This window comes from Gorilla gorilla, chromosome 4 (genome assembly GCF_029281585.2).
Source record: "Gorilla gorilla gorilla isolate KB3781 chromosome 4, NHGRI_mGorGor1-v2.1_pri, whole genome shotgun sequence".
Taxonomy (NCBI): Eukaryota; Metazoa; Chordata; class Mammalia; order Primates; family Hominidae; genus Gorilla; species Gorilla gorilla.
In genome coordinates, this window is record NC_073228.2 from 51,884,446 (window position 1) to 51,955,957 (window position 71,512).

Here is a 71,512-nt window from a genome sequence, read left to right on the forward strand (position 1 = left end):
AATGGAAGACAAAAGACACATAATCTTGGAAGTTATAGGGCCCCGCCTACCGCCAGTCCCTCTCCACACTACTACAGTTGATGCTTTCTGGAAAGTGCCACCTCCTAGCAGGAGGCCAACCAGCACAAAAATAGAGCATTAAACCACCAAAGCTAAGAACCCTCATGGAGTCCATTGCACAGCCTGCCACCTCCACCAGAACAGGTACTGGTATCCACGGCTGAGAGACCCATAGACAGTTCACATCACAGGACTCTGTGCAGAAATCCCCAGTACCGGCCCAGAGCCAGGTAGACTCACTGAGTGGCTAGACCCGGAAGAGAGACAATCACTGCAGTTCGGCTCACAGGAAGCCACATCCACAGGAAAAGGGGGAAAGTACTACATCAAGGGAACACCCTGTGGGACCAAAAAATCTGAACAACAGCCTTCAACAGCCCTAGACCTTCCCTCTGACAGAGGCTACCCAAATGAGAAGGAACCAGACAACCAACCCCAGTAATGCGACAAAACAAGGTTCATCAACACCCCCCAAAAATCACACTAGTCCACCAGCAATGGGTCCAAGCCAAGAATAAATCCCTGATTTGCCTGAAAAAGAATTCAGGAGGTTAGTCATTAAGCTAATCAGGAAGGGACCAAAGAAAGGCAAAGTCCAATGCAAGGAAATCCAAATAATGATACAAGAAGTGAAGGGAGAAATATTAGAGGAAATAGATAGCTTAAAGAAAAAACAAGCAAAAATTCAGGAAACTTTGGACGCACTTTTAGAAATGCAAAAGCTCTGGAAAGTGTCAGCGATAGAATTGAACAAGTTGAAGAAAGAAATTCAGAGCTCGAAGACGAGTTCTTCAAATTAACCCAATCCAACAAAGACAAAGAAAAAAGAATAAGAAAATATGAATAAAGACTCCAAGAAGTTTGGGATTATGTTAAATGACCAAACCTAAGAATAATTGGTGTTCCTGCGGAAGAAGGCAATTCTAAAAGCTTGGAAAACATGTTTTGGGGGAATAATCAAGGAAAAGTTTCCTGGCCTTCTAGAGACCTAGACATACAAATACATGAAGCACAAAGAACACCTGGGAAATTCATCACAAAAAGATCTTCACCTAGGCACATTGTCATCAGGTTATCCAAAGTGAAGACAAAGGAAAGAATCTTAAGAGCTATGAGACAGAAGCACTAGGTAACCTATTAAAAAACAAAACAAAACAAACCTATCAGATTAACAGCAGATTTCTCAGCAGAAATCCTACAAGCTAGAAGGGACTGGGACTCTATCTTCAGCCTCCTCAAACAAAACAATTATCAGCCAAGAATTTTGTATCCAGCAAAACCCAGCATCATATATGAAGGAAAGATACAGTTGTTGTCAGACAAACACATGCTAAGAGAATTCATCATTACCAAGCCACCACTACAAGAACTGCTAAAAGAAGCTCTACATCTTGAAACAAATCCTGGAAACACATCAAAACAGAATCTCTTTAAAGCACAAATCACACAGGACATATAAAACAAAAATACAAGTTAAAAAGCAAAAATAAACAGAAAACAAAGTACGCAAGCAACAAAGAGCATGAGGAATGCAATGGTACCTGACATTTCAATACTAACATTGAATGCAAATACCCTAAGTGCTCCACTTAAAAGATACAGAACCACAGAATGGATAAGAACTCACCAACCAACTATCTGCTGCCCTCAGGAGACTCACCAACACATGAGGACTCACATAAACTTAAAGTAAAGTGGTGGGAAAAGGTATTTCTCACCACTGGTGACCACAAATGGACACCAAAAGTGATCAGGGGTAGCTATTCTTATATCAGACAAAACAAACTTTAAAGCAACAGCAGTTAAAAGAGACAAAAAGGGATATTATATAATGGTAAAAGGCCTTGTCCAACAGGAAAATATCACATTCTAAACATATATGCACCTAACACTGGAGCTCCCAAATTTATAAAACAATTACTAATAGACTAAGAAATGAGACAGACAGCAACACAACAATTGTGGGGGACTTTAATACTCCACTGACAGCACTAGACAAGTCATCAAGACAGAAAGTCAACAAAGAAACAATGGATTTAAACTATATCCTAGAACAAATGGACTTAACAGATATATACAGAATGCTTCATCCAACAACCGCAGAACACACATTCTATTCAATAGCTCATGGAACCTTCTCCAAGATAGACCATAAGATAGGTCATAAAACGAGCCTCAATAAATTTAAGAAAATTTAAATTGTATCAAGCACTGTCTCAGACCACAATGGAATAAAACCGGAAGTCAACTCCAAAAGGAACCTTCAAAACTATGCAAATACATGGAAATTAAATAACCTGCTCCTGAATAAGCATTGCATCAAAAATGAAATCAAGATGGAAATTTAAAAATTCCTCAAACTGAGTGACAATAATGATACAACCTATCAAAACCTCTGGGATATGGCTAAGGCGGTGCTAAGAGGAAAGTTCATGGCCCTAAACACCTACATCAAAAAGTCTGAAAGAGCACAAACAGACAATCTAAGGTCATGCCTCAAGGAACTAGAGAAACAAGAACAAACCAAACCCCAACCCAGCAGAAGAAAGGAGAAAACCAAGATCAGACCAGAACTAAATGAAATTGAAACAAAAGAATACAAAAATAAATGAAACAAGAACCTAGTTCTTTGAAAAGATAAATAAAATTGATAGACCATGGCAAGATTAACCAAGAAAAGAAGAGAGAAAATCCAAATAACCTCACTGAGAAACAAAACAGGAGATATTACAACTGACACCCTGAAATACAAAAGATCATTCAAGGCTACTGTAAATGCCTTTATGCACAGAAACTAGAAAACCTAGAAGAGATGGATAAATTCCTGGAAAAATACAACCTTCCTAGCTTAAATCAGGAAGAATTAGACACCCTGAACAGACCAATAACAAGCAGCAAGATTGAAATGTTACTTTAAAAATTATTAACAAAGGCCAGGCGTGATGGCTCATGCCTGTAATCCCAGCACTTTGGGAGGCCGAGGCGGGCAGATCATGAAGTCAGGAGATCGAGACCACAGTGAAACCCTGTCTCTACTAAAAATACAAAAAATTAGCCGGGCGTGGTGACAGGCGCCTGTAGTCCCAGCTACTTGGAGAGGCTGAGGCAGGAGAATGGCGTGAACCCAGGAGGCGGAGCTTGCAGTGAGCTGAGATCATGCCACTGCACTCCAGCCTGGGCAACATAGGGAGACTCTGTCTCAAAAATAAATAAATAAATAAAAATTACCGACCAAAAATAGTCCAGGACCAGACGGATTCACAGCAGAATTCTACCAGACATTCAAAGAGGAATTGGTACCAATCCTCTTGACACTATTCCACAAGGTAGAGAAAGAAGTAACCCTCTCTAATTCATACTATGAAGCCAGCCTCACCCTAATACCAAAACCAGTAGAGGACACAACCACAAAAGAAAACTACAGACCAATATTCTTGATGAACACAGATGCTAAAATCCTTAACAAAATATTAGCTAACCGAATCCAACAACCTATCAAAAAGATAATCCACCATGATCAAGTGGGTTTCATACAAGGGATGCAGGGATGGTTTAACATATGCAAGTCAATAAATGTGGTACACCACATAAACAGAATTTAAAACAAAAATCACATGATCATCTCAATAGATGTAGAAAAAGCATTTGACAAAATCCAGCATTGCTTTATGATTAAAACCCTCAGCAAAATCAGCACACAAGGGACATACCTTAATGTAATAAAAACCATCTATGACAAACACACAGCCAACATAATACTGAATGGGGAAAAGTTGAAAGCATTCCCTCCGAGAACAGGAACAAGATAAGGATGCCCACTGTCACCACTCCTCTTCAACATAGTACTGGAAGTCCTAGCCAAAGCAATCAGACAAGAGAAAGAAATGAAGGGCATCCAAATCAGCAAAGAGGAAGTCAAACTGTCCCTGTTTGCTGATGATATGATAGTTTACCTTGAAAACCCTAAGGACTCCTCCAGAACTGATAAAAGAATTCAGGAAAGTTTCCAATTATAAGATTAATGTACACAAATTAGTAGCTCTTCTATACACCAACAATGACCAAGCAGAGAATCAAATCAAGAACTCAAGAATAGCTCCAAGAAAAATAAATAGCTTTACAATAGCTCCAAGAAAAATAAAATACTTAGGAATAACCTAACAAAGGAGTCAAAAGACCTCTACGAGGAAAACTACAAAACACTACTGAAAGAAATCAGACAACACAAACAAATGGAAACACATGCCATGCTCATGGATAGGTAGACTCAATATTGTGAAAATGACCACACTGCCAAAAGCAATCTACAAATTCAATGTAATCCCCATCAAAATACTGCCACCATTCTTCACAGAGTTAGAAAAAACAATTCTAAAATTCATATGGAACCAAAAAGAGCCCACATAGCCAAAGCTAGGCTAAGCAAAAAGAACAAATCTGGAGGCATCACACTACCTGATTTCAAACTATATTATAAGGCCATAGTCACCAAAACAGCATGGTACTGGTATAAAAATAGGCACATAGACCAATGGAACAGAATAGAGAACCCAGAAATAAACCCAAATACTTACAGCCAACTGGTCTTCAACAAAGCAAACAAAAACATAAAGTGGGGAAAGGACACCCTTTTCAACAAATGGTGCTGGGATAATTGGCTAGCCACATGTAGGAGAATGAAATTGGATCCTCATCTCTCACCTTATACAAAAATCAACTCAAGATGGATTAAGGACTTAAACCTAAGACCTGAAACTGTAAAAGTCCTAGAAGATAACATTGGAAAAACTATTTTAGACATTGGCTTAGGCAAGGATTTCATGACCAAAACCCCAAAAGCAATTGCAATAAAAACAAAGATAAATAGCTGGGACCTAATTAAACTAAGGAGCTTTTGCATGGCAAAAGGAACAGTCAGCAGAGTAAACAGGTAACCCACAGAGTGGGAGAAAATCTTCACAATCTATACATCTGACAAATGACTAATATCCAGAATCTACAACAAACTCAAATCAGTAAGAAAAAAACAAACAATCCCATCAAAAAGTGGGCTAAGGACATGAATAGACAATTCTCAAAGAAGATATACAAATGGCCAACAAACATGAAAAAATGCTCAACATCACTAATGATCAGGGAAATTCAAATCAAAACCACAATGCGATACCACCTTACTCCTGCAAGAATGGCCATAATCAAAGAATCAAAAAACAGTAGATGTTGACAGAGGTGCAGTGATCAGGGAACACTTCTATACTGCTGGTAGGAATGTAAACTAGTACGCCACTAAAGAAAACAGTGTGGAGATTCCTTAAAGAACTAAAAGTGGAACTACCATTTGATCCAGTAATCCCACTACTGGGTATCCACCCAGAGGAAAAGAAGTCATTATTCGAAAAAGATACTTGCACACATGTTTATAGCAGCACAATTCACAGTTGCAAAATCATGGAACCAATCCAAATGCCCATCAATCAACGAGTGGATAAAGAAACTGTGGTATATATATGTATAATGGAATAGTATTCCATCTGATTAGTCTCAGCCATAAAGAGATGAATTAACAGCATTTGCAATGACCTGGATGAGATTGGAGACTATTATTCTAAGTGAAGTAACTCAGGAATGGAAAACCAAACATTGTATGTTCTCACTGATATGTGGGAGCTAAGCTATGAGGACGCAAAGGCATAAGAATGATATAATGGACTTTGGGGACTTGGGGAGAAGAGCAGGAAGGGGCAAGGGATAAAAGACAACAAATATGGTGCAGTGTATACTGCTCGGGTGATGGGTGCACCAGGATCTCACAAATCACCACTAAATAACTTACTCATGTAACCAAATATCACCTGTACCCCAATAACGTATGGAAAATTTTTTTAAAAGAATAAAAAATAAATTTTAAAAATGTACAATTTCGGTTGTGAATGTGCAGGGTTGGCCCAGCAATGGGCAGGCTGGAGGTGGGGAGTGGGCATCTTGGATGTCTAATTTATCACTCGCCATGAGACCAGCCTCAACATTTCCCACCCCTGCCTTCACCACAGAGGTTATTTCAGTCCAAGTTTCCTGTCGCCCTTGCCACCTTGCCAAGATAAAGGTCACCAAAGAAGTCAACACCAGGTCTCACTGGGGAACAAAAGGAGGGATTCTGGGCAGCCCTCAGTCATGCACAAAAGCTCTGGGCTTAGAGCTCTTGGGGACAGTAGGACAGCAGGGCCAGCCCCACCCTCTCTGGTTGGCTGAAACTAGAATGGCGTGAGGTTTGGCTGAGCAATTCTGGAAGAATAACTGCTCCCTTCCTTTCCCTTTCACCTTTCCTCAGACCCCCATCCTCACTCACCCCCACTTCTCCCCTCAGAGAGCTTTTGGCAACACGAAAAACACAGACACATAGACCCCTCCCTCTTAATGCCCAACAATGAACCCATGCAGCAAAACAGGAAGCATCTTCCTGTCAAGGCAAACCCATTGTTCTCTCTGTGCACACGTCCTGACAAGTCAGGAAACCGCCACCGGGCCATGGCAACAGGTGTCAGGGTGACCTGAGGCTTCCCGCTAGCCTGTGCCCAGCCCTCCTTCCCTTTTCATGTAAGTGCCACACGCTAACCAGTTGCACCACTGAGAGCTCCTCTCCTTCCCTTTTCTTCATCCTGGTGAGCCATCCTCTTCCTCCCTGCAGCCTCACAACTTATTTTCCTCACACCTGTTGGCCCTTTCCCTCTTGGTGGTCCAAGGTCCAAGTAAGACCTTAAAAGGCCCTGAACCCTATAAAGATTGCAGTCTCTCTCCAAATATAATTCCTAATACTCACCAGACAACACAAAATGTACATGTGTGCTGAAATTAAAAGAGCATCTTTTTAGATTTTCTGATTACTGAACTCTTCTCAACTTTGGGGTGTCTTCATCTGGCTGGGGCCCTGTGTCCATACCAAATCTGCCTGTTGGGTTACCCCACACTGGTGGAGGCTCATTTTCGTTGGCTTCACATGGGAACAGATTATTCCCAAGTGAGATAAAACAGGGGCAAGAGGTGCAGGCAGGAGTGAGAGGTGTGATCTTGGACTTTGCCCACTGAATGACAAGCCCAGAGGGACAGGAAGCCATTGGACACTCTGGGTAGAGCCAGGACACTGCTACTATGACCATGGACTCCATATGCAAGAAAGGCAGGACTGAGTTTCTGAGCTTCTGCAGACCTGGCTCCCTCCAGGGGACTCAGGGTCTGGCTCCTGTCGATTCTCTCCAGATCAGAGGCCTCCTCTAGGGGTCTCAAGACTTGTCCTGTTCTTTTTCATAATAACAGGGGCTGGAGTTTCTGGTAAGCTAAGCTTTTCTTTATCCTCTGGGTAACCAAGTCATCAGTGAGGTGGTTGGACTGAATGACTATAAAGGTTACTTGTAGGTCCTTCTCCCTGCTCATTCTCAGAAACCTTCGTAAAACAGGATGGGATGTAAAGACCTGTCTGAGGGTGTCTTTCCCAGGAAGAGAGGGGACAGCCGTGGTCTCAGCTCTTCCGACCATGCCCAACGTCAGTAAAGGCAGCCTGGCATAGTGGGAAAGGCCCCTTAGCTTAGAGTCAAATATCAAGTCACTTTCCTTTCAAGTCTCAGCTTCCTCAATCATAGAATGGAAACCTGCTACACAGGGCAGCCTGAGGGCTAAAGGAGATGAGGTATAAGGATGTGCTTGGAGATGTGGATGCCCATACAGATGTGGAAATGTTATTTTCCATTGCTTGTCAAGCTCCTCAAGGCCCAGGACTAGGTTGATGGGCCTTCAAGCCCTAGCACCTGGCCTAATACCTGGCAGAGTAGGTGCTCAGTGAATGGATGCTGGATGAATGAATAGAGGGACAAATGGAAAGGTAAAGTCCTAGGAAGCAGGCAATTCTGGGAAACGCCGTAAACACCACCTGTTCTAGATGCCACAGCAGCAGAGAGATTGCCTTCAAAGACATGGCCAAAGTCAAGCATAGTTCACGTACCAAACACAGCCACTCCACTGAGCAGGCAAAAAAGGCCAGACATTGGCCCCACAGGCCACATCACCCCAAAAGCCAAGTTAAACAGTATAGCTCACCCTGTCTTCTGAATTCCCAAATTAAGCAACTCAGAGAAAGTAAGCTTGCTGAGGTCAGCCCGGCAAGACTTCTGGCCTTGGTAATTTTTTTTTTTTTTTTTTTCACGACAGGGCCTTGCTCTATTGCCCAGACTGGAGTGCAGTGGCTTGATCACAGCTCACTGCAGTCTTGACTTCCCAGGCTCAAGCAATCCTCCTGCCTCTCAGCCTTCCAAGTAGAGGGCACTACAGGCCTACGCCACCACACCCGGCTAATTTTTGGATTTTTTTGGAGAGATGAGGTTTCACCATGTTGCCCAGACTACACTCAAACTCCTGGGCTCAAGCAATCCTCCCACCTTGGCCTCCCAGAGTGCTGGGATTACAGGCATGGACCACCACTCCCAGCCTGGCCTTGGTCCTTCTACTGACCACTCACCACTGCCTTCCCTCTGCACCTGGGCCCCTCCTACTCCTCTGTAGATGCCATCTTTTTTATACCCTTCCTGATTCCCCTTCTATGTGCTCCTACAGCATGTTGAGCATGCCCCCCTAGTTACCTCTTACTACATTGCACGATAATAGTGTCTTCTATTATTTTTTAAATGTTGTGAAATAATTAATACTTAAAGGTGTAAAGAATAATACAATGAAGACTTTTGTAGGTCTTGAATGAAGACAAATCATTACCAGTAGATATAGCAAATACCAGTTTAAGCCCCTGCATACCTCTCTCTCTTTGCATCCCCTTCCCTCCCCATCCTAAATTTAGTGTATACTACCTCCTGCTTGTTTTTATGCTTTTACTGCTTATAGGTAATTGCTTTTTCATTTGTTCATGTGCCTCATTTTTATGAACTGAATGTTTATGTCCCCCCTAAATGCATATGTTAAAGCCCTAACCCCCAATATGGCTGCAGTTGGAGATAGGACCTCTAAGGACATAATTAGTGTTAAATGAGGGCATAAAGGTGGGGTCCTGATCCAATAAGATGTGTTCTTATAAGAAGAGACCCCAGAGAACACCCTCCCTCTCCCCTCACACATGCACCAAGGAAAGGCTATGTGAGGGCATAGCAAGAAGGAGAAGGTGGCCATCTGCAAACCAGGAAGAGGGCCCTCACCAGAAGCCAACCCTGCTGGACCTTAAGCCATTCAGCCTGTGGTATTTTGGTACAGCATCCGGAGCACAGTAATACACCCACAGTGCTTTATGTAAACTTGGCAAGGCCAGGGACCATGTGTGTTCATCTTTGTATTTGTAGAGTCCAGCACCACGCCTGGCACATAGTGTTCATTAAATATTTGTTGAATGAATAAATGACAACACTGCAGGTGAAAACAGGTACCCTAGAGTCCATTCCTTAGGAGCAAGATGTTCTCTGCTCTGCCATGATACTCAAGCTACTGCCGATACCAGGATCTGTAGTCAGTGTCCAACAAAGGAAATTTGAAAGTAAGGAAGAAAGGCATTCTCCAGACAGGGGTAAAGGGAGCGGTAGCACCTTTGGAAAAGTTTAAAGTCCCTTCATCAATCAATCAAATGTTTATTAAGCACCTGCTTATTAAGTATTCCATGTTGAACAGTCTCTACTTCCATAAGGCAATCAGTCTTTGGAAGACTAAAGGCCAAGTGGCCCAAAGATGCCCCGGATATAAACAAGCACAGTGCTTTTTGGCATCTCTTATGAACATGTTCTTTGGACAGATACTTTGAAGTGTCCATGGCACTCCAATTGGAGAACATGAACTCAGAGAGCTCTTCTTCACTTATGACACAAACTACATCCACAGCACACCTTGGACACAATGGTGCCCATTCTTTTTTTTTTTTTTTAATACTTTAAGTTCTAAGGTACATGTGCACAACATGCAGGTTTGTTACATATGTATACGTGCCATGTTGCTGTGCTGCACCCATTAACTCATCATTTACATTACGTATATCTCCTAATGCTATCCCTCCCCCTCCCCCAACCCCACTACAGGCCCCGGTCTGTGATATTCCCCACACTGTGTCCAAGTGTTCTCATTGTTCAATTCCCACCTATGCGTGAGAATATGTGGTGTTTGGTTTTCTGTCCTTGCGATAGTTTGCTCAGAATGATGGTTTCCAGTTTCATCCATGTCCCTACAAAGGACATGAACTCATCTTTTTTATGGCTGCATAGTATTCCATGGTGTATATGTGCCACATTTTCTTAATCCAGTCTGTGATTGATGGACATTTGGGTTGGTTGCAAGTCTTTGCTCTTGTGAATAGAGCCGCAATAAACATATGTGTTTATGTGTCTTTATAGCAGCATGATTTATAATCCTTTGGATATATACCCAGTAATGGGATTGCTGGGTCAAATGGTATTTCTAGTTCTAGATCCTTGAGGAATTGCCACACTGTCTTCCACAATGGTTGAACTAGTTTACAGTCCCACCAACAGTGTAAAAGTGTTCGTATTTCTCCACATCCTCTCCAGCAACAATGGTGCCCATTCAAATGACACCCTTGGCATCCATCAGGGGCTTCCTTTCTAGAATTCTTGCATTGACTTTTAAGAATCTCCAGAGTGAAAGAGGGAGCAATCTCAAGGAGCTGGCTTCAGGTTTCTTGCAAGGCATGCCACACATGCTCTTAACAATAACATGAGACAGAATCTCGTGGGATAGAGAAGACAGCACATGAAACCCAGACTTATTGAACTATGCCAAATTATATTTTAAAATCTAATTTTAAAATCAGCACTATTCAAGGCAATGCAAAGATTACCAAAAAGAGCTACATGGTACAATATTGTTTTCAAGAAGTACAAACTCTATTCTAAAATAGAAAATAATTAACATGCCCTTGATGTAAATGTCAATTTGGGTGTCCCTGAAGTTAAGTGCTCTCAGAGTTCAGAGGACAAACTGTGGTATAGGTAGGGCCTGCCTGGGCCTCGAAGGATGGGTAGGATTTGGAAAGTGATACTGGGCTCCCCCTATACTGTCCCTCCATAAAGAGCAGATTTGTAGTGAATCGTCACGAACTGCATGCTAACATGCAGAGGGGAAGCTCACAATCAGTACTAAGAAATGCTAGGGATTCCCCATCACCTCACTCAGAGAACCAGCTAAGAAACTGAAACTGGAGTCTCCTGAGACCAAGTGTGCAATGTCCATGCAGCTAGAATTGGAGGGTCGGAGGACAGTCAAGGGAGGAATCAGGACTGGGTTGGACAACACCACTTAGCATCAAGCACAGGCTGCTGAGGAAATCAGAACCAAGGAGTGACCCTTTATCCCCCTGACAACCTGGCACATCTGCCACGAACTCTCCAGTTCTAGTCGTTCATAAACTCTTATTCCTCTGGGACCTTCTGTGGGGAGTCTATGCTAGCTAAAGAACCAAGAAAATTCTCATGGATAAAAGAATTAAGGTTAGATCATACCCCTGTTGTCTATGGTTATTATGGTCAAGAGCAAGTCTGACATGGCACTCGACTTCAAACAAGGGAAGGAAACCGAAGATTGCATGGGGCTGAGAGCAAGATGGACAAGCAGGTAGAATAGCTTTCATTCTCTCTAAACTTATAAAAAACATTCCATTGGGGTGTAATGCATGAGCCTAGCTCTTTGGCAGCTGCCCGTGTAGTTTTGGGTAAGTTTCTTGCTCTCTCTAGGCTTCATTGTTCTCAAGTGTAAAGTGAGGTGATTAGACAGCCTAGAAGGACCTAAGCTTTGGCCTTCTGAGACTGAAGTCTGGGACCTTCCCCTGGCACCCAGCCCCTTGCTTAGCCATTCTCCATTATTCCAAATTGCCCAAATGAAGGCATGAGAAATCCTTGCCAAAATTTTGCTTCAGCCCAAAGGTTTTGGTTGCCCTTATCACTGGCTTTTGGAGCAGATTCACCTTTAGGGATATCAGCAATCTCTGGAACTAGGTGGAAGGACTCTAAGAGGTTATACATATAACCTGAGAAAGAAGCCTAGAGTTTGTAGGGTCTAATCCTATTGCTTTTCGGATGGGCTTCCAAGAACCAGAGAGAAGTGACTTGCCCAAGGTCACCTAGAAGTTATAGGAGAGGCAGGACTGAAATACAGACAGGTCTGGCACTAAGCTCATTTTTATTTTTATTTTTATTCTTTTAGACAGAGTCTCACTCTGTCGCCCAGGCTGGAGTGTAGTGGCACAATCATAGCTTGCTGCAGCCTCATACTCCTGGGTTCAAACAATCCTCCCACCTCAGCCTCCCAAGTAACTAGGACTGTAGGTGCTCACCACCACACCCAGCTAAGTTGTTTATCTTTTAGTAGAGACAGGGTCTCACTCTGTTGGCCAGGTTGATCTCAAACTCCTGGCCTCAAATGATCCTCCCTTCTGGGCCTCCCAAAGTACTAGGATTAAAGGTGTGAGCCACCAGCCTAAACTCATTTTTTAAGGTGCATCTGGCACATGGAAAAGGACTCCAGCAGAAAGCTTCTGAAATAGTTCCAAACTGAAGTTGCCCTGACCTTTCTTACCAACACACCTGCCAATGTATAACCTCTTAGAGTCCTTCCACCTAGTTCCAGAGATTGCTGATATCCCTAAAGGTGAATCTGCTCCAAAAGCCAGTGATAAGGGCAACCAAAACCTTTGGGCTGAAGCAAAATTTTGGCAAGGATTTCTCATGCCTTCATTTGGGCAATTTGGAATAATGGAGAATGGCTAAGCAAGGGGCTGGGTGCCAGGGGAAGGTCCCAGACTTCAGTCTCAGAAGGCCAAAGCTTAGGTCCTTCTAGGCTGTCTAATCACCTCACTTTACACTTGAGAACAATGAAGCCTAGAGAGAGCAAGAAACTTACCCAAAACTACACGGGCAGCTGCCAAAGAGCTAGGCTCATGCATTACACCCCAATGGAATGTTTTTTATAAGTTTAGAGAGAATGAAAGCTATTCTACCTGCTTGTCCATCTTGCTCTCAGCCCCATGCAATCTTCGGTTTCCTTCCCTTGTTTGAAGTCGAGTGCCATGTCAGACTTGCTCTTGACCATAATAACCATAGACAACAGGGGTATGATCTAACCTTAACTTCTTCTATAACTTAAACTCCTTGGGGACAGTAATCACCTTGTATCAATCAGAGTCAAAGCAAACAAGAGCCACTCTAGGTATTCCAAACAGAAGAAATTTAACATAGAGAACCAGTTATACAGGTGATGGAAGAGCTGAAGCCAAACAAGGGAGGGCAAGGCCACCCAGAGATTAATAACTGCAGGAAGTTGCCACTACCCCTAGAGCTGGAGGGACACAGGGAGAAGGTTATGTTACCAAAACCCAGAAACTGGGGCAGGAGCTGGAACCATGATGGGGGTTACTTATCAAGTGCTGGTACCACAGTGGTAGGGGCTGGCTGATGGACTCTGGAATCAAAGACTTGTAGCTGCTGCTGGGATGCCAATGAAAGCAGAGAGAAAAGAAACATTCTAATAATGGAAAAAGATATACCACCCAAAAAGTAGTATTATGTATATTAGATATGTCATTCAAAAATGCTAGACTAATATAAAACAAAATAGACTTTCAGACAAAATTTGTTTATTAAGACAAAGAAGGACATTTTATAATGATAAATGGGTCAATCCAGGCTGGGTGTGGTGGCTCATGCCTGTAATCTCAGCATTTTTGGAAGCTGAGACAGGAGGATCATTTGAAGCCAGGAGTTTGAGACCAGCCTGGACAACATAGCAAGACCTCGTCTCTACAAAAAAAAAAAAATTGTTTAAATAAATTAGCCAACCATGGTGTCATGCACCTGTAGTCCCAGCTACTCGGGAGGCTGAGGTAGGAGGGCTGCTTGAGGCCAGGCGTTTGGGGTTGCAGTAAAGTATGATTGTGCCACTGCACTCCAGCCTGTGTGACAGAACAAGACCCTGTCTCTAAGAAAAAGGATGAAAATTTTTCAAAAAGAGTCAATCCATCAGTAAGACATAATAACTATAAATATATATGCACCTAAATAACAGAGCCTAAAAATATATGAAACAAATATTGACAGAATTGTCAAAGAAATAAGAGAAACACATAAAGCAAGAAATAAGAGAAACACATAATTCAACAATAATAGAAACTTAAATATCCTCCTTTCAATAATAGATACAACAACTAAGCAGTTGATCAACAAGAAAACAGAAGATTTGAACAATGCTATGAACCAACTAGACCTAACGCCTATCTATAAAACACCACCCAACAACAGCAGAATACATATTCTTCTCAGATATACATAGAACATTCTCCAGGATAGGCCATTTGTTAGGACATAAAACAAGTCTCAAAAAATTTAAAAGAATTGAGATCAGACAAAGTCTGTTCTCTGACCACAACCAGTAACAGAAGGAAATTTGAAGAATCCATAAGTATGTGGAAATGAATCAAGGAACTCAAGGGAAATTAGAAAATACTTTGAAATGAATGAAAATGAAAACACAGCATACCAAAACTTATGAGATGCAGCTAAAATAGTGCTTACAGAGAAATTAATAGCTATTAATGCCTGTATTTTTTAAAAGAAGAAAGATACCAAATTTAAAAAAAACTTTTCACTTTAAGAAAAAGAATAGTGAACCAAGCCCAAATCAAGCAGAAGGAAGGAAATAATAAAGATTAGAATGGAAAAAAATGAAATATGGAATTGGAAAAACTAGAGAAAAATTAACAAACCCAAAAGTTGTTATATCAAAAAGATTGATAAGTTTGATAAACATTTAACTAGACTTACCCTAATATCAAAACCACATACAGATATCACAAGAAAAGTACAGACCAATATCTCTCATAAGATGCATATAAGATAGATGCACAATTTCTTAACAAAATATTAACACGCCAAATCCAGAAACATTACAAAAAAAATTGTATACCATGTCCAAGTGATTTATCCCAGGAATTCAAGGTTGGTTTAATATAAAAAAAATCAATTCATATAATACACCATATTTAATAGAATAAAGGGCAAAAACACTCAATTGTCTCAGTGGACACAGGAAAGGCCTCCAACTCCCTCCATGTCCCTCCAAAGGACATTATCTCATTCCTTTTTATGGCTGCATAATATTCCATGCTGTATATGTAGCACATTTTCTTTAACCAACCTATCATTGATGGGCATTTAGGTTGATTCCATGTCTTTACTATTGTGAATAGTGCTGCAATAAACATACACGTGCATGTGTCTTTATAATAGAACAATTTATATTCCTTTGGGTATATACCCAGGAATGGGATTGCTGGGTCAAATGGTATTTCTGTCTCTAGGTCTTTGAGGAATTCTATACTATCTTCCACAATGGTTGAACTAATTTACACTCCTACCAACAGTGTAAAAGCATTCCTTTTTCTCCACAACATCACCAGCATCTGTTATTTTTTGAATTTTTGATAATAGCCATTCTGACTGGTATAAGAGGTTCTCTCACTATGGTTTTGATTTGCATTTCTCTAATGATCAGTGTGTTGAGCTTTTCAAAATATGATTCTGGGTCACATGTATGTCTTCTTTTGTGAAGTGTCTTTTCATGTCCTTGGCCCACTTTTTAATTTTTTTTTCTTGTAAATTTGTTTAAGTTTTTATAGATGCTGGATATTAGACTTTCGTCAGATGCATGGTTTGCAAAACTTTTTCTCCCACTGCGTAGGTTGTCTGTTCACTCTGCTGACAGTTTCTTTTGCTGTACAGAAGCTCTTTAGTTTAAGTAGATCCCTTAATTTACTTATTTGTCAATTTTTGTTTTTTGTTACAACTGCTTTTGGCATCTTTGTCATGAAATCTTTGCCCGTGCCTTGGTCCTGAATGGTATTGCCTAGGTTTTCTTCTAGAGTTTTTATAGTTTTTAGTTTTACATTTAAGTCTTTAATCCATCTTGAGTTGATTTTTGTATATGCTGTAAGGAAGGGGTCCAGTTCCAGTTTTCTACATATGGCTAGCCAGTTATCCCAGCACCATTTATTAAATAAGGAATCCTTTCGCTATTGCTTGTTTTTGCCACGTTTGTTGAAGATCACATAGTTGTAGGAGCGCAGTCTTATTTCTGGGTTCTCTATTCTGTTCCATTAGTCTGTCTGTTTTTGTATCAGCACCATGCTGTTTTGGTTACTGTAGCCATGCAGTACAGGTTGAAGTCAGGTAGCATGAGGCAGGCCTCCAGCTTTGTTCTTTTTGCTTAGGGTTGGCTTGGCTATTTGGGCTCTTTTTTGGTTCCATGTGAATTTTTAAATAGTTTTTTCTAGTTCTGTGAAGAATGTCAATGGTAGTTTAATGGGAATAGCATTGAATCTATAAATTGCTTTGGGCAGTATTGTCATTTCCACAATACTGATTCTTCCTATCCATGAACACGGAATGTTTTTCCATTTGTTTCCATTATTTCTAATTTCTTTGAGCAGTGGTTTGTAGTTCTCCTTGTAGATGTCCTTCACTTCCCTTGTTAGCTGTATTCCTAGGTATTTTATTCTTTTTGTGGCAATTGTGAATTGGAGTTCATGAGTGCTTTGGCTCTCTGCTTGCCTGTTTTTGGTGTATAGGAATGCTAGCAATTTTTGCACACTGATTTTGTATCCTGAGAATTTGCTGAACTTGCTTATCAGCTGAAGAAACTTTTGGGCTGAGACAGTGGGGTTTTCTAGATATAGGATCATGTCATCTGCAAACAGGAATAGTTTCACTTCCTCTCTTCCTATTTGAGTACACTTTATTCCTTTCTCTTCCCTGAATATGACTGCCCTGGCCAGAACTTCCAATACTGTGTTGAATAGGAGTGATGAGAGAGAGCAACCTTGTCTTGTCCTGATTTTCAAGGGGCTTACTTCCAGCTTTTGCCCATTCAGTATAATATTGTCTGTGAGTTTGTCTTATATGGCTCTTATTATTTTGAGGTATATTCCTTCAATACCTACTTTATTAAGAGTTTTTAACATGAAGGGGTATTGAATTTTATCAAAGGCCTTTTCTGCATCTATGGAGATAATCATGCGGTTTTTGTCTTTAGTTCTGTTTATGTGATGAGTCACATTTATTGATTTGCATATGTTGAACCAACCTTGCATCCCAGGGGATGATTAAGCCAAATTTGATCATGGTGGATAAGCTTTTCGATGTGCTGCTGGATTCGGTTTGCCAGTATTTTGTTGAGGATTTTTGCTCAATGTTCATCAAGGATAATGGCCTGAAGTTTTCTTTTTTTGTTATATTTCTGCCAGGTTTTGGTATCAGGATGATGCTGGCCTCACAGAATGAGTTAGGAAGGAGTCTCTCCTTTTCAATTTTTTTGAGTAGTTTCAGTAAGAATGGTACTCTTTTCTGTACCTCTGGTGGAATTCAGCTGTGAATCCGTCTGGTCCTGGACTTTTTTTGGTTGGTAGGCTGTTTATTACTGCCTCAGTTTCAGAACTCGTTTTCAGTCTGTTCAGGGATTCAATTTCTTCTTGGTTTGGTCTTGGGAGGGTTTATGCGTCCAGAAATGTATCCATTTCTTCTAGATTATCTATGCATATAGAGGTGTTTATGATATTCTCTGGTGGTTGTTTGTATTTCTGTCAGGTCAGTGGTAATATCTCCCTTATCATTTCTGATTGTATTTATTTGAGTTGTCTCTTCTTCTTCTTTATTAGTCTAACTAACAGTCTATCTATTTTATTAACTTTTTTGAAAAACCAGCCTGGATTCATTGATATTTTGAATGGTTTTTTTTTTATGTCTCTATCTCCTTTGATTCAGCTCTGATTTTGGTCATTTCTTGTCTTCTGCTAGCTTTGGGACTTCTTTGCCCTTGGTTCTCTAGTTCTTTTAGTTGTGATGTTAGGTTGTTAACTTGAGATCTTTCTAGCTTTTTGATGTGGGCATTTAGTGCTATAAATTTACTCCTTAACACTGCCTTAGCTGTGTCCCAGAGATTCTGGTATGTTGTATCTTTGTTCTCATTAGTTTCAAAGAAGAACTGCTTGATTTCTCCCTTAATTTCATTATTTACCCAAAAGTCCTTCAGGAGCAGGTTGTTCAATTTCCATGTAGTTGTGTTGTTTTGAGTGAATTTCTTAGTCTTGAGTTCTAATTTGATTGTGTTGTTGCCCAAGAGACTGTTTGTTATGATTTCAGTTCTTTTGTATTTGCTGAGGAGTATTTTACTTCCGATTATGTGATCAATTTTAGAGTAAGTGCCGTGTGGTGATTAGAAGAATGTATATTCTGTTGTTTGGGGATGGAGAGTTCTATAGAGATCTATCAGGTCCATTTATTCCAGAGCTGAGTTCAGGTCCTGAATATCTTTGTTAATTTTCTCTCTCAATGATCTGTCTAATGGGGTGTTAAAACCTCCCACTATTATTTTGTGGGAGTCTAAGTCTATTTGAAGGTCTTTTTGAGCCTATGTCTGTCTTTGCATGTGAGATGGATCTCTTGCAGATAGCACACCAATGGGTCTTGGTTTTTTATCCGGCTTGCCACTCTGTGTCTTTTAATTGGGGCATTTAGCCCATTTACACTTCAGATTAGTATTGTTATGTGTGGATTCAATCCTGTCATCATGATGCTAGCTGGTTATTTTGCAGACTTGTTTATGCAGTTGCTTCATAGTGTCACTGGTCTGTGTACTTCAGTGTATTCTTGTAGTGGCTGATAACAGTTTTTCCTTTCCATATTTAGTGCTTCCTTCAGGAGTTCTTGTAAGGCAGTTCTGGTGGTAATGAATTCCCTCAACATTTGCTTGTCCTGAGAGGATCTTATTTCTCCTTCGCTTCTGAAGCTTAGTTTGGCTGGATATGAAATTCTGTGTTGGAATTTCTTTCCTTTAAGGATGTTGAATATTGGCCCCCAATCTCCTCTGGCTTGTAGGGTTTCCACTGAGAGGTCTGCTGTTAGTCTGATGGGCTTCCCTCTGTAGGTGACCTAGCCTTTCTCTCTGGCTGCCCTCAACATTTTTTCTTTCATTTCTACCTTGGAGAATCTGATGATCATGTGTCCTGGGAATGATCTTCTCATGGAGTATCTCACTGGGGTTCTCTGCATTTCCTGAATTTGAATGTCTGCTTGTCTAGCTAGGTTGGGGAAGTTCTCCTGGTAAATATCCTGAAATATGTTTTCCAAATTGTTTCCATTCTCCCCATCTCTTTCAGATACCCCAATCAGTCATAGATTCCGTCTGTTTACATAATCCCATATTTCTTGGAGGTTTTGTTCATTCCTTATCATTCTTTTTCTCTATTCTTATCTGCCCGTATTATTTCAGAAAGACAGTCTTCAAGCTCTGAGATTCTTTCAGAGGAAGAATCTTTCAGAGAAAGACCAAGCAGAGCTTGGCCTATTCTTCTATGAATACTTCTGATTGCATTGTGAAGTTCTTGTAGTGTGTTTTTCAGCTTGATCAGGTCAGTTATGTTCTTCTCTATAATATCTATTTTGGCTGTCAGCTCCTGCATTGTTTTATCATGATTTTTAGATTCCTTGCATTGGGTTACAACTTGCTTCTTTAGCTCAGCGACGTTCATTTTTATCCACATTCTGAAGTCTACTTCTTTCATTGCAGTGATCTTAGCCTTATCCCAGTTCCAAACCCTTGCTGGAGAGATGCTGCAGTCATTTGGAAGGAAGAAGGCACTTTGGCTTTTTGAGTTTTTAGTGTTTTTATGCTGATTCTTTCTCATCTTTGTGGGCTTATCTACCTTTGATTTTTGAGGTTGCTGACCTTTGGATGGGGTTTTGGGGTTTCTTTTGTTTTTCTTTTAACAATCTGGCCACTTTTCCATAAAGCTGCTGTGGCTTGCTGGGGGTCCCCTCCAGACTCTAGTCACTTTGGATTTTCCAGTACCTGGAGGTATCACCAGTGAAGGCTGTGAAACAGCAAAAATGGCAACCTGCCCCTTCCCCTAGGAGCTCCATCCCAGGGAGGTATGAACCTATTGCTGGCCTAAACACACCTGTAGGAGATGGCCGGAGACCCCATTTCGGAGGTCTCACCCAGTCAGGAGGAACAGGATTGGGGAGCCACTGAAAGAAGCAATCTAGCCACACTTCCGAAGAGAAACTATGCTGTGCTGGGGTACCACTTGCATCCCCAGTTGGCTTGAGATCTCCAAAGCCTGGAGACTGGTGTGGCTAAGTCGCCAAAACAGCAAAGATGGCAGCCTGCCCCTCCCCCGAGGAGCTCTGTCCCAGGAAGTCTTCAAATCTCTGTCAGCCAGAGAACATCGACAGGAGTGGCTGGAGGCCACAGTTGGGAGGTCCTGCCCAGTGAGAAGGAATGGATCAGGGACCCTCTTAAAGAAGCAGTCTGGCCATATTTTGGTAAAGCAGCTGTGCCACGTTGGGAGATCCTTTCAGCCCCCAGTTGGTTTGAGCTCCCCAGAGCTGAAAGGCTGGAATGGCTGGGATGCCCAAACAGCAAAGGTGGCAGCCCTCTCCACCATCCAGGCACCCTGTCCCAGGGAGAGATCAAAATTTTATGGGCTGTAGAAAATGGGCAGAAGTGGCTGAAGGCCTTGTTTGGGAAGACCCACCCAGTGAGGAGGAATGGATAGGAGTCCTGCTTAAAAAAGCAGTCTGGCCATGTTTTGGCAGAGCAGCTGTGCTGTGCTGGGGGATCCTTTCCACACCTGGTGGGTTTGTACTCTCCAAAGCCTACAGGCTGGAACAGCTGAGTCGTCCAAACAGCAAAGGTGGTGCCCCTCACCCCCACCCCAGCCACCCCCAGAACTCCACCTTGTCTCAGGTAGGTGCTACACTGTTGCCCGTAGCTGGCTGGAATTCCAAGCCACTTGGTCTTATCTGGTGAGGTGCTGTGGAAGTGAGGCCCACAGACCAATGCTGCTCAGCTCCCTGGATTCAGCCTCCTTCCTAGGGGTATGTACAGACCTCCTGCCTTGCCTGAATGGTGGTCACCTTTGCTGGGGTTCCGGAGCCTGAGTATGTAAAGCTCCTGGGTGTCTGTGCATGCCTGAGCAGCTGCTCTGCCAATAATCCAATGCAGCTCTGTGTGTAAGACCCAAAGGCCTGGTGGAGTGGGTTCACAGGGGATCTCCTGATCCAAAGGTTGCAAAGATTGGTGGGAGAAGCATCGCTCCCCAGGTTTGCACATTCACTCACCACTTCCCTGGTGGGGGGAGGGGAGGGGGTTTCCTTTGGGTCTGTGTTGCTCCTATATAGGCCACTGCCCTGCCCTGCTTTCCTCTATCCTCTGTGGGTCGAGCTGATTCCTTAATCAGTCCCAATGCAAGTATCTGGATGTTTCAGATAAAGGTTTTGTAAGTACTCACCCCTTTGTTCCTCTCTGAGAGAGCCATGCCCCATACCTGCTTCTATTTGGCCATCTTTGAAAATAAAATTAAGAAAACAATTTCATTTACAAGCACATCAAAAAGAGTAAAATACTTAAGAAAAAATTTAACAAAGAAGTGAAAGACTTGCAGCCTAAAAAGCATAAAGAAATTAAGGAAGACCTAAATAAATGAAAAAAATCCCATGTTCATGGACCAAAAGACTTTGTTAGAATGGCAATACTCCCTAAATTGATCTACAGATTCAATGCAATTCCTATTAGAATCCCAGCTGGTTTCATTGCAGAAATTGATAACCTAAAATTCATATGGAAAAGAGAGAGATGCAGATTAGTCAAACAATGTTTAAAAAGACAGATAAAGTTGGAGCAGTCACAACTCCCAATTTCAAAATTTACTATAAAGCTACAGTAATCGAGACAGTGTGATACTGTCATAGGACAGACACAGAGATTGATAAAATAGAATTGATAGTCTAGAAATAAATCATTACATTTATGATCAATTGATTTCCAACAGAGTTGCTAAGACAGTTCAATGGTGGAAAGAATAGTCTTTTCAACAAATGATGCTGGGAAAACTAGATATCCATATAAAAAATGAAGCTGGATCCCTACCTCACACCATATGCAACAATTAGCTCAAAATGGATCAGATCTAAATGTTGCAGCTAAAACTATAAAAGTCTTAAAAGAACATATAAGAATAAATCTTTGTATACTTGAATTACGCAATCGTTTCTTAGATATGGCACCAAAGACACAATTGACAAAAGAAAAATAAATCAATTGAACCTCCACATTTAAAACTTTGTGCTTCTTTTGCCAGAGATTCAGGTTTTAAAAAACAAAAAGCCTTTGTGCTTCAAAGGACACTATCAAGAAAGTGAAAAGATGATCCATAGTAAGGGAGAAAATATTTACAGATATGTATCAGATAAGGGATTGTAACCAGAATATATAAAGCAGTCTTACAACTCAACAATAAAAAATAAATAACCCAATTTTTTAAATGGGCAAAGGATTTGAATAGAAATTTCTCAAAAAATAATACAAATGGTCAATAAGAGCACGAAAAGATGCTCAACATAGGTAGTCATTAGGAAAATGCATATCAAAACTACAAAGAGGCCGGGCATGGTGGCTCATGCCTGCAATCCCAGCACTTTGGGAGGCCGAGGCTGGCAGATCACCTTAGATCAGGAGTTTGAGACCAGCTTGGCCAACATGGTGAAACCCCGTCTCTACTAAAAATACAAAAATTAGCCGGGCATGGTGGCATGTGCCTGTAGTCCCAGCTACTTGGGAGGCTGAGGCAGGAGAATCACTTGAACCCAGGAGGTGGAGACTGCAGTAAGCCAAGATCGTGCCACTGCACTCCAGCCTGTGCAACAGAGTAAGACTCCATCTCCAAAAAAAGAAAAAAGAAAAAAGAAAAAAAACACAATGAGATACCACTTTACAGCCACTAGGATGGCTAGAATCAAAAGAATGGACAATAGTAAGTTTTGTTGACAATGTGGAACCCTCACGCATTGTTGATGGGAACATAAAATGGTGTAGTCACTTTGGAAAACAGTTTGATAGTTCGTCAAAATGTTAAATATATAATTACCATATGACTCAACAATTTCACTTCTAGGTATATACCCAAGAGAAATAAAGCATATGTCCACACAAACACTTGCACATAAATATTTATAGCAGCATCATTCATAATAGCTAAAAGGGAAAACAGCCCAAACATCCCACTGATGACAGATAAACAAAATGTGGCATATCCATACAATGGAATGTTATTCAGCCATAAAAAGGAATGGGGAATGGATCCATACCACCACATAGGTAACCTTGAAAACACTAACTGAAAGAAGCCAGATGTGAAGGTCACATATTGATACTTCTATTTATGTGAAATGTTCAGAATAGGAAAATCTATAGAGCCAGAAAGTAGATTTGTGGTTGCCAGGGGCTTTCGATGACAGGAGGGGAGGGGAGCGGTCATTGCTAGTGATTACAGGGTTCTTGAGAGGGAGTGAGAAAAAATGTTCTAAAATGTATTGTGGTGATGGTTGCATAACTCTGTGAACATACAAAAACCATTGAATTCTATACTTTAAAAGAGTAAATTTTATGGGATGTGGATTATAGCTCAATAAAGCTGTCATTAAGAAAGGAAAAGGAAGGGGGGGAGAAGAGGGAAAGGGGAGGGAGGAGAGGGGAGGGGAAGGGGGGAGAAAAAAGATACATCGTGGCATATCTCTTCCCTTTTACCTGTCATTATGTGTCAGTGCCTCCCACTGGCCTAAACTACCCAGAAGCCAGAGGGAAAGCCATTTGGGACTATATTCCATTGTGACACTGAGCAGAGCAAGGGAAGGATGGGGACACTTCTCTCACACATCTCTGACTCCCCAACATCTAACCCATGGCCTGCATGTGATGTTCATGCTATAAAGATTTGTTGAATCAGTAAACGGCCCCTCATCTAGATTCTGCCAGGCAGCACAGGGGGCTTTTTGAATGTAAATGACCTAATGATTCAGGATCCTATGACCAGCGACTGTCACCCTCTGTCACCTTTCTTCTGCCCCTTTATCTCTGAAAGCATTGAAGGGGCCCTGCGTGAGTCAGGGAGGGCTGGGGGGAGGAGCAAGGGTGGGAGGGGCAGGGAAGAGGGTGGCTTCTCCGACAACTTAAAAGGGGCTCGAACCACTTCCTCCCCAGACAGGGGTAGTGCGAGTCCGGGCACAGCCTTCCTGTGTGGTTTTACCGCCCAGAGAGCGTCATGGACCTGGGTGAGTGAGCCTCTTCATGTGAGAAGGAACAGTACCAGGGTCTTGGACACCCAGACTGACCCTGTGGAGTGGGGGTGGAGGATGCGGGTGGAGCGCATAGGGGTGCTTCCTGGAGAAATCAGTTCTGATTTGGTGGGCATTGGAAGCTACTTCCAGAGAATGCCCCCTGCTGTCCCAGGAGGGGTGCACCTGCCCTTTCAGACCTGGGGAAGGGGTCAGCCTTTGGTGCCAGTGGGGACAAGGGAGGGGCCGAGGTCATGTCTTTCTAAAACAGCAGGGACATAAGAGAGTGGCGGGGCTGGGCTTGGTGGTCTGGCAGAACCTGTTCTCATCATGAGGGTGATAGGTTAGGCCCTCTGGGACCTCTGCGGACAGGTTTCAACAGAGAAATTCTCCCTAGAGAGCTTAGGACCTTTTACCCACTCTCTGATTCCCACCTTTCTCCCCTGCCAAATATTCATATACCTGTCCACTTGGGGTCATGAGGAGATGCAAATGAAACGTGACTGGGTTGTGAGAATGGTGCGGTGCATTGCAAATGCAAGCTCTGGTTGCTTTGTCTCTGCTGCACATCCCACCTGCTTTGATCTGGCTTTGCTGTTGCCTCTTGCAAGTTAGGGAATGGGCAGGCAACATGGAATGGGATGGCAAGGGGCACTCAGCTTGGAGAAATCATAGCCAGGCCTTCAGCACAGCCCCTGCCCCTGAGCAAACCTCACGCACTCTGCCCTGGCAGACAACTCTACTCTTTAGAAAGCCCTTTCTCAGGTCTAACCTCCGTCTTGACTAGAAGGGGTCAAGGGGAAGCACTGAGGGTGTTCTGAGTGGTTCATCCAGCTCCAGACGCCCCCTTTATAAATCTCAGCTGTGGAGTCAGACCAGGCTGAGGCTAAGCAGACCAGGTTCCTAGATGGCTTGTCTCACCAGCAAACAATGCACCACGGCGGCCTCAAAGCCGCAAGGGGTTGGCTTTAAAAAGTGAAGGTTCCCTGGTGCTGTCCTCACACCCCTCCTCGCCACACCACAGCCTCCTTGATTTCATCTCTTACTTTCCTGCCTGCCCTGAACGCTGGGTCTGGACCCAGCAAACAGCTGTGAAAGGGTTAAAGTGGTCACCCCACCCACTGACTGTGAACTCCTGAAAGGCAGGTTCAGGTGCTTTGAGGATGTGAGGAGAAAATGTCTGCGGAATGAATGAATACACTGTATCAAGAACTCTGTAGAGTTTAGTTTTTGAAAATCTCTTCCAAATGCCTCATTTCCCAGCCAATCTACCCTTAAATCCCACTCCCCTGCACCCCCTCCACCACCCCCCATCACAATCCCACAGTACAGACGTCATCCACAGAAGACCCTGCTCCAGCCTTTCATACTGGCCTCCAGGAAGGAAACCAAGCAGTGCCCAGTGGTGTGCTGCTGGGCATTTGAAAAGCAGCTCCCCGGGGTGGAGCACTGGTAGCTGCCTCCAGGGTGGAGGGAAAGTCCTGAATTTGTAGTGCTTGCCAATTTCCATGGTGTAAATTCTCCCACCCTGGCTGATTGATTTCAAGCCATCTACATGACTGAACAGGGGGTTGGGAAGATGTGCACAGTGTCTTACCCCAGACTAGGTTTGGGGGTGCTAGACTCCTATGCTTTGATGCAGGGAGAGAGGGTAATCTCTGGTCCAGGAAGAAGGGATGTTCTTGCCACTTCACTCAACTTGAGAGAGCCCCAACGGTCAAACCCGAAATACTGGTAGGAGGGGAAGCCGCTGACAAGCTTTACTCAAAACGGGCTCTCTGGGCCGTTGATGGGGTGGGTGGGCCTCGGAGGATCTGTTGTTCTGCTCTTCATCTGCCCAGCAAGGAGCAAGAGGTGGGTGAGGAGGGAGGGTTTCTGTTACACAAAATGAAAACTCCCAAGCAGGGCTGAGCTGGCCTTTTTCACGGTTTGAATGAGCAGCTCTGAGGCACCCTCCCCACCTTCGAGCAATGAGACCGAAGATCTTTCATAATTCTCAAAAGCAAAGCAAGGAAAAAATGAACCCATGAGAGATGTGTGCCTCACAGCTCAGACATAAATGGTGGCAAAGGGGGATGCTGAAGCTAATTCAGGGCCAGTTTCTTGCCTGCCAGAAACTTGGCTGGGGAGGAGAGGAACGCTGCAGCCTGGGGTCGCTGTTGGAAAAAATCTCTCCTCTTTGCTTCGGACATTCAGTCAACTCTCATTGTTTGAGGGATTCAGGATGACCAGTCTGGTGGGGAGAGTGACACATATGTCACAAAGCCACTGCAACAGAATAAGATACAGCATTGACCAGGCCAAGGGCAAGACAAGAAGGGAATAGTGAACCTGGGTCAGAGAGGTATTTAAGGTGGGTTTTCAAGGGTATGTAGGAGTTGTCAAGCCCAACAAGGAGCTGCAATGGGCCCAGGAGGTGGCAGGAATGGCAAACTCCATTGCCATCAGAGGCCGACAAGGTAAAAGAGGGAACGGGCATAAGGTGCAGGAAGTGGAGGGGAGTAGAGTGACCCAGAGGGTGCATGCCCCACCTAAAGGCATTCAAATCCATTATTTCAAAAACTCCATGCTGACAAGCAGAGTGTCCTGGGGACTAAGGCTGCAGCCGTGTAGATGGTCAGCTAAGACAACAGTAACAGAGACAAGAAAGAAGCAAGCGGAGGGGAGGGTGGAGTAGCTGGCCATACCAAGGAGGAAGATGAGGAGGAAGGACGCAGGCACAGGAGACCCAATCCTTAAAACGTGGTACGGCATCCCTAAGGAATTTGGACGTTATCCTGAAAACAATGGGGACCCATCAAAGATTTTTATTTTTCAAGTAGGTGAATTAAAGGATGAGATTTGTGTTTTGGAAGGAGTTCTGTGGCAGCAAAGAGGCAGCAAAGCCCGTGTCAGAACAGAGGTGGGGCCGGCTCTTTTGGGGGCCGGGATGTTGGGGGATGGAAGCAGGAAGCACTGGTGGCCAGTGGGGCATGTGGAGCAAAGATTCCCCTCATGCTCCGTGGAGCGTCCTAGATGCAGGAGGCTCATCAGAAACACAGCCTGATGCAGTAGCCAGAGCCCAAACCTTGCTATCCTGTTCAAATCTCAGGTCCCTCTCTTAGCAGCTGTGTGGCCCCAGGCATTTGGCTTAATCTCTCTGGGCCTCTATTTTCTGGAATCTAAGATGAGGATCACCAGGGTAGCTCATGAGATGTTATGAGGGAGAGACACATACAGACCGAGTGGCAGCACAGAAGGATGGTTAGGAGTGTGGTTGCTGGAGGGTTTCAAAGCCTGCTCTCCTGCTGGCCTTTGTGTGACTCTGAGAAAGTTACTTGCTGTGTTTCAGTTTCTCGTTGGTAAATGGGGATAATAGTAGTGTCTACCTCGTGGGGCTTTTGAGAGGATGAAATGAGACCATACATGCAGACAGTGTGGCACGCAGTGAGAGCTCAGTGAATATGAATTATCTCATTGGATACAGCAGTTGATAACATAGAAACTGCAAGGTCTACCAGGCTCTCACCCATCCCTGCCTACTGTCTGAAAGTGGATTCCCCAGATCTCTAGACCTCTCACCACCTCCCTGCTTCTCCTCTGCCTCCCTTATCCAAAAAAAGAGAGAGAGCGAGAAAAGTTGTGTTGGCAGGTGAGGAAGTTCAGAGAGGAAAAAGCTTGGGGTCGCTCTTGGGGCAAGCTGATTGGGCAACTGTGATTTCCTGGGCAGTCTGGAGGACCTGGAAAAATGTGGGGATGGAAGTTCATGGTTTGGAGGTGGGGGCAGCCAGCCAATAATTATCTTTCCTGGATGGGCAGTCTCTCATGCTGGGGGCTCCGGTTGGAGTTCTAGGGAATTTTCATGATGATCATTACTGAAAACTCAAGAACTCAGAAAACACCCAACATCTAGGTCAACCACTCCTTAGCCCCAGAGATTCCCAACTTCATTGGTCTCACTGAAGCTGCCCAAGACCAGTTTCTTTATGACTTTGTAACAGACAGGGATGATCTGACTCAAGGCCACTGACCAGGCTCCCTTTTGCCACACACAAGAGTTCCCCTAAGTTTCCCTGTGATGTTTCTTGAAAGCCACCTGTTTTGGACCTACAAGACCTTTGCTCATCCACCTCCTCCAAAACACCTGGAATGAGAAATCACAGGCACACACGCCAGCACTCCCCCAACGCCCCTCCCCTGACGGGAACAGCAGGAGTGGGACAGCGCCCGGGAGAAGGGGTTATCAACAGAGTTCAACAGAACTCCTCAGATCTCACCCGTTGTGACTTATCAAAACTTTGAGGTTTCTCATTTCTCCCTGACAGTCAGAGCGGGCTTTCTCTAGAGTAACCGAAAGACATTTACGTGTTTAAAGAAACCTCGAGACTCGACCTCTAGATGAGTCAGTGGAGGGCGGGTGGAGCGTTGAACCGTGAAGAGTGTGGTTGGGCGTAAACACGTGGACTTAAACTCAGGAGCTCAGGGGTAATTCAGTGAAAAAGGGGAATGAGCGGTGGGGAGCTCTGTTGCAACAGGGTCCAATCGCAGCAGGACTACAAATGCCCGAGCGCAGGCTGGGAACGAGGGGACAGCGGCTGCCTGTCCCCAGAATAGAAAATGCAGCTAGGAAGCCCTCTTTGAGTGGACAGCGGAGGACTGGACTGCCAGGCCAAGCATCAGGGGCTTCATCCTCAGGGCCGGTTAGAGCCCCTGAGGATTTAGGAGGAAGGTGAGGTGGGGACTGCCATCAGAGCTAAGCTTTAGGCAGATGTGTCTAGCAGTAGTGTGCAGGACTATTTGCTCAAGGCGGGAGAAATGCCTATTTATTTATGTAGCCCGATGCAGTCTCTCCTTCCCGGAGGAACTCTCAAGCCCAGAATCCCTGGCTTTACACAATTTCCGGGGAACACATTAACCAACTGCAATCTGGGTGCCATGCAGGGAGGCCTCCAGCAGGTGGTGCTGTGGCCAAGGACACGGAAGCGCTGGGCTCTCACTGCTTCCCCAGCCTCCAGGAGAAGGTGCCTTAAACAGGTTCCCAAGCACTTCCTGGCGCTATTGAGCTTGGAGCTGCCAAGGGCCTGCCTTCACTTGTGGCATCGCAGTTACTGACTCTCCAGTGGGCCAGGCCCTACCTAGCTGGGACCTGAGGGTCAGGATACGGGAAGAGGGCTACTGCCGCCCTGACTTGTAGGTAAGCTAAGACATCTAGGCAAATTACTCTGTCAACTGTCCTCCCTGCTCAGCCTCAGGAAGAAATAAGTTCCTGCTGGGCCCCAGGCTCAGCCACAAAACCAGACTGAGCACATCTGGGCCTTGTGCTAAACCGGGGTCCCCATCAGCTGCTCAGACCCCAGGAAACCTCCTGACTTCCAGAACACGTCGCTTCCCAAAGCTGACCCTGTTCCCCCTTTCACCTGCCCCCCAAGCCTAAGTTAGAAAACAAGTTAAAGGAGAGAAAGTGTGTGCAGGCACTTCAGTTAAGCAAAAAAATAAAGAAGTCGTGACATCAGGAAAGAGCATCCTTCCCCCACACTGCCACAGGACAGCATCCCTTCTGTGTCCTCTCGGGCCATCTTGATGCCCTCTCCCTTGGAAAAAGGACAGGCATTCGTTTACTTGTCATTCGTGTATTTATTCATCATTCATGTATTTATCATTCATATATTCATCAGCACACAATTGTGGGGCACCTCCTCAATTCTGGGCCTGCACAAGATAAAAGGGAAGGGATCTCTGTCCCAAAGGCAGGCCAAGGGTGTGCGCCCAGTGGACCAACAGTCAGTGCTGAATGAATGTCATTTCAGTGAGGGGGTGTTGTGGAGCTGGTGGAGCCCTGAGGCAGTCTCCATCGCTGTGGACCAGTAAGGAACCTCATCCCTCTACCCAGCCTGTGAGGTCATCCTCCTTCCTCAGCCCACCTCCCTCAGAAGACACTCAGGCTTGGCTTCATGCACATGTGGCTGCGCACTCACCTGGATGCCAGGAAAATGCTCCTGGGCCAGTGGCTACCAGCACCAAAGCAGGGCTGGAAACGTGTGCACCTACCCCACGACCTCATAGCTTTGCCGCCTCATCCCACATCAGGTGGAGTGGGAGGGGGCACTCAGACCCACCAACCAAGCTCAGTCTTGAGGGGTGGTCTGGGCTAGAGAAGACTTCCCAGCTCCAAGAAGCAGCCCAGATGGACCAAGACAGGGGGTGGGAGGGGCTGCCCTGCATTCTGATGCTGCTTCTTTCCAGGACCTGGGAGTGGAGGAGGACGAGAAGGAGGTGAGGACAGTGATGCCGGGCAGCAGGCCAGGTGTTCAAAGGCACAATCTGGTTCTGATGTTCTCTTTCAGCAAACACAGTGCCTGGAGCTTGGGAGGAAAGTTCCCAACAGCGTCTCCCCCTCCACTGCTTTCTTTAATAACAAAGACTTGTCCCTGCCAAGCAATAACTTTCTCGCCTTGTCTCCTACAGGGAAACCAATGAAAAGCGTGCTGGTGGTGGCTCTCCTTGTCATTTTCCAGGTGAGGTTCTCTGCCAAGGAAAGCTCTGTTCCCTTCTCCACACGGCCTCCCAAGTCAGGGGTTTAGTGGAGGAGCTGGGCATTTGCTAGAAGATACAAGACCCAGACATAAGCCCGCCTGCCACTCATTAAGCTAATGGCTGCCCCCTCACCATCTGCTGAGTGACCCTGGAGAGCCACAGATGTTCTCTGGACTTCCTTTACTCCATTTAGGTTAAAACTTGGGGGAAAATAACTTACCACCTTCCCTGTCCCACCTCCAATCTCCCTGCCCAGGAGACAGAAATATGGACTCTGAGTTCTTAGAGAGAGAAGAGCTGCAAAAAGCAAAAAATGTTACTGGGTTTTGTGCATGTGTGCTGAGAAAATCACCCTGGATCTGGCGATCTTGTTACTATCCTATTGCCCCAAAGTTGTCTCTTTCCAACCTTCACCCAAAGGCTTCCCTCGCAGCCCCCATTTTCTTTGGTGAAATAGAGACCCATCCGGCCTCCCTGGCATGGGAGGGAAGAGAGGATGGGACCCTAGGGATGGGGAGAGGGGTGGATGAGCACATACTTTATAGCAGGCCTGAACTCGGCAGGAACAAAGACCCTCACTTTACAAAGTTCTGTTTCTCCATCCAGAAACAGACAGAAAGTGTGCCTCACCAAGTGCCAAAGTTAGAAGAAACTGTAACTCGCAGAGTCAACTTTCTCCCATTTGTTAGAGGTGGGAGCTCAGAGTAGGGGTAGGGGAGTCCAACTGAGGCCAGAGCTAGAGAGGCAGTGCTTCAGAATTCGGCTCATCCCCAGGTCTGGAGGCCAGAGGGGCAGCTTTCCAGAACCTCAGGCCAGAGGCAGGCCCCAAGCTGGGCACTGTTCCCAAAACCCCATCCCAGAGGCCCCCCGGAGCCTGGGCTGCAGCCCATAGCCTGGCCCCCTTCCCCATCACCACTCCCTCCTCTCTCTCCCCTGTCTCCAGGACTCTGGGGGGCTGTATTGCTGGCAGTGGAGGCTGGAAGGTTGGGAAGGGGAGGAGGACAGCTGAGGCTCATTTTTCCCTGTCACTTGGGGAGGGGGTGCTCAGACAGGGCAGGATGTGGTGGGGCTGTGGGCTGCAGAGGCAGTGAGGCTAGGGGAGGGAGAATTATAAAACAGGAACAACGTTCAAGGGGATAAGGGAAGGCAGGACTGGATGATGCAGAGTGCACTTCATAGAGGCCGGGAGTACTGCCCTCCAGGAAGGCTGAGACCCCCTCATGTCCAGGGACCCTGGGTCTAAGGCCTTGGGCCGTAACCATGGCTGAGCCAAAGGCAGCAGCCTCCTTCAGGGCTCCCAGGCTGCAGCCATGCCCAGGAAAGGGAAGAGGGGTTGCCACTGACTTTTCGTCTCAGGCTAGCAATGGCCAACGAAAAGGCTCCTGGACATCATTTTGTCCTCACCATGTTCCCAAGCAGGACAGTGATGAATCCAGAACTTGGGTGTGAAAAAGAGATAGAGACAAGATGCGGTGAATCCCTCCAGCATAAATGGGTAGAAACCCATCGTCGCTGAGCTGCTGAATCTGGTTCCTGGTGATAGAACCATGAGCCTCGTGAGGCAGGTCCTCCAGCCCAGCTCCCTGCCCTGCACAAACCCGTCCATCGCTGTGCGCAGAGGCAGGAGCAGGCATGGACCCCCTCCTTCATTGATAAAATCACGGCAGGCTGCTGAACCTTCACCCGACCCTGCAGACGGCTAAAAAAAGCTCCAGCAGCTGAGTCCTGCTGATTGGGATCTGCCGGAAGAGATGCAAGAGATGCGAGGAAGAGAGAGGCAGAGAGGTGGGGGGAGAGGGCGGGAGCACAGAGGGAGAGTGGGAGATGAGAGCTGCGCTTCCTTCCAGGGACACAGCTGCTGAGGAGTCCTCGCCCCCACCCCCATGGCCCATCATCCATTCACGGAGTTTATGGCACTTGGGCTCACGTTGCCTGAGCTCCTGCTGGGTGCTAAGAGGGGACCCAGGATCTAGAGTCTCTCCAGGTCACCCACCACCCATGATCACAGCAGTTTGCCCCAAACCCAAGGCTTCATGGCCTCAAAATGGGAGCATTTGCCTTCCTCTCTTCTTACTCCAGGCCCTCCTCAACCTTGACCCCCAGGTGGATTTTCCCCCTAAAGCTGAGGTCTTTTGTAAGCCCCCTGGAAAACTCCACCAAGTTCTAAAGGAGGGTCAAGAAGAAAGACACATGTTCCGTCTCTCACGGAGCTTCCAGAGGGCAAAATTAAAGCTCCATGGAGAGGAAATGGTGCTGGAGCCTGGGCTAGGTACCTCACAGCAACCATGGGAAGCAAATAGGATTCATCTCCATTTTACAGAAGAGAAAACTGAGGCTCTGAGAGAGAGAGAGAGAGAGAGAGAAAGAGTTTAACCAGCTCAAGGCTCATCTGGCCCCAGAGCCCAGCTGATTTCCAGTCCCCTGTCAGCACATGTAGAGTCTCTCAGACTTGGCAAAATCAGCCACTTGCTACTTATTAGCAGAACTGTAGAATCTCAGGCCCCACCTTAGCCTACTGATTCAGGATAGACATGTTCACAGGATTAATCAGGTGATGCGTATTGGAGTTAAAATTTGAGAAGCACTGATTTCAAACCAAAGAATCACCTGGAGACTTTAGGAAAACACAGATTCCTAGACCCATCACCTGAGATTCTGGTTCAGAATTCTCAGTGGGGCCTGAGAATTTGCATTCCTAACAAGTTCCCAGGTGATGCTAAGATACTGATGATGCAGACCTCACGATGAAACCACTATTCCTCCCGCCTGGGCAACATGGCAGAATCCCATCTCTACTAAAAATACAAAAATTCGCTGGGTGTGGTGGCATAAGGCTGTGGTCCCAGCTACTCAGGAGGCTGAAGTGGAAGGATCACCTGAGCCTGGAGAGGCTGAGGCTGCAGGGAGCCATGATTGCACTACTGCACTCCAGCCTGGGCAACAGAGTGAGACCATGTCTCAAGAAAAAAAAAAAGAAAGAAACCACTGCTCTAGGCTAAATCCCAGCCAGAGTTGGAGCTACCCAGCTAAACTGGCCTGTTTTCCCTCATTTCCTTCCCCGAAGGTATGCCTGTGTCAAGATGAGGTCACGGACGATTACATCGGAGACAACACCACAGTGGACTACACTTTGTTCGAGTCTTTGTGCTCCAAGAAGGACGTGCGGAACTTTAAAGCCTGGTTCCTCCCTATCATGTACTCCATCATTTGTTTCGTGGGCCTACTGGGCAATGGGCTAGTCGTGTTGACCTATATCTATTTCAAGAGGCTCAAGACCATGACCGATACCTACCTGCTCAACCTGGCGGTGGCAGACATCCTCTTCCTCCTGACCCTTCCCTTCTGGGCCTACAGCGCGGCCAAGTCCTGGGTCTTCGGTGTCCACTTTTGCAAGCTCATCTTTGCCATCTACAAGATGAGCTTCTTCAGTGGCATGCTCCTACTTCTTTGCATCAGCATTGACCGCTATGTGGCCATCGTCCAGGCTGTCTCAGCTCACCGCCACCGTGCCCGCGTCCTCCTCATCAGCAAGCTGTCCTGTGTGGGCATCTGGATACTAGCCACGGTGCTCTCCATCCCAGAGCTCCTGTACAGTGACCTCCAGAGGAGCAGCAGTGAGCAAGCAATGCGATGCTCTCTCATCACAGAGCATGTGGAGGCCTTTATCACCATCCAGGTGGCCCAGATGGTGATCGGCTTTCTGGTTCCCCTGCTGGCCATGAGCTTCTGTTACCTTGTCATCATCCGCACCCTGCTCCAGGCACGCAACTTTGAGCGCAACAAGGCCATCAAGGTGATCATCGCTGTGGTCGTGGTCTTCATAGTCTTCCAGCTGCCCTACAATGGGGTGGTCCTGGCCCAGACGGTGGCCAACTTCAACATCACCAGTAGCACCTGTGAGCTCAGTAAGCAGCTCAACATCGCCTACGACGTCACCTACAGCCTGGCCTGCGTCCGCTGCTGCGTCAACCCTTTCTTGTATGCCTTCATCGGCGTCAAGTTCCGCAACGATCTCTTCAAGCTCTTCAAGGATCTGGGCTGCCTCAGCCAGGAGCAGCTCCGGCAGTGGTCTTCCTGTCGGCACATCCGGCGGTCCTCCATGAGTGTGGAGGCCGAGACCACCACCACCTTCTCCCCATAGACTACTCTTCTGCCTGGACTAGAGGGACCTCTCCCAGGGTCCCTGGGGTGGGGATAGGGAGCAGATGCAATGACTCAGGACATCCCCCCGCCAAAAGCTGCTCATGGAAAAGCAGCTCTCCCCTCAGAGTGCAAGCCCCTGCTCCAGAAGATAGCTTCACCCCAATCCCAGCTACCTCAACCAATGCCAAAAAAAGACAGGGCTGATAAGCTAACACCAGACAGACAACACTGGGAAACAGAGGCTATTGTCCCCTAAACCAAAAACTGAAAGTGAAAGTCCAGAAACTGTTACCACCTGCTGGAGTGAAGGGGCCGAAGAGGGTGAGTGCAAGGGGCGTGGGAGTGGCCCGAAGAGTCCTCTGAATGAAACTTCTGGCCTCCCACAGACTCAAATGCTCAGACCAGCTCTTCCGAAAACCAGGCCTTGTCTCCAAGACCAGAGATAGTGGGGAGACTTCTTGGCTTGGTGAGGAAAAGCGGACATCAGCTGGTCAAACAAACTCTCTGAACCCCTCCCTCCATCGTTTTCTCCACTGTCCTCCAAGCCAGCGGGAATGGCAGCTGCCACGCCGCCCTAAAAGCACACTCATCCCCTCACTTGCCGCGTCGCCCTCCCAGGCTCTCAACAGGGGAGAGTGTGGTGTTTCCTGCAGGCCAGGCCGGCTGCCTCTGCCTGATCAAAGCCACACTCTGGGCTCCAGAGTGGGGATGACATGCACTCAGCTCTTGGGATGGGAGGAGAGGACAAGGGAAATGTCAGGGGCGGGGAGGGTGACAGTGGCCGCCCAAGGCCCATGAGCTTGTTCTTTGTTCTTTGTCACAGGGACTGAAAACCTCTCCTCATGTTCTGCTTTCGATTCGTTAAGAGAGCAACATTTTACCCACACACAGATAAAGTTTTCCCTTGAGGAAACAACAGCTTTAAAAGAAAAAGAAAAAAAAAAGTCTTTGGTAAATGGCAAATGAGCGTGTCTTTGTTTTGCAATCCCCCACACCCCACCTGACCGTCCCCTCTCCCCTCCTCCCTGCCCTCTCCCAGGCCTCGTTTCTTAGAGACGCTCAGAACCACAAAGTTGCTCAGGAATGCTCTGAGCCCGTCTGGTGACACAGGACCAAGAGGCTGAAAGGTAGAAGGAAGATGAGGACAGGAGGTCCATCTTGCAAATACCCTTCCAGAGTTCAAGGGATAGGCCCCAAGCCTGCATGGTCAGCACTGAACCGGACATGCTGATCCTACTGCAGCTTTGGGAAGACCAACTTTTCCGGGTAACCTCGATACCTGAGGACTCTGCATTTAGCAGCTCTTGCACAGTAGCCTGCTCACCTGTCCCAGCTCAGACCAGAACTCGAGCCCTTAACCTTTTGTCAGCCCCTTAGACTCTGAAAGCTGGGGTTTGGAGGGAGGGCCTTTCTGTGGGCTTGGAGACCACAGCATACTGGACTAGGGGTCAGGGATGAGACCCTTTGCTAGCATGAGAGCTGGAACCACCCATGATCCTCTCTGCTAGCCACTGTAGCAGCAGTGGCCTCCGTGGTGTATGTCATAGTCCCTTCCTGCTGGTACAACAAAATGCCACCGATGGAGTAATTTACAAACCATAGAAATGTATTTCTCACAGTTTTAGAGAATTGGAAGTCCAAGATCAAGACGCCAACAGATTCAGTGTCTGGTTCAGGCTCTCTCTGCTTCCAAGATGGGGCTTTGCCATGCCCTCTGGAGGGGACAAACGCTGTGTCCTCACGTGGTAGAAGAGTGGAAGATCACAATGAGCCTAACTAGTTCCCTCCTGCTCTTTTATTGCTATAAGGGCATTAATCCCGTTCACAGGGGTGGAGCCTTCATGACCTAATCACCTCCCAAAGGCCCCCCCCAACTTCTCATACCATTGCTTTGGGGGTTATGTTCCAACCATATGAATGTTGGAAAGATACATACATTCAAACCATAGTATGGATACTGACTGTGGAGGAGCAGGGAGAGAGGGACAGACAAAGGCCCCCACACAGGCCAGGTGTCCGTGTCATTTCGTGCCTTGGTGCCACCCAGAGCCGTGACTTCTGCAAGCCAGAGAGCAGGTCAGTCCAACCTACCATGCGTCAAGAGGGGTCTGAAGGACGCAGAGCTGCAATCGCTCTGGGCCGTGGGGAGCTAGAGGGAGGGCTGAGGCACTCACGCAATAGGTGATTCCATCCATTTCCCCAAGTGGAAAGAGCCTCGTTGAAAATGGAGCTGCCTGGTAATGACACCCATTCGCTCATCTCGCAAGCACGTGACATTACCCTCCTCCGAGAGATGCACTGGGCTGGAAGGTTTTTAACAAGATTTGTCAGCTGGTCTCCAAGCCGGGAATCGGCGCCCTGAGAGGAATGAGCCTGGCACGGATGCAGTCAGCATGGAGTGGCGTTTGCAGCAACGGCATTAAATATTAAAAGGCACAGCTGCGACTGTGTGCGTGAGCGTGTGGCCAGGGGGCGATGCCAGTGTGCGTGTGTGTCCCCGAGGGGAACCTGCCGGAGCGCGTGTGCGTGTGGAGCCCGCTGGTGTGGACATCCTAATGAGGTTACAGATGGGAAAACAACCCTCGGTTCCTGAAGGGGAAGAATGTAACAGAGCAGTCATGCAAAAGGCAGCCAGGCCAGCCGCACAAATGTGCCACCTCAGCTGCAGATACATTTTTCTAGAATAACTGGACATCTCCAAATATTTACAGAGAAAACAAAACCCCCAGCAATGTCAGTTCCCTCGAACTGCTGTGTCTCAGAAGTTCTGACCTCGGTTCAGTGCTGGCCTGATCCCTGCTCCCTTGCCCAAGGCTCTCATGTGCCCATCTTGAGCTTGGGGTGACCCCTGGGAAGAAGGAAAAGGCCCCCTGGGAGGCCCACCCAGGGCTTCTCTCTTCTTTTCTTACCTGCTTCATACATCTGAACCCTCTTCCCAGGTTCACAGCCAATAAGCCTTCTCCAGTCACCTGAAATTTCCTTTTCATTTCATCCCCAGGCCCTCATCTCCCTCATCCTTGCTGGCTGCAACCCCAGGCCAAGCCCAAGGCATTCCCAGGCCACAGGTCTGCCCTTTAAGCTAGAAGCACCACACCTTTCTCATCACAGACTCACAGAGCTCCAAGAGACCTCAAAGATCAGCTGGGCCAATCCCCCAGTCATTTTCTAGATGGTGAAACTGAGGCCCAGTGGGGAGAAGCTGACTTGCCTGAAGAGGCGTGGCAATGCAGGGATATTGGTTAAACTTGCTTTGGAAGCCTGAGCGTCTGGCAGGGTTGCGGGATGGTGTGGGGGAGAGCAGAGACTCTGGAGCTCTGCCGACTTTGAATCTCATCTCTACTGCTTCCCAGCTGTGTGACCTTCAGCTGTTGCCCAACTGGTCTGAGTCTTGGGTTTCTCAACTGCAAAATGGAGAGGATTTGTGTAAACAGTTAGCACAGTGCCTGGAATGTTGAGTGTGGTGGTGAGGACGAGGGACTTTGCAGCCAGACTGCCTGGTTTGAACCCCGGCTCCACTGCCTGGGCTGGTTACTTAGCCTCCCTGTACCTCAGTTTCTTAATCTGTATAATGGGGATACTAATGGTACCTATGTCCTAGGATTGTTGTGGAAGGCAACGAATCCATATATGTAAAATGCTTAGAAAAACTTACATATGTGTTGTTGGTAATCTTTAGGAGATGTTTAAGAAACGGTAACTTTAAAAAAAAAAAGTTGCTAACCACAAGGAAACCAAATTCAATTCCTTAGCCCATTTCCATCCCCACAGAATTTATAATTCAAGCTGGAAGGCAATTTAGAGATGAGTGTATCTGGCCTTTCCATCCATTGTATGGTGAGTCAACTCGTGCTCTGAGAGGGAAGCAACTAGCCTGAGGTCTCTCGGGAGGTCTTTGCAATGCTGGAACTTTAACCTAGTTCCCTGGGCTCCTAACCAGAGCTCTTCCCACCAGACCCTGCTGGGCTCACGGGAACATCCCTGCACATCCACCGTGGCACCCGCCCTCATCCCACGCTGTCTCGTTCTCTCTGGCAGGCACCGTTCATCTTGTCCTTTGATTAGGTCCTTAAGGAGAACCTCCCTTCTCCCCTTTAAATAGTTCCTGTCCTTATCACTGAGTCTGGAGAATGAATGAAATATAAAAGAAATATGGCAGCGGGCCCAAAGGAAATCAGGCAACTGATCTTTTTAAGAAAGGAAGATGGGCCGTCTTCTCTGGGAAAGGTTCTCAGTTACACGTCTTTGTTGAGGGTGAACAGTTGGAGGAAAAGAAACAGACCTAAAGGGATTGTGGGGGGAATTAAGGCAAAGGAGATGGGGGAAATGCAGGGGGAAGATGGGGCAGGAATGGGTTTTAGGGAATATACACTGGGGGCGGGACTTGAAGCAAATCTTCAGTGGGTAGTTAGATGCCCCATCCTGCATGCACACACATGCATGTGCACACACACACACACACACAGAGCCTCCCCAGGTCTCCCAATCTCAGGTGAGGAGAAGGGGGCTCTATTAGTCTTAGAGACAGGTGGGCCCATGGCCTTCTTTGCAGAGAAGATGGTTAGAATCGGCCATGTGTCTCTGGTCTGAGACCCTAGAGAAATTCCAAGGAGAATAAAAAAGTTGGGAGGGGGGCCTCTCCCTCAACTCAAAAGAGCAACCCTATCAGGCTTCAGAAAAGCAAGCCCTTCTAGCACTCCAACCCACGGGAGCAGCTGTCTGAGAAGTCCCAGCTCCTCCAGCAGCCACCCCCTCTGTTCCTTCACTTCTCTTGGGCCCAGGCAGAGACACAGACAGGAGTCTGTTGCAGAAAAAGCTCCCCAGGCCCTTTTCTGTGGAGAGCTGCTCCAGACTAAGCGAATCTCAGCTGATCTCGTGCGAAATCAGAAACGCCAGGATGCATATTCCCCACGGGCTCCTCTCTTTGTGTCTGTGCGTGACCCAATTCAGATTCCTCTGCTGCTGTCAGATTCTCTCCTGCCCATATTCACTTTGAGGATGGATATAACTTTATTTTTGTGTGTTGTTCACTAACCCCAGGGACTTCGCTGGCTGGGCTGTCCTACGTGGTACAGTAATCACCACACAGTGTGGCCTCCAGGTTCTCATCTCTGGGTAAATAAACATCTCCCCACAGGCTTGGCCAGCTCTGGACTGGCTCAGTTCCTGCATGATGCAATAGGTCTCGAGGTCACATATCCGTGCCCACTAGCAAGAGGGCAGGTAAGGAGATGGTTCTTGCCCTGAAGTCCTCTTGTGCCTGTGTCAGAGTTTATTTAGGACAGAATAGTTTATATTTGCTCCAAGTAAATAATATCTGACATCGGGAAGCACAGCAGATGCAGCAGATGAGATGCCCCCAAACCATTTCCCAATGTTTAAAAAGAGGCCTGGAAAGGACAAGCTCATTGATCTCATTTGGTTTATGCAACTGCACTCGAGTGACTGAAGCAGAAACCTGACCACGTGTAAAGACTGAATGGCTCAATCTGCTTCCCAGGCCCAGAGGGTGTTTTCTGTGGCCTGGCCCAGGCCTGTGGTGAAGCCGGTGCTAGGGGGTCACCTATGTGGGAGCCAGCTCTGCCTCCTGCCCCGAAGCTCCAGAGACTTCTCCTACAACTGACTCTCTGGACACGCCATCTTGCTTGCACTAGCATCTCTTACCTGCCACCTGCCCTCCTCCACACACCCCAATTTCAGGGAAGCTCAGCTGCTGAGAGTGCTATTGACAACCTCTGGACTTGGAAATCAGGAGGAAGGGAATGGGAAGAATGGTGGCAGCTTTGTGCCTGGGCTGTTCAGGAAGACATCCCTCTGCCTTTGTTCTCCAGGGCAAGACACAGGGCTAGGCCCACTGGAATCCTTAAATCCTTTGTCAAAAGCAGAACTGGGATTTTCGTCCAAGGACTACACCTGTCCTGTCCCCAGCCTCCTTCTCAGTTGCCCCCCTCCCACCCATGCTCATCAGAGCCGAACCCTGAGGAAACCATGGACCAAAAGACCTTGTGAGCTTTTGTTGCTGGGAGTGTCAGAGGCTGGGAGACAGAAGGTATGAGAAATGAGATGTCATGGAAGGGATGGCAGCGATCACAGAGGCTGGGGGGCAGACGAAAGAGACGTTGAAGAGGTGGAGGGGTAATGAACCTAGGCGGGAGACAGGCTAACATTTACTAAGTGCCCGTGATGCACCAAGGACTAGGCTAGCTATACTACCTTTCGTTGAATTCTTATGACAACAGAGAAGGAAACAGGTTTAGAGAGCTCATGTAACTTACCTGTGGTGACACAGCTAGCAACTTTATTAAGATTTTGTTACGTACTATACACTGTATTAAGCATCAGTATCTTATCTCATTTAATCCCCACAACAACTCTACTAGAATCTCATTTAATAAATGAGGAAACTTAGGCTCAGAGAGGTTAAGTAACTTTATCAATGTCACACAGCTACTAAGTGATTTCAACCAGTTCTAGCTGCCTCCAAAGTTCTTGCTTTTGTCACCCTACTACACCGTTCAACTAAACAGCTGTTTAATACCAAATATTTCTGGAGCCCCTACTGAGTGCCAGGCACTGTGCTGTGTCCAGCCAACATCTTTCAAACCCTGCCAGACACAGAGCTCTGACCTGGGAGAAGGGAGAATCAAATAACAAGGACACAGCCCCCACCTGCCAGGGGCTGTGACCCCCACAGCTGGGCAATAACCAGGTCTTTGCTGCTCCACAGAACCTTGTCCCTGCTTCTCCCCTCTAGGCCCTGCTTCTTACCTAGGCTTCCTCCATGGGCTAGCCCTGCAGATGACTGAGAGGGCTGAGATGGCTTTGCCACAGACTAGTCACTGGGCAATACGGGCAGGTCACCTCCCTTTTCTGGGCCTCCAGCTCCCCAGCTGTACAATGAGGTTGCTGGACCAAATCATTTCTACCCATCGCCTCCAGCTCTGACTTGCTATGGGTGCCTTGTCTGGGCAGAGTCTGGGAGGCCAGTGCTCAGCGGGGCAGGGCTCTGGGCATGTTGATGCTTGCACGAGGTGCAGGGCAAGTGTGTGAGGGGCTGAGGAAGCTGCTCCACCCCCAGCTGTGGTTTCTGGTGGGGCCACCATGGCAGCAGGTGGAGGGAAGTGTTTGTCACCCTTCCAACAAAGGCAGTCAAACAAAAGCCTCCCGGGGCACCATGGGAATAGGCGGCAAGGGCGCCAAAAATAAAACACACTTCTCCTTTGATAGGAACCGGCAGCAGGCATAGGCAGCTGCTAAGGGAGTCTGTCCTTGGGGTGGTGAGGAAAGGGTTCAGATTTCATGCCCAAGAACACTCACACTCACAAGAGCTGTCCCACCTCACAAACAGCCCACACATACAGATGCTCAATATTCACACAAGAAACACCACTGCACATATCACACACACACACGAACACACCAGTCACACAATCAGCATACACATATACACATACAAATAGAAAACTTGCCCCCATACAAGACCAGCTTCATGGGCCGCGACCTGTGCAGTCACTCTGGGCCCTGCACTAAGGCCCTGCACTAAGGCCCATGCTGGGTATAATGCTTTGCTGCCTGCACTTTGAAATTCTTAATTATTTTTAAACAAGGGGCCCAGCATTTACATTTTGCGATGGGCCCTACAGGTTCTGCAGTTGCTCCTGTGGGTGTGCACTCATGAGAGCGTTCACTACCTGCTTAAGCATACCTTTTAACACTTTTACACTGTTGGTGGGAGTGCAAATTAGTTCAACCATTGTGGAAGACAGTGTGGTGATTCCTCAAGGATCTAGAACCAGAAATACCATTTAACCCAGCAATCTCATTACTGGGTATATACCCAAAGGATTACAAGTCATTCTACTATAAAGACATATCCACACGTATATTTATTGCAGCACTATTTACAATAGCAAAGACTTGGAACCAACCCAAATGCCCATCAATGATAGACTGGATAAAGAAAATGTGGCACATATACACCATGGAATACTATGCAGCCACAAAAAGGAATGAGATCATGTCCTTTACAAGGACATGAATGAAGCTGGAAACCATCATTCTCAGCAAAATAACACAGGAACAGAAAACCAAACACCACATGTTCTCACTCATAAGTGGGAGTTGAACAATGAGAACACATGGACACAGGGAGGGGAACATCACACACTGGGGCCTGTCAGCGGGTAGTAGGGGGCAAGGGAAGGGAGAGTATTAGGACAAATACCTAATGCACAAGGGACTTAAAACTTAGATGATAGGTTGATAGGTACAGCAAACCACCATGACACATGTATACCTATGTTACAAACCTGCACATTCCGCACGTGTATCCTGGAACTGAAAGTAAAATTTTAAAAAAAAAATCCTACCTTTATAGACAACAGTGCATCCACTACACACATACACACAGATGCACAAACACATGCATGCCACAAACGTAACACCCACACAAACAGCAATAGCCCCCCATGTTCACGCGCCAAAGCACACACATTGATACCCAGAAGGGGTCCAGACGCTCACAAGCAACGCTACAACATGCAGCCTATGCCCTGCAGCCTGCTGACACAATTCAATTGACTTAACATTGGGGGCAGCAGAACAATGTGCCGGGAAGGGGCTTGGAGAGAAAACAGGTTCATGTCCTCCACCTGCAAACATCTCCCACCTCTCTCTTCGGCCCTGGGCGCACCCACCCCACTCAGCGGCTGGGACCAGAAGAAAGGGAGAGCCTGGGAGGTGGGCGCATGGACGGAAAGAGGACAGGGACGGAGGTGGAGAGGGAGAGAGAGAGGGCAAGAAAGAACGGGTGGGGAGTGGGGGCAGGAACTGAGTCCCCAGGTGAGCTGGCCCCAGCAGTGGTCTCATAAGAGCTCAGAAGGTCTTGGACCCAAAGCAGTAAGAACAATGCCCCTGTGCTCCCCGCAAGCACAGGGCGGTCCCGCCCTCAGAGTCAGTAAGAGGATGCCCACCTCCCTTCTTACTAGCTACACAGCCTTGGGCACGCCGTGTAACTCTGGGCCTCAGCTTCCTCCTTTGTGGAATGGGATAGCCAATTCTACATTGCAGGGTGGCAAGGCACACGCAGACACAGCACCTCCTGGATTCCTGCAGCGATCAACAGCTCGTCTTGTGATCAGGCCTGCAATCTGATCCTTGGCGCAGGAACTCCAGACCCCCTCATTACAGCAGACATTTGGAACGCGTTTATTTCCCATCTTCTCCTGGTCTCACTTCACACCTTGCAGCCAGGTACAAGCACAGAGGTGGATGTAATTCATGGCCTCATGGCCACCATCACTTCAGGGACCTTCAGGATCCTGCAGCCCCATCCTGCCCCACCCCCTACCCAAACCAAGCAGGACTCCAAGTCCTGGAAATTTTTCTTCCTCCTCTATTCTTTTTTTTTTTTTTTTTTTTTTTTTGAGACGGAGTTTCACTCTTGTTGCCCAGGCTGGGCAATGGCGCGATCTCGGCTCACCACAACCTCCGCCTCCCGGGTTCATGCCATTCTCCTGGCTCAGCCTCCTGAGTAGCTGGGACTACAGGCACCCACCACCATGCGCGGCTAATTTTTTGTATTTTAAGTAGAGACAGGGTTTCACCGCGTTAGCCAGGATGGTCTCGATCTCCTGACCTCATGATCTGCCCGCCTCAGCCTCCCAAAGTGCTGGGATTACAGGCGTGAGCCACCGCACCTGGCCTCCTCCTCTATTCTTTACCCCCAACCTGTATTCTCCACCCCCAATCCTAACCTTCCTGATTTATTTATTTATTTAGAGACAGAGTCTTGCTCTGTCGCTAAGGCTGGAGTGCACTGGCTCACTGCAACCTCTGCCTCCCACGTTCAAGTGACTCTCCTGCCTCAGCCTCCCGAGTAGCTGGGATTACAGGCATGTGCCATCACGCCCAGCTAATCTTTGCTTTTTTTTTTTTTTTTTTTTTTTTTTGACAGAGTCTCGCTCAGTCGCCCAGGCTGGAGTGCAGTGGCGCGATCTCGGCTCACTGCAAGCTCCGCTACCCGGGTTCACGCCATTCTCTTGCCTCAGGCGCCGGAGTAGCTGGGACTACAGGTGCCCGCCAACACGCCCAGCTAATTTTTTGTATTTTTAGTAGAGACGGGGTTTCGCTGTGTTAGCCAGGCTGGTCTCGAACTCCTGACCTCTAGTGATCCGCTCACCTCGGCCTCCCAAAGTGCTGGGATTACAGGCGTCCCTATTTAAAATTGTCCCAGCCTCTGTCCCTTCCCTGAAAACCCCATCATTCTGTTAGGTGATACCAGATTCTTAAAGAGTGATTCGGGAAAAACGAATGGGCCCTAAGGGGCATGCCAGTGTGCCCCATTCCAATTACAGTCACCCACAGGAGAGAGGAAAGGTCGTCCAAGTGGCCACCAACAAGAAACTATTTCATCAGATTTCTTTTTTGTTTCTGTTTGAGACGGAGTCTCACCCTGTCACCCAGGCTGGAGTGCAGTGGCGCGATCTCGGCTCACTGCAACCTCTGCCTCCCGGATTCAAGCGATTCTCTTGCCTCAGCCTCCCAAGTAGCTGGGACTATAGGCACGCACCACAACATCCAGCTAATTTTTGTATTTTTAGTAGATACAGGGTTTCACCATGTTGCCCAGGCTGCTGTCGAACTCCTGACCTCATGATCCGCCCACCTCGGCCTCCCAAGGTGCTAAGATTACAGGCGTGAGCCACCGCGCCCGGCCTATTTCGTCAGATTTCTTATAGGACATAAGTCACTCAGATCCCCTCACAGGCTTTCTGTCAACTTACTGAGAGGGAAACTGAGTCAAGGAAGAGTGAAGTGACTTGGGTGAGCAGCAGAGTTGAGGGTTGTGGTCTTTCTGATGCGCAGTCTCCATGAGACCAGATCCAGAACAATCCATGCCCCACCGCACTAGCACACAGCTGGTTCCCATTCCCCAGGCGTGGGAAACAGCCGGGCTGGTTGGAGGCCTGCCAGGGTGGGAGGTCTGGTCACCAGGTGCCCCAGGACAGGGAGGAGGGGGCAAAGCAGGGGGTCCGGCATTTAGATTCCCATACTGGTCTCACCGTTTATCATCCGTGTGACCTTGACAAGTGCCTTCTCCTCCCTCAATGCAGTTTCCCCATTTGAAAACGGGTGTGATGTTGTTAAAACCTCCCTGGAGGGTTACATTAAACGAGGTAGTGGATGTACAGCTCTTTGTAAAGTGTAAAGTGACAGAGAGGGTAACAATAGACACTCTTCCATAACAATAGCTGGAATAATCGCCTCTGCTGTGGGGACCTCAGTGGCTAGTTTAGGGGTCATCTTTCCCCGTGAGATGAGGAATTACTCCCCTGTGACACACGAGAACAGAAGGCATTTGCTTTGGTTACAGAGTGAGGGGACTGGCATTGCTGAGCCTGTGTGCTCCCACGTCACGTGGTCCCTGGCAGGTCCCCACTTTGCCCCTGTCTGACCAAAGCTCCTCCCAGGAAGGGAGACTTTAGGCCCCAAACTTAGCAGGTCCAGACCAACTCCTGATTGGCTGGCCTAGCCCAGTGCCTGGCACATCATAGGTCAAAACATGCTCATGGAATAAATGCTCATGAATGGCGAATGTGGGGTCTTCCCACACCCTTGACTCATAAGTTTAAAGTCTACCCAAAAACCCCAGCATTGCAGAGACATGCCCAGGCAGACAGGCCCCTCTGTGGAAAGAGCTGTTTGTCATGGCTAAAGGTAAGGGCCCCATTTCAGACACTGTCCTGGAAGAGTCCCAGACAGTCAACAGATGACCCTGCCTTTTAACATCCACCCCATCCCTGCCAAGCACAGGGTCCCGGGCTCTGACGCAAGCACCTCTGCAAATAGATGTCGTTTCCATGGGAACTGAAACCCCAGTTTGTTTTTCCCTCCAAGGCACTCTGTAATTTCCAGCACAGTCTGTGCAACGTCAGCCTGGTAACCTCGTGCTGAGCTGTTCTCCGGGTCTGTGTCCAGCACAGGGCGCTGAGCTGACCTAGAGAGGTCATGGCAAGACTGTGCTCCCAGAAGGGCCTCCAGAGTTCGTGGGCACCAGCCCCTGCCTCCCCGCTGCCGAGGGGTACCCAGTAGATAGGTGGAGTCAGAGACGAGTTCTTGAACCTCCCTAAGGGAGGCCTGGGGGGTTAGGGGGGAGTGGAAGGACGGGGGCTCATTTCCAGTAAGAAGTGGGAGGGAAGGAAAAGGTCTCGGTCTGGAAGCCTGGGCCCCAGGGAGGGTGGGCGATGGGTAACAGATGATTTCTGGCTGCTAGGGGAGGGTGTGCTCTCAGCAGTTGGATCATTAGCCTCTATTGTCTGAGCCTCCGTGAGGAAACAGCCGTGGAAGCAAAAGCAGAGGCGAGAAGGACTTGGGGAGATGGAGGCGGAAAGAGGGGGAGGAGGTTAGCGGACGAGGCAATGATGAACTTTAAGGACAAGATGCCAAGAGGACGGAGGAGGGGCTGCCATGCCAGAAGAGTGCTGCCCCCTGTCCCCAGCACCATTCAAGCTTAGGGCCTGGGGAGGCAGGTCCTTCCCTGCTCCAGCCTTGAGATGACCAAGGCCCCAGCCAACACCTTGATGGCCGCCTGTGAGAGACCCAGAGCCGAGGACCCAACAGAGGCCCAGGCTGCAGCTGACATGCTCCGGAGTCCTTCCATCTGCCACGGGGAATGGACAAAGTGTTCCTCCAACCCCTTGGGGTGGCCTAGGGGCCCTCAAGGACCCCAGAAGGGGAGTCTGAGGCCAGGGTGAGAACCGGGATGCCTTTAAACTAGCTCTTTGGCCCCTCTCTCTCTCTTTCTCAGTGCCCTCAACAATAACACCTGCTCTCATGCTTCCAGGGCACTGTGGGCGAGGTGAGGACTCCGTTGTGAAAGTGCGACTGCCAGAGCCTGGCTGTTGTTACTACTACCCGTGGGGGGGCCCTGCCCGCACCTCCCACCCCTCCACCGTGTCCCGAGCCACAAGGCAGAGTGACTGCCTCTCTTCAGCCACAGTCCCTGGGTTATTCAACAGCAGCTACCAGGACAGGCAGCCAAGGCCCTAAAGAAAGGGAGAGTAATGCTAGGAGGGAAACAGGACATGGCAGGCAGCACCCTCTCCCCAGACTGGCATCCATTGCCACTGCTTCCTGGGGGCCCTGTAGCCTGGTGGCCCCATACCCTGGCCCTCATACTCTAGCCCAGCCTCAGCAGCTCAGGCCACCTCCCCACTCCACCTTGCAGTTAACAACAACAGTCAAACCACTGACCTGATTTTCTGCAGAGAGGAAAAGATAATAGGGCACCTCGGTGCATGTGCACATGCACACACACACAAACACAGACACGCACACACATGCACACACATACATGCATGCACACAGACATGCACGCACACACTCATGCATTCACACGCGTACACTCGCACACATGCACACACACACACACGCACGCATGCACACACCCCCACTCAATGGAAACTTTCTCTGTCTCCTTGACAGGAACCCAGCCCTGCCAGGGAGCTTCCTCAGGTAGAAAGTTCAGTGTTTATCTGCGGTTGATCAGAGGCCTGAGTTGAGTTCCTGGAGCCTCCCTGGGTGAGCACCGCCGGCCTGACCTGCCTCCCCTGCCCGGGGACAGTGCCTCTGGCCTGTCTAGGTCTCTGTGGGGTATCTGCTTTCTCCCTGAACTCTTGGCATTGTGCTGGGCACCGAGAAAGGGATTGATAAGACCCTTGACCCTCAAAAGAGCCAGAGAGACCTGGGATGGGAATAATTCCCAAATAAACCAGTGCTTCCCCTCCCTAAACTTTCTCATAACTCAGGGTCCTCCAAGCCCCAAAAACATCTCAGGGCCATGTTCTGCCACATACAAGTGATGAGGTGTCCTCAGAGTAAGTTCTCAATGGTTGGCGACTGTTCTTATTTTTCATCACATCAAAGGGCAGCCACCTTCCTCCGCCAGTGGGGCAACTGAGTGGAGGAGCTCCGCGCCCCAACCACCCACTCAACTTGTGGTCTTGGCGATGTACAAAGTGTCACAGCCGGAAGGGACACAAAGGTCACAGCCAGGAAAGTGTTTTGCTCAGCCTCTCACTCCCAGGCATCCACACTCACTGCTCAGAGTGTGACCTGAACCCGCAGCCTCAGCACCACCCAGGAGCTTGTGAAAAACCAGAGCCTCAGGCCCCAGACCTAACGAATCTGAACCTGCATCTTAACAAGGCCCTCAGCTGATTTTTAGCCCAATAAGTTTGAGACTCCCTACTCCCCCATGCTGGGCTCAGCCCGGGCCTAGGCCTCCTAAGAGCTACATTATGCCCAAAGAGCTGGTCAGCCATGCCCAAGAGAGGCTGTGGCCAACCCACCACGGCCACCACTGCCCTGTTCCTCCAGCCACGTGTCAGATGAGGTTGATGTGGTGCTGAGCTTAGGTCCTAGCTGCCCACGTTGAAGAAGAGCAGGGGGCAACAGCTTTGCTCCTCTGTGCACGGAGGACCTCCATGCTCTACTCTGCCCCAGATGCCACCTCTCCTCCACCTTCCAGACCTTGCCTTTCTCGAAGCAAGGGGCGGTGGTGGGCCACACGCTTGGTCTCATCTTATCTGACCTAAGCTTATAAGGCCAACCGGCTCACCCGCACTCTAGGAGCTGACGGTGGTCACCAAGGTGACCCTGTACTCCAGTTCTGCCTGCCTCCTGTACCTTGGCTTGTGTCCCCTGGGTTAGATTCCCAGCCACAGACTAGAGCCAAAACGTGGGCCTCTATACTCTGCAGCAGTCAGCTCTCCAGCTGAGCCACAGGCACTTCAGAGAGGAGAGTTGTGCTGCTGAGAAGGCCATGTGTAGAACCCGACAGCCATTAACAGCTATCAACACCCCTAGGGTGTGAATACCATTGATTCCTTTATTGCTATTAACATTTTAGTGTGAATTAGCTGCTGGCTGTTTGTCAATTGGCTGGCAGAGAGTGGCTGGGGCATCCATACTGTTAAGTTTTGATAGGAGATACTGGTCCTCCAGAGGGGAAAAGCCCAGTCCAGCTATTTCCACCTCTCCCATGCTACCCTACCTAGCCACACTTGCTTGTCTCAGCCTCACTTGGGCCCTAAAGCAAGGGGTGCCAGAGCAGACTCTCCCCAGAGGTGGTGAGTGCTGTAATCGCTCCCATCGCTATGCTAGGGTTCTGCACCTGGGGCTCAGATCACTACATTCCTTTTAACAATAGTGGTGCCTCAGATAAATCTCATCAGCTATTGGGTACAGCCAGCGTGCAAAGCTTGGAGATCACCTATTTCCTGTTGTTCTCCAGTCTTGGCCTGGGATTCTGAGGGGTTCTATGACGAAGGAGGCCACCTCTAAGTACGTACAGCTCTCTCAACTCAGATCTCTGCCCTCAAGGCAGCCATCATATTCCCCAGATAGAAGGAAGGAAGGAAGGAAGGAGAGAAGGAGGGAAGGAGGGAAGGAGGGAATGAAGGAAGGAAGGAAGGAAGGAGAGAAGGAGGGAAGGAGGGAAGGAGGGAATGAAGGAAGGAAGGAGGGAAGGAAGGAAGGAAGGAAGGAAGGAAGGAAGGAAGGAAGGGAGGAAACTGATATTTAAGGGCTCCCAATATGTGTTGGTCACTATGTTAACTCTAACCATTAGCTCATTCAGTTCTCATAACACTGTGAGTTGGTGTTATTATTCCCATTTTACAATCAAGGAAACTGAGGCTGGAAGAGGTTAATAACATGCACAAGGTTACCTAGTTAATAAGTGGCAGAGCCAGGATTAGAACCAAGATCTGTCTGATTCTCCCACTACCTGCCAGGTCTAGAGAAGTGAGGCCGTGAGTCATGTGCTCTCATTCCAAGGCTGGCCGAAGGAAGTGGGCAGCTCAGATATGTCCCTCCTGATGGACTTTGGGAAAAAACTGGCAAAATGAGCTCTATCCTGTAGACTCTTCCTCTCTGTCTCTCCTCATAGGGAAGATTAACCAAAGGAAAGGGAGACGGCAAGCCAGCCTGTGTCGCAGCAGCTGGTGACCTGGATTCCTGCCCCTCTTCTGGACCAAGTGGCTGTGCCAGTGTGGGCATGGGGCCCAAGGCTGCCGGCCTCCCAGGCATTCACATTCCACTCCCAGGAACCCACAGCCTCTAGTGCTGCAGAGCTCCTGCCAGCCTGATTGGAGCAGCTTATGACATGACAGTGGCCAGAATGACACAGACCTCAGTCCCATAACCGTCCCTCTAGGTGAGCAGGAGGGCAGGGGATGGAGCCAGCTAGGCCTGAGAAGGGGGTAGTGCTTCCAGCCACCACTGACCTTCTTCCCCCAAACATTTCAGGCACAAGATGAAAAGGGACAGGCAGCCACAGCCACCCTCCAGGCTGAACCACCAGTGGCACCGATTCACTGATCCTCTCCCCCTGCCCCCACCCACTCCAAGTGAAAAACTATTTGTTAAACACAACTATAAATAAGCCAGAGCAGCTATTCCATTTACCATGAGCGGTGGGTGCTGCTATTCCACGTCACGTTGAGGAAACCAAGGCCCAGAACGGTTTACCAATGTGCCCAGGACCCACAGTCAGAAGCTGAGAGGCAAGCCCAGGCTTCTGGCTCTCCCTCAACTCTGGCCTGATACTTCCCTTTAAAGGTGAACCTGACTTGATTCTTTTTTTTTTTTTTTTTTTTGAGATGGAATTTCGTTCTTATTGACCAGGCTAGAGTGCAGTGGCGCAATCTCGGCTCACTGCAACCTCCGCCTCCCGATTCTCCTGCCTCAGCCTCCCAAGTAGCTGGAATTAACAGGCATATGCCACCATGCCTAGCTAATTTTTTGTATTTAATAAAGACAGAGTTTCACCACATTGGTCAGGCTGGTCTCGAACTCCTGACTTCAGGTGATCCACCTGCCTGAGCCTCCAAAAGTGCTGGGATTACAGGCGTAGCCCCCACACCCAACTTCTTTCCTCCACCTTTGCGTGGGCTCTCCCTTCCCCCTGAAATAACCTCCCAGCCATCTTCACCTGTCAGATCTTATGCCTTCTTCATGAACCATCACAAATGTCACTTCCTCCCAGTAATTTTTTTTTTTTTTTGAGATGCAGTCTCACTCTTGTCAGCCAGGCTGGAGTGCAGTGGCACGATCTTAGCTCACTGCAACCTCCGCCTCCCATTCAAGCAATTCTCCTGCCTCAGCCTCCTGAGTAGCTGGGATTACAGGCGCCTGCCACCATGTCCGGCTAATTTTTGTACTTTTAGTACAGACGGGGTTTCACCATGTTGGCCAGGCTGGTCTCGAACTCCTGGCCTCAGGTGATCCACCCGCCTCAGCCTCCCAAAGTGCTGGGATTACAGGTGTGAGCCACCAGGCCCCGCCCCCAGTAATATTTTAACATGAATCCTCCTTTCTTTGGTTCCCCATAGGTCTGTGCCTCTTTTGTGGTACTTCCCAGGGTTTATAGTTCTCTAAGTAATATCTCATTCCCCCAATCTATGATAAGCTCCTGAGTGTAGAAGCCGTCTTGTCTCCTGGTGCCCGTCACAGTACAGGGTACACGGTAGGTGCCCAGCAGACCTGGGGGGGAATCACCTTGCCAAAGCATCTCTCTGGAGGTGGGTCTTGCACTCAGAGGGCTGAGACAGCTCAAAAAGAGCCTCTGGCTTCCTGAGGTGCAGGGTGTTCTTGAGCAAGACTCTGCCCCTCTCTGAGGCTGATTAGAGATGCCAGCTCTGTCACCGGGAATCATGAGAAATCTGGGAACAGCGAGCAGAGCCAAGGAATGTCCCACCCACGGCATCTGGAGCCACTTCCTTCCTGGAAGGAGAACAAAGCAGAAAGAGGAGATCAAGCCTCTCCCTGTGGATGGAGCAATGGGGCCCAAGGGGGTGGACCTCCAGGAAGGAGGCTGCCAGGTGACAACTGGGGCCCCAGAGGAGCTGGAGAGCCTCAGGGAGAAGGATGAGCATGGGGTCAGGCAAGCCCCCTTTCCTCCTACACCTTCCAGCCTCTCCTCTGTGAACCCCAGACTTTCCTCCCCTAACTGCTTTCTCTTTCTGCCTCCTCACCTCCTCCTCCCCACCTGGCACTCTTATCCCACAACCACCCACTCCCCTGGACTATGCTGCAGAGAGACCATGCGTGACTCCGCGTCTCCACACCCTTATCTTGACGTTCCAGGCCTTCCGGGTGGGCTGCCAGCACACCTCTCCACCCCTTCCCGCCTTGGACTCTCTCTCGGCCTGGATTTTCCTGCCTCTTGACCGTTCATGTGACTCCCTCAGCTCACAGTGACCTTCCCTCCCTGCTCTCTCCATCCCACCCTGTGGAACTCCTGCCTCTCTCCAAGCCCCCTGGACGCTGTCTTCCCTGGGCAGCACTGCTGGATCCCCAATCAGCTCAATCCCCGATCACCCCACTTTTTAAACTCCTACTATGCTTTCACCCCCCATCCAGGGCTTATCACTCTGTCCTGGATGGAAATAGCAACAACAATCATGGGAATAGACATTTCTGTCACCAAAGACTCCTGCTTCCCCTTGCCTAGTGCGTGGGGTTGACATTAAGAAGTATATGGAGTTGACACTGAGATCTGACACTGCCCAGTCAGTGACTGTATTTCCCAGCCCCCGTGGCATTAAGATGGGGCCATGTGACTAGTTCTCACCCATGGAATGTGAGCTGAAGTGGCACTTCTGGGCCAAAGCAGTTAAAAAGCTGATGTGCCTTGTCCACTCTCTCTTCCCCACCCACTAGCTAGAAGCCGATGGCCAAAGTGATCTCGGAAGATACCTGTTAAAGATGGCAGAGCTAATTAGCCAGGCACACACCTGTAGTCTCAGCTACTCGAGAGGCTGAGGCAGGAGAACCATTTGAACCCGGGAGGTGGAGGTTGCAATGAGCCGAGATTGCACCACGGCACTCCAGCCTGGGCAACAGAGCAAAACTCCGTCTCAAAATAAAAAAAAAAACGGCAGAGCTGTCAGAAACCTGGTCTCTAGTTGAGCCTCATTTCTAACCTGGTATTTTCTTAGACCATTAGAGGGGCAAGAAACAAGATTCCATTGTCTCTAAGCCATCACACATTCTTGGGTCTATTTGTTACACCAGTTAGCATATCCTGACCAATACAGGTAGCTATCAATTTATGGAGCACTTACTATATACCAGGAACTACATGAAGTGTTTTTACATTTATTATCTCACTTAGTCCTCACAGTACTTCCACAAGGGAGCTATTTTAAAGTACCTGTTTTATAGATGAGAAAGCTGAAGCTTAGAAAGGTTAAATAACTTGGCCAAAGTGACCCAAGTAATAAATTGCATTCTAAACTGGAACCAGAGTGCCTCACCACCTACAGTGAGCTTGGTACATGTCTGCTATCCTCCCCAGACCATTCTCACTGCGAAGATCAGAGTGGAAGAAAGATCACACCTTTCCCTCCTGCAGAGACAAGAGTCTGACCCCCACTAGATTTTTTTTTTTCTAGACGAAGTCTCATTCTGTCGCCCAGGCCAGAGTGCAGTGGCACGATCTCAACTCACTGCGAACCTCAGCCTCCCGGATTCAAACGATTCTCCTGCTTCAGCCTCCCAAGTAGCTGGGATTACAGGTCCCCGCCACCACGCCTGGCTAATTTTTTTGTATTTTTAGTAGAGACAGGGTTTCACCATGTTGACCAGGCTGGTCTTGAACTCCTGACCTGAAGTGATCTGCCCGCTTTAGCTGCCCAAAGTACTGGCATTACAGGTGTGAGCCACCACACTAGATATTTTGTAATATCATTACTTTTCAGCTCCCATTTTCCGAGAGCCTGCTAGGTCCTACACAGAGTCCGGGGGGCGCATTTCGCATATAGCAGCTCTAATCATCATGGAAGCCCTGCCAGGTAGGTATGTACTTTGCTGAGCTGGAAGCAGGCTCTGGGAAGCTCAGTAACCTCCCCAAGGTGACCTGCCTGAGTGGCCAAGCATAAAAGAAACTGGGTCTGCTGAGCTCTCACCTCCACTCTGCCTCTGCACTCCACCCCTCCCTTGTCAGACCACTCTGACCTGGGAGGCAGCTGGAGGTTTCCAGCAGAGCAGGGGTAGGGTGGGAATAGAGGAGTGTGTGTGTCTGCGTGTGTGTGTGTGTGTGTGTGAGTGTGTGTGTGAGAGAGAGTGTGAGAAAGTGTGTGTGTGTGTGTGTGAGAGTGTGTGTGTGTGAGAGTGTGTGTGTGTGTCCTACATGTGTATACCAATGTCTCACTGCTTTCTATCACTCAGTCTGGTTTTCATTTCTTTAGGGAAGAGGATGGGGCATGAAAGACCAGTGGAAGAAATGGGAATTCCTCAGGCTGAGGGAATAAAAGGTCAGAAAACATCAAAGTTGATGGAAACTGTGGCTTTCATGGCCAAATCCCCTGGCTTAGTCCAGGAGGAAACTCTGGCCCAAAAAAAAGGACTTGCTCAGGGAGTTGGGGTTACAGCCTGCACTTCCAAAACCCCACCAATGCTTTTTGTACCAAGCCCTCTGCCCCAAAGCCAGGGAGAGGATAGATCACTCACAGTTCATAGCTCAGCTCAGGTGTCACCTCCTCCAGGCAGCCTTCCTTCCCCCTCCACAGCCGCTCTGCCCCTCCTCTGGGAATATGGTAAAAACACTCACTCTTCATATTTACTGAATATTTACCAAGTGCTAGACTAGCACGCCACAGGTTTACTCACCTGTCTGTCTCACCCACTGGATTGTGAGAGGATGGAAACAGATTCTGTCTTGGTCACTGTAGCCTCCCCAGACCTCAGGAGACCCGGTACATAGTAAGTACTCAATAAACAACTGTGGGACTGAATGTCCAAATCAGTGAAAGGATCAACCGAATGGTTATACAAGCTATTCTACATAACAATGTCCTCGTGTGCGCACAGGGCTTTCATTTTTCAAATCACATTAATCACATCGTCTCAGTAGAACCCAGTGAGAGACCCCAGTAACAAGGAGAGTGGTATCAAGTGTATGCCCACATACACACCTGCACACCAGCACATGCAGCTCCCCTCCATGTTTATGTAAGTTTACAGAGACCCATACACCCGTGCCTTCCTAGCCGGCGAGAAAGATGCCATGACGTGCTATTTCCTGTTTTGTCTGCAAACATGGAGGCCTCCCCCACCTTCTTCCCCACCCCGAGACACACACACACACACACACACACACACACACACACACACACACACACACAGAGCCAGTTTTCCTCTTCAGCTGAAAGAGTGAAAGAAAGCCAGCTGTCCACAAGGGGGCATTCAAGGACCATCCAACTCAATATCTCAAAGCTAAGACTGCTACTTGGTCTCAGAGAGACGAGATCCCAGGAAAAACTGAAGAACCAGGGTGGGGTCTCACGTGGAAACCCAGAAGAGGAGGTGGTCAGCCACTACAGAAGCAGGGCTGATGGAGATGGAGTCTCCGTCTGAATAATAGAAATGGTAATACCACTCACTCTACATATTTACCAAGTGCTAGTCCCTGGTCTAAGCACTTCACATGTCATGACTCGTTTAATCTTCCTCTCACCTCCTCAAGGCTCAGTGTTGCTATAATTCCTGCTTTATAGATGAAAAAACTAATGACTTAGAAAAATTAAGTAACTTGCCCAGGGTCACTTAGTGGTGAAGGCAGAATTCGAACTCAGGATCTGTTGTCCATAGGTCATACTGTTAACTGCTCACTCTGCTGCCTCAAGGCTGGACTTTCAGACATCCTACTTCTCAGCCCGGGATTCTCTGTGCTGGACTCCACTTCTCACATCTCCAGGCCCTTTTGGGTGGTTGATGAAGGACCTGGAAGCTGATTTCCTAAGAGTGAATAACTTGGTGCCCTGAAGCTGACCCCTCATCCGCTATAAACTGTCGATGCTGGGCTGGTATAGTGCCTTTGGAAAGCAGTAAAGCAATTACCAGCAAAAGGCATGAAGCTCTTCCTCCCCCTTTGACCCAATAATCTCTTTTCCTGGGAAATTATTCCTAGGAAATTATCCAAATGAAGCCAAGTGTTATCTGCATACATGTGTGCATTGAAGTCTTTCTTTAAAGGTCAAAAACTGGGAACCACAATAAGGAAGTGGTTTAATAAACTGGGACATCAACACAATGGACAATCAGGCCTGGAAATCCACAGCTGTGTGACTGTAATGGGGAATGGGAACATGGAGAATGCTTCTACTACACAGTGTATCACCACTACACTCCCACCTAAATAGCTAATTCAACAAATCACGCTTGTCAAGGAGAGAGAAGTCTCTCTGTTCATGTTCAAAATAAACTCAGCCTCTGACACCCCAAAGGAACAGAAGAGAAGCTTGAATGCAACAAACACAATAAGCTCAATAATTCTTGGCTTTTGAGTTTCCAAGGCCCCAGGTCCTGATGATGTAATGACATTTTCTGAGAGTGATTTTGATGATTGGTTATTGATGATTTTCACCTTTCACACTGTACTTGTTATTAAGCCATCTAATTCATCATATTAAATTTTGTTAAGATACCTGGTGTGGTTTCTGTTTTCTGGCCAGACTCTGATACATACACAGACCATGGACCCTGATGAATGATATCTCCCCCGTAATGATAAGTGATTTTTTAAGACTTCAAAATTAGTGCACCCACCATGATTTCAACTTATACAAATGTATACTTAAGGAGGGTACAGGTATGGCTGATCTCCTCCAAATTATACTTTGTACTAGTTGCCTCTTGATGCATAATAAAGTACCCTAAAGCTCAGTGTCTTCAAACAACAACTTTTATCATCTCACAGTTTCTGTGGGTCACAGATACAGGTGCAGCTTAGCTGAGTCCTCCACTTCAGCACCTCTGCAGGCTGCAATCAAGCTGTCAGCTGAGCTGGAGTCGTCTCAGGGCTCAACTGGGGACCCAATACCAAGCTTACTCGAGCGGTTGCTGGCAGGATTCAGTTCCTCGTGGACCACTGGATTCAAGGCCCCGATGCCCTTCACTGCCTGTGCCCTCTGTTCCTCAGCACGTTGGCCGTTCCATGGGGCAGCCTCCAACATGGCAGCTGCTTCATCAGAACACATAAGAAAGAAGTCTCGAAGAGTGTGAGCAGGAGGGGAGTCCCAGTTTTGTATAGTCTAATCTCAAAAGTGACATTCCCCCACTTTTTACCATATTTTACTCATTAGGAGCAAGTCACCAGGTCCAGCCTACACTCAGGGGAGGGGATTACACAAGGACGCGTGGTATGCCTACCACATACTTGAACATTTATAGCATCTTCTCAATAACAAAAACAGTATTTTCTCAAGTTACTTGTCTAATATGGAAACTTTCTAAATCCGTTGGTAAATGCCCACACCCATTTCTCTCAAGCAACAGCCCCCTGGTCCCCCTGGTCCCCCGCCCCCACCAGACTTAGTGGAAAGTCCCTGCTGGGTGAGTGAGTGGCTCTTTGCCAGATTGGGGGTGGGGTGGGTGGCAGGATGGAGGCAACATGGGCACCTTCAGAAATCAAACGTCAGAGGAGGGAGACAACTCAGGACTCGCCTTTGAAAAAGGTTCAGTTGGTGCCCGCCCCAGGCCATTACCATTGCTTTAGGCTGAATTCTTAACCAGCCCAACAAGGCCTGGCCAGATGTGGCTCCGCCTGCTTTCTCCAAGCTCAACTCGCCTTTCTGTTCACTCTCCACACGCTAACCACAGTGGCCTCTTCTCTGGCCTCAGACAGGCCAGGCTCTTCTTCTCCCATCAAGGCATTTGCTATGCTCTTTCCTCTCCTGGATCCCCACCCTGCCCCCCAAAGCCTCACCTGCCTGACTCCTACTGAGCCTTCAGACCTCTGCTTGGACAGCGCTTCCTTGCAAGGGGCCACCCCCAAGCCTCCAGTCTCGGCCAGGTCCCTGAGCTACTGTGATTCCCCTCCCAGGAGATCTCTGATTCCAACCAGGAATAGCATTTCCAACCAGCCCTTAGGCAATTTTTAAAATAGGGCAAGTTTGGGAGGCACTGCCCACTGTCTTCACAAGCTCACATGGCACCCTTCCCTCTCCAGTTCCACTCAGCACACCTAGAGCTGATGAGTTAGTTCTGCCCTGTGGACCCCTGCGGGCCAGGCCCACATCTGTCTCGCCTAAGCCCAGTAGGGGTGAGTAGGTAGGGGGAGAGCAGGCTGGAGGGAGATGGACAGGCACTGCCAAGGCAAAGGTGGGGTGGAGCGAATGAGCACATTGCTGCTGAGATGGGCAGAAGAGAAGCTTAGCTGGGCACTGTTGGGGGAGGCAGGTGCCACAGGACATCCAGGTCCCACTGAGAACACTCAGGATGCTAAGAGACAGTCAGAGATCCAGGACGAGGGGAGATCTTCCAGTGCTCCTACAGTCACCAGGCAGAAAACCATGACCCTCAGGCTCTTTCTGGGATAGTGTAGGCTGCTCACAGCCCAACTGCTCAGGATTACAATGGCGGAGATTGAGGTTTAGGGTTGTCAGGTTTACCAAAGAAAAACACAGAAGCCCTGTTAAACTGGAATTTCAAATAAAAAACAAATAATTTTGTAACATAAGTATGTCCCAAATATGACTCAGGTGTCCCATATTTTAGCTGGCAATCCTGCCAAGGTTATGAGTTGATGCTAAGGCCCCAAGGCTAGAGTCTATGATTACTCCAAGGGTTTCCTGGAGACAAGAATAAACTCAGGGCCAGGCACAGTGGCTCACACCTATAATCCCAGCACTTTGGAAGGCCAAGGTGGGAGGATCACTTGAGGCTAGGAGTTCGAAACCAGCCTGGGAAACACGGCAAAACCCTGTCTTTACAAAAAAAAAAAAAAAGTTAGCCAGGCATGGTGGTACACACCTGTAGTCCCAGTTATTCAGAAGGCTGAGGTAGGTGGAACCCTTGAGTTTGGGAGGTTGAGGCTGCAGTGAGTCATGATCACACCACTGCACCCCAGCCTGGGCAACAGAGTGAGACCCAATCTCAAAAAAAAAAGGGGGGGACTGGACACAGTGACTCACGCCTGTAATCCCAGCACTTTGGGAGGCTGAGGCAGGCAGATCACTTGAGGTCAGAAGTTCAAGACCAGCCTGGCCAACATGGCAGAACCCCATCTCTACTAAACATACAAAAATTAGCTGGGCATGGTGGCACACGCCTGTTAGTCTCAGCTACTTAGGTGGCTAAGGCACAAGAATTGCTCGAACCCAGGAGGCAGAGGTTGCAGTGAGCCAAGATTACGCCACTGCATTCCAGCCTGGGCAACAGAGTGAGACCCTTTCTCAAAAAAAAAAAAAAAAAACCTCCTAGGGCTCCCCTCTCCAAACAGTCCATGGAAGCAGTTTTCATTGTTATGATAGTTCAACACTGGAAGCAACCTAAATACACCCGAAGAGGCAGGGATTCATTTCCTAGGGCTGCTGTAATCAACTGCCACAAACTGAGTGGCTTAAAACAACAGAAATGGATTGTCTTGCAATCTGGAGACCAGAAGTCCCAAATCAAGGTGTCGGCAGGATTCTGTTCCCTCCAAGGCTCTGGGAAAACTCCTTCCTTGCCTCTTCTAGATTCTGACGGGCGACTATCCGCCCTCGGCGCTTCTTGGCTTGCAGCTGCATCACACCAATCTTTCCTCTGTCATTGTGTGACATCCTCCCTGTGTCTCTGTTTCTGTCTCACGCTCGCTTTTTTTTTTTTTAACTTTAAGTTCATTTTTTTTTTTACTTTAAGATACATGTGCAGAACGTGCAAGTTTGTTACATAGGTATATATGTGCCATGGTGGTTTGCTGCATCTATGAACCTGTCACGTAGGTTTGAAGCCCCACATGCATTAGGTATTTGTCCTAATGCTCTCACTCCCCTTGCCCTTCAACCCCTGTCAGGCCCTGGTGTGTGATGTTCCCCTCCCTGTGTCCACGTGTTCTCATTGTTCAACTCCCACTTACGAGTGAGAACATGCGGTGTTTGGTTTTCTGTTCCTGTGTTAGTTTGCTGAGAATGATGGCTTCCAGCTTCATCCATGTCCCTGCAAAAGACATAAACTCATTCTTTTTTATGGCTGCAGTCTCTGTCTCTTTTTATAAAGGCACTAGCTATATTGGATTAGGACCCACCCTAATCGAGCATGGCCTCATCTTAACTTGATCATGTCTGCAAATACCCTATTTCCAAATAAGGTAACATTCATAGGTACCAGGGATTAGGTACCTATGACTTCTTTTTTTTTTTTTGAAACAGGATCTCACTCTGTCGCCCAGGCTAGAATGCGGTGGCATGATCTCAGCTCACTGGTTCAAGTGATTCTCCTGCCTTAGCCTCCTGAGTAGCTAGGATTATAGGCACCCACCACCATGCCCAACTAATTTTTGTATTTTTAGTAGAGACAGGGTTTCACCATGTCGGCCAGGCTGTTCTCGATCTCCTGACCTCAAGTCATCCACCTGCCTCAGCCTCCCAGGGTGCTGGGGATGACAGGTGTGAGCCACAGTGCCTGACCTGGGATTAGGACTTCAGTGTAGCTTTTGAGGGCGATACAATTCAACCCATCACAAGGGGAATGGGTAAATTAGGAACCAATACATGGAGGGATTCCATGACAGATTTTTGAGTGAAAAAAAAAAAAAAAACAGGAAGGTGCAAGAAAAAAAACACATGTGGCATGATTTCCTTTTCAATCTTTAAAAAAATAGCTATCTATGAGCCTTTATGTGTGATTACTACTTATGCACTAGTTCAAACAGCAAGTATTTCCTGGGCACCCACCAGGGATACAGCAGTGGGTAAGGCAGATGCCATCCCTGCCCTCCTAGAGCCTGCAGTTAAATATGCAGCTTAATGGAAGGACACACATCTACCCATTATTTCTTTTTCCAAGTGGGCTTGGAGGGGACAAGAGAAAGATTTTTTCCTTTCAATTTTTTTCTTTATTGCTTAAATTTTTATAACAAGCATGTTACTCATTTGTGACTTTTTAAAAAATGCTTAACTTTTTTTTTTAATCCAAAAGGCCAGCCCTTTGGAAGCCTCTTTGTTGTCTTCCCGAGAGCAATGGCTGGGACACAGCTGCAGTAGTGGCACCGCTGTGTGTGACTGCTGGACCCTGCAAGGTTTGCCCTGAGTGTGGATAACTGAGAAGAAGTAGGAATCTTCACAATCCAAATGACCACTTAGGAATATTTAATGGCTAAACAAGTGAAATATTTGTAATTGTCCACTTATTTGTGGTGTGTTTGATGTCTGTCTCTTCTATGAGACTCTAAACCCCAAATGGCAGGGGCCAGGTTTGTTTTGTACATCACAGAGCCAGCTGCCAGCACACACTCAACACATACTCAATAAAAAGGGGTCAAATAAATGAAAGAACACCGAAGCTTGGGATGGCCCTCATGGATCATCTAGTCTAACCTCCTCATTTTATATAATTGGTAAAATTGAAGCCCAGAGAAGTCAAGGGACAGAGTGAGTAAGTGGTAGCCAAGACTCAGAAGAGCCTTATCACTCTCAATCCAGGCTCTTACCTTCAAAAAGAAAATTTAAAAAAAATTTTTTAAACCCACATGATACACCTTTTATAGTAAGATCAAAAGACATACAAACAAGGATAGAGAAGTATTGTCTAATAATTATCAGAATTTTAAACCAGTGTTTTCATCTAACTTTGGCTTTTCCCGCTAGGGCTAAATATTCAACAGATGTTGGGGTTTGCGGGTGCTAGTTAATCACATCCCTCACTTCTCCGAGGTCTGATCCAATTGAGAAATAGTCACAGGAGACAAGTAGGGATTAAAATGTCAGCTTTATTGCTAGTCCAGATGGACTGGAGGATGTGGCTAAGACCCAAGGCCCAAATGAGCTTTCTGTGTCTTCTCCTCTGACTTGAACTCACTCACCCACTCGCGGCAGAGCAGCTGGACTATTGAAGTCCTCCCAAGCAAGGGCTGGACCCGCCCTGGTGCTCATTGCCTGGAGGAGGCAGGAGCAGAGAGAGAACATGCTGCTTGCAGTCACGTCAGTCCCAGAGAAAGAGCCAGGAACAGGCTGAGCCATGCACACTTGATACCCTTTTCCCAACGACACCAATCCAAGAGGTCCCTCCTCCTCTCACAAAGAGGAACCAGTGAAGATTGTACAGAGAAAATCGAAAAGTTTCTTCCCAATTCTTCCAAGAGGTTGTCAGTTCCTGTTTTATGGGCTGATAGGAGAATGGGGAGGGGAGATATTTGCCCCCTTAACAGAGCCTTCAATTCACTCAATACCTTTTCATAGAATCTGAAAACTTCTGTGTTACAAGAAGCAGCTCTGAGGTGAAAGATTGTATCAATTGAAAGTGAATTTGCTGCAAATAACAGAAAATTGAGATCAGTAACTTAAACTAAAAAGGGACATATTTTTCTAATGCAACAGGAAATTCAGAGCGGGGCAGATCTGGGCTGGGCATGCTCCATGATGGTGCCAGGGAGCAGGACTCCTGCCTTTCTGTTCCACCATCCTTAGAAAGTGGCTTTTGTCTTCACACTTTTAAGATTGCTCCTCCACGTCTAGGCATCCTGTCTACATTCCAGACAAGGCAGGGAGGACAAAGGGACAGCTAAGTCTGTCCCTTTTTATCAGGAAACTGATAGCTTTTCCAGAAACTCTATTCAGTAAATGTGTGTTTTCATCTCATGGGCCAAAACTGTGTCACTTGCCCCACTCTCTGAAAGGGAGTCCATGAAATTGAACTTTGAACTTGGCAAAATTGGATTCTTTTCAATAAAGGAAGAAGACTGGATATTGGGTAGCAGAATGACCTGCCATAAAAGGCACAAAATGGTGAAAGAAAATAGAAAATATTGTCCAAAAAGTGTTTTTTAAAAAAAGATGTGGACAATTGTTTTTGCAAACATTCAAGAAGGAGATTATTCCCTGTGCAAACACTTTCAGAGAATAAAAACGTAGAAAACTCAGTTCATCTTACAAAGCTAGCATAACCCTGATACCTAAACCCAATAACAGAAAACACACACTAAATAAACAAATTAATTAAAACTACATACCAAGCTAACTTATAAGCTGACAAAAATTCCATGCTTTTCTCATTCTTGGTTTCTCCTTTGTTTTACTGCTGCACATCCTCTATTGCTGTCTTTTTTTTCCAGGAGCATTACCACAAGGAGTCTATAGGAAGTAAACTTCCTTAGTCCTCATGTGTCTTAAAGTGTCTTTGATTTGCCCTCTTAACCAGTAGACAGTTTAGCTAGGTATTGAATTCTAAGTTGAAAATCTCTCTCTCAGAACTTGGAAGAGATTGCATCATTGTCTTTTGTCATCCAATGCTGCTAGTGAGAAGTCTGGTGCCTTTCTGATTTTCATTCCTTTATAGGTGATTTTTTTCTCTCTGGAAACTTTTAGCATCTTCTTATTTTCCCAAGTATTCTGAAATTTCTAAATCTTGTGTGTTTTTTTGCTGGGGGCTTGCTTGATGAATCCTGTTATTCTGAAGACTGGAGTGTTTTGTGTCTAAAAAATTCTGTTCAGTCATTTATTTGAAAATTCTCTCCCTTGATTTCTCTCTTCTCTCTGAAATCTTTATAAATCAAACGTGGACCTCCTGTATTAATTTTTTATGTCTCATATATTATCTAATAAAATTCTGTTTCTTTAACCTTTTGCTTTATTTTCTGAGAGATTACCTTGACCTTAACTTTCAACATTTCCAATGAATTTTAATTACATTTTTCTATGTCTGGGGCTTTTGTGTTCTCTAATTGTTTCTTTTTTCATATCACTACTCATGTTTTATAGATTCAGTGTCTTCTTGAATTCTTTTTTTAAGTTCTATTCTACGTATGAATTGTCTTTGTTTCCTCAGAGGTCTTATTTTCACTTTGTTTATCTTAGTCTCTCTATTTCATATTTCAGCCTTCCTCAAATAGCTTCTGGCTTACGGTTGTCCATTCATATTTAAGAATGAAGCAGTAGAGAACTTTCCTGGAAGCTCTGTGTACATGGATAAGAGGAGATGAATGGCAGGCTTTGTTTCCACGTAAACTGATCTTTATGCCTTGAGATTTCTAAATGTCAGCCTGCAATGTGCTTTGCTCTCAGATGCCACCTTAAAACCCAGCTATCCTAGTCTTCCTCAGGCAGTTTAATTTCTTTAAAGAAGAAATTAGGGGAAGGAGCAAAATGGGGGACAGAGCAAACATCTGCTGGCTGAACAGTTTGCATATAAGGGTCAGGGAATTTAACTGTTCCATTTTTAGACTTCCAATTAAGCTCCCCCTTTTCAGCCACATATCCCTTTCCCACCCTCCATTGCACCTAGCACATCCAAGTCCTGAGCTTCTCTGGGCCTCTGCTGGTGGGTCAGCTCCCTCTTTGGCTGCAAACCCAGCCATGTGCATTCCACACAGCAGCTTCCTCTGTCCTGCTTACTCAGTCATCATTCCCCATTGAACCACTTCTCCAGAAATTTGTTGGGATTTCTCTTGTCCACAGGTGCCCCCTCCCAATTCAAATTCTCCTTTGGAAGCATTGATATGTTTATTATTTATTACAAAGACATTTCTGGAAGAGGTAAAGATAAGCCCATGTGCATTTAGTCAGCCCTCTTGGATTGGAAGTCCCACCGACCTTGTAATGAAGGCTGGTGGGCATGGGTGTGTGCTTTTACATAGACAGACCTGAGCAGACTGTGCAGTCCTTCTAATCAATGACACATTTACAAGAAACTCAAAAATGTGCACAGAGATGGAAGGAAAGCTTTTTTTTGTTACATAACACATTTCAGTGTCTGTTGATTATAATATATTTTAAATATGAAACTAAAATTATACGTGTCCCTAAAGCACCTCCTCAGAACCCTAAAAATTTTGTAGAATATACTGGGAAAACCACTGGCATGATTAAAAAAAAAGAGCATGGAGTTTGGAGTCAAACAAACTTGATTCAAATCCTGGTTCAACCATCTGTTCTCTCCAAATGTTAGTTCCCACATCAGTACCTACCTTCTCAGATTGCTGTGAGGATTAAGTGAGACAATATATATGCAGAGCACCTAGCACAGAATCCAGTGATTAGTAGGTGCTCAATAAATGCTCATTGCTATTCCTCCTTCCCACTCCATACTAGACTACTCACCATGCCCCACCTCGTTCATGCTATTTCCACCTCCCCTCTTCTGTACTTCTTGGGTCTCTGCTTGTTCTTCAAGGTTCAAATCAAACATCCCCACATTCACAAAATCTTCTCCAGCCTTCCAGAAGAGTAACTGCTCTTTCTTCTGTGTCCCCGTGACACCTGTTCATACCTTTGCTGTAGTTCCAATCTCTCTGCAACAAAGAGAGCTTTGCACACACCTGTCCCTCTGGTAGAGAGGGATTCTTTAAAGGGAGTGTCCTGATCTAATTCCTCATATTTCCCCTGCACCCAGTCCTATAGCTAGCACACAGTGGGCAATCAATAAGTATTGGAGTCTAATTGAGTTGCAGCAAGCTGAACTGGATTATGAAGATCCCAAACCCACTGCCAGGCAGAGATATGAAAGCCAAGCTATCATGGCCAGGTGCGGTGGCTCATGCCTGTGATCCCAGCACTCTGGGAGGCCGAGGTAGGTGGATCACTTGAGGTCAGGAGTTTGAGACCAGCCTGGCCAACATAGTGAAACCCCATCTCTACTAAAAATACAAAAATTAGCTGGGCATGGTGGCATGCACCTGTAATCCCAGCTACTTGGGAGGCTGAGGCAGGAGAAATCACTTGAGCCCGGGAGGGGGAGGTTGCAGTGAGCTGAGATCGCACCACTGCAATCCAGCCTGGGCGACAGGGTAAGACCCTGTCTCAAAAAAAAAAATAAAGAAGAAAGAAAAAGAGAAAGAGGAAGGTAGGAAGGAAGGAAGGAAGGAAGAAAGGGAGGGAGGGAAAGGGAAGGGAGAGAGGGAGGGAGGGAGGAAGAAAGGAAGCCAAACTATGACCCAGACAGACAGATTCTAACTTGTCCACAACGCAAACACTTTGTTCCTTTCTTGCAGGAGCTTCTGAGCTGTTGTCATGACCTCTGTAGCCAACCCTGTCACTTTGCCAAACACAAGTAAACACGTTCCACCCCACGAGACAGATCCTTGGTTTGGCTTGGCCCTTGCCCCACCCCATGAGACACAGTCAGAGGAAGAAAGACAGTTAGACCAGACAGAGCTCACCTGGAATTCTGAGAACCCACTGGGTGGGGATGGAATTTTTCATTCTCTAGAATGACGTTTAGCTCTGGGGCAGGGCTGGGGCAGGATGCTTTCTCTGTTCTTCTCTTTACCGCCTTGGGCAGCACAAGTCAGAAGAAAACACCTCAGGCCTTGAGCTCTGCCTTCTTCCTCCCTCTACCTTCGCCTCCCACCCAGGCAGAGTTAGGCCCATTAGTCAGACAAATATGGAGCTAAGACACAGTCTGTGAGCAGGATCCTGTTCTCAGGCCTCGAGCAGAGCCAAAAGGAGGAAAAGCATCACCCACACTGGGAGTCGCAGGTCTAATGAAGAAAGCAGGACAGGAAGAATCCCTGTCCTCAAGGAGCTTCTCATCTAATATGGCGGGGGGTGGGAGGGCAGGGAAACAAAATAGAGTCCCAGGCTTCAAGTCACTCCCAGGCTGATGTGACCCAACCCACACTCAGGAAATACCCAGTCCAATATGGGAGACAGTACACGTGCACACAAGTGTCGTCCAAATTGAGAGGATACAGCACCAGTCACTGTGCCTACTGTGTCCCTACTGTGTGCTAAGCATGTTACGTAGGGGTATCACTTATAAGGCCGTCATGCAAATGGTCCAGTCTCAAAGCTGTGTTATCATCAAGGATGGCAACCAGGCTGGGCGCAGTAGCTCATGCCTGTAATCCCAGCACTTTGGGAGGCTAAGGCAGGAAGATCACTTGAAGCCAGGAGTTTGAGACCACACTGGGCAATATAACAAGACCCTGTCGCTACAAAAAAAAATTGGCTGCAGTGAGCTATGATCTCACCACTGCGTCACTCCAGCCTAGGCGACAGAGCAAGATCCCATCTCAAAGGAAAAAAAAAAGAGACAGAGAGGGAGAGGAGAGAGAGAATAGCAACCAAAAAATCATAATTTCCCAATAACTCTGTTTACTTGAATTTCTTAAACTTGACTACAAAGATTCATGGATCATAGCGATGCTTCTCAAATCTCCTTTCTCCCACCCACTCTCTTCCCTCACCCATTACAGCTGCTCAAACCTCCCTCCTCCCTCAGTCTTGCTGCTAATCCTTCTTCCCTCTCTCTCTCTCCTCCCAGTTCTATATCGCCTATGCCTAAGGACTATTCCAATAAATCCGCACCTTTCTTAGAGGGTTAAGGGAGGTGTGCACACACACACACACACACACACACACACACACACACACAATTCAAATAGGCCAAGTCAGGATTTTCTCTGATGAGCAGAGAGAAGGGAGAGACTGGGGTGGAACACTCAACCCCCACCCCCCACCCCCCATGGCTTTCCTCCTGCCAGACACACATTATCTCACTTGATCCTCACAACCACCATATAAGGTTGATGCTATTATCCTTATTCTACCTATGAAAAAACTGAGATTAGCAAGTAATGCTTGACCCAGGCCATGCCATTAGTTAGCAGTGGAGCAGGGACTTGAACCCATGTCTGCCGAAAGGACAAATATCCTTGTTCCTGGCAGGGTGTCCAGAGTGAAGGAGTTGGGTGACTCAGGGCTTGGAGAGAGTGCTTTGTGGAAAGCAATCTTCAGGGTGTGGTGAATTCTTCTTCAATACCTCAGGATATGTATGTGTTTGTGTCTGTGTGCGTCTGGGGATGGGGGTGACCTGACCACAGGGAGTTCTTCTCAGCCGTGCTCCACTTCCTACAGAGTGGGAGGACATTCCCTGTGGAGCCAGTCATCCTGGGGCAGCTCAGGGAGGACTGCAAGGGCACCCTCCACAGCGGGGAGGATACATGGGGACTCTCCCTGGGGGTCAGAGTGGAGCAGGGAACTCCAGAAGCCCGAAGGCAGGAGACTCCTGGGGGCCAGGCTGAGAGTATGATTCGCTCATGGCATCTTGTTACAGGAACAGGAAGCTTCTGTCTCCTTAGAGCCTCCCTTCAGCAACATGAAGCTGGAAGGGCAGAGCGTGGCCCCATTTTACAAGTAAGAAAACTGAGTCCCAAAGCAGTTCCTCCACTGTAGAGGAGACAGGGCTAGGCCTCAACACAGACCCTCTGACATCCCGCCACGCCCCACACACAGCCTAGGCTGCCAGGAGGACTCCACAGCCCTGCATCCCACCTCCACTTCCCCCGGCCCATCCAAAACAGTGCCTCCTCTCCTTCCTGAGGCCACCAAGCAACTCTTGTCCCTGGACTTTGAGTCCTTCGGGCAGACCCAGAGGAACCTGTCCTGCCCGCTGTGTCCTGCTGGGGTCTGGCAGGAGAAGACACTGTGTGAATGGAGGGATGCAGGCGGCAACAGACAGGCTGGGGTAAGAGAGGGAGTGCTAGGCAGGAGGCCTCGTGACCTCTTCCCGCTCCACCACAAACCAGTACCCTGGGTGGTCTTGGGGAAGCCGCCCTCCCTCTCTTCCTCTCCCTCCTTCATTGCATAGGAGGGGGTGGGGACACATCAGGCTGCATAGAACCCAGATGTGGGGGGTGCAGGAGGATGGAGAGGGCTGGACGGCTAGGGCACTGACCCCCTCCCTCAGTGCCCACCTCCACCAGCACCCCCTCCAACTGGATTAGCCTTGACCTACCTGTTGTATTAGTCTGCACTTACTGGTAAGCTTCTGTTTGAAGAAAGGATTCTGGCATCCACCTTCTTTCTTACAAATACCTCTGTATGGCGTCTGTTCATAATCCTGTTCTGTTGATTGTTATTAAATAAGGATTTTCCTGTACATTTAGGAGGAGGTTCCAGAGTAAGGGGTGGGAATGGGCTGGGGGATTCACTGCTTCACTACTCCTGGATCCCCCCACCCTGCTATTGGTACTGGAAGTATTCAACACGTGGCTTCCCTTTGAGACCGCCTCCATGGGACACCTCCCCTGACCCTCACCCCCCAAATATGTAAACCTTCTGAGCTTGTTGCCTATTTTACCCCAGTGGTTCTGCCCAATTTGTTTTTTTGTTTTTTTGGTTTTTTCTTCAATATGGAGTCTCACTCTGTTGCCCAGGCTGGAGTGCAGTGGTGCCCTCTCGGCTCACTGCAACCTCTGCCTCCTGGATTCAAGTGATTCTCCTGCCTCAGCCTCCCAAGTAGCTGGGATTACAGGTGCATGCCACCACACCTGGCTAATTTTTGCATTTTTAGTAGAGACGGGTTTTCGCCATGTCGGCCAGGCTGGTCTCGAACTCCTGACCTCAGGTGATCTGCCCACCTCGGCCTCCCACAGTGCTGGGATTACAGGCGTGAGCCATCACACCCGGCCGCTTCTGACCAGTTTGGATGCGACTCTCAAGAGCTTGTTCCTCAGTCCTTCCAGAAGGGAGTGTGTATGGGATATTTCTGAGGCCCTCAAAGGCACAGGCTGCCCCCAGTGCCCTCCGATCTTCCCATAGCCCCTCCTGCTTCCCTGGGTCTCAGTTGGTCTTTTTGCTTCACCCACACCTTGAAGCCTGTGGAGCTGCTCCCAGCTGTCGAGGACTCCACTTAGAATGCCTGTTAGAGATCAACCGTTTTTCTCTTCCCCTAAACTCTGCTGCCTCCTTTAAAGCTCTACAGTTCCATGCTACACCATCCAAAGTCTGAGAGTGCTGGGATGCAGGGGGCAGGTGGGGGAAGCAGGCGTCCTATTCTCCCAAGAGCCCCTTGATGTGATCTTAGGAGGCTGGGTGGACACCAAAGTGTAGTGAGACCAGAGCAAGGAAAGGCTCCTGCTTCAGGTCCCAGCTCACATTGGAGAGGGTCCTCCCCTTGGCAGGAAAGCAGGGACTGGAGCAGGTGACTGTGAGCTCCCAGCCCTGGGGACCAACCATGGGGCTGCCCCAGATGCCCTGGTGCTGGTCAGCAGAGTCTCTTTCCAACTGAACTTCTGCTGACTAGAAGGCAGCTCTTACCCTCTCTGTGCAGTTCTGCTGCAGGTCTATAAAGCAGACCCAGGAGCCCAGGCACGGGGCAGAGGAGGGAGCCAGACGCTGTCAGGAGACAGCACTGCTGTCAGTGCCCTCGGGAGTCAGGAAAGCCAGGCTGGAGAGCACAAGCTGACCTCCATGAGCCCCCAGCAGTCCCTTAAACCCGGCCCCATTTCCAGTCACAGCAGAGAGTACGACCTGGGGCTCTTTGGATGAAATGGACAGAGTGGGCTCTGATGGGGAAGCACCCTCAGGGACTATGTATACTCCCCACAGCCAGGGCGTGAAGCCCTCTAGACAGTCCTCAGCAGCAGGAAAGTAGGTGGGGAGGCAGCTGGAGCCCCACAAACCCACCCCACAACCTGCCACTCCATATAACAGGAGGATCCCTCAGAGCCCTTTGAGGGGCAGAAGGGTGGCGGGAGGGTGGTTGGCAACAAGCATGTGGGTGAGAAACCCTCCTCAAGGCCTTGGAGGAGCCCTAATCGCCAAGCAAAGAAACATCCCTGCCCTGCCCTCAGGGAGCTCCCACTCCAAGGGGGAGACCCAGGCCCTACTTGGGGATGGGGATGCAGGGATAGGGGTGGGGGCTCAGGCTTGCTCACTGAGACA

General features: G+C 47.7%; 1 protein-coding gene and 2 long non-coding RNA genes across 3 annotated transcripts in view; 2 read left to right on the plus strand and 1 right to left on the minus strand.

Moving 5' to 3' along the window:
- The first annotated feature begins 24,133 nt into the window (after window positions 1–24,133).
- Window positions 24,134–38,093, plus strand: CCR7 (C-C motif chemokine receptor 7). The gene is made up of 3 exons (XM_004041774.4): window positions 24,134–24,206; window positions 30,654–30,703; window positions 33,787–38,093. The coding sequence occupies exons 1-3, from the start codon at window positions 24,197–24,199 to the stop codon at window positions 34,861–34,863; spliced, it is 1,137 nt and encodes a 378-aa protein (XP_004041822.1). The 5' UTR covers window positions 24,134–24,196; the 3' UTR covers window positions 34,864–38,093.
- A 12,661-nt stretch (window positions 38,094–50,754) lies between these two features.
- On the plus strand, window positions 50,755–57,506 carry LOC129533770 (uncharacterized). Its single transcript, XR_008680138.2, has 3 exons — window positions 50,755–51,081; window positions 55,118–55,183; window positions 56,520–57,506. It is a non-coding gene; the product is annotated as an uncharacterized lncRNA (long non-coding RNA).
- A 5,093-nt stretch (window positions 57,507–62,599) lies between these two features.
- The window catches only part of LOC129533771 (uncharacterized), a 10,884-nt gene continuing 1,971 nt past the window's right edge, over window positions 62,600–71,512 (minus strand). The window contains exons 2-4 of the long non-coding RNA XR_010133652.1: window positions 67,003–69,720; window positions 65,945–66,135; window positions 62,600–63,158 (exon numbers count right to left, since the gene is read on the minus strand). This is a non-coding gene — a long non-coding RNA (uncharacterized lncRNA). The remainder of the gene's footprint in view (window positions 63,159–65,944; window positions 66,136–67,002; window positions 69,721–71,512) is intronic.

Coding starts and splice junctions, on each gene's coding strand:
- CCR7 (XM_004041774.4), top strand. Junction 30,704..33,786: donor CTCTCCTTGTCATTTTCCAG/GTGAGGTTCTCT, acceptor CCTTCCCCGAAG/GTATGCCTGTGTCAAGATGA.